Raw genomic sequence first — 69,490 nt, forward strand, 5'->3', positions numbered from 1 at the left:
ATATATATATATATATATATATATATATATATATATATATATATATATATATATATATATATATAGTTGAATTGGGCTACTATTAGTAGCAAAATCCCATTGTTGCTACCGGTTTTTTAGCCTTTGGATCAACTCTTTTTATTATTTCTAATCATTGGATTAAATATTATAACCCAGTGGGGACTACTCAATCCTAGGGGGACCACTCAGCTCTAACTGACTAATATCATCCTGACCCTACAACTTTTCATCCAAGGGTTAAAAACTTGATAGCAAAAAAAGTGTTTTACTATTAATAGTATTCCAGCCTAATTCTATATATATATTGTAGCAGGACTGTTGTGCTCTTAAGAGCACGGAGGCCTCCGTGGTCCTGAGCTGTTTTCGATGATAGAATTTTTGAATCGACGATCGACTCCGTTAGACTTGATTTAGCGTATTTGAAGTTTCTAGAAAATATTTTTTGCGATTTTTTGATGATATCATTTATCTAGTGATCGAAAGGATTCAAAATCAATAATTTTTAACGGTTAATATCTGCCGTTTTCAAGTTTAATGTTTAACGGTGTAGAAGTATTCAAATCAGATGAAATTTTGATACAACATTTTTTATACTATCTACAACAAAATCAATATTTCTGATCGAAAATTTTAATGCTATATCACCACTTTTTATGGAATTTTTATTTTCAGCCGTTAAAAATTATTGATTTTGAATCCTTTTGATTGCTAGGTAAATGATATAAAAAAATCACAAAAATTATTTTTTAAAAACTTCAAATACGCTAGATCAAGTCTAACGGAGCCGATCGTCGATTCGAAAATTCCATCATCGAAAACGGCTCTGGAGCACGGAGGCCTCCATGCTCCTGAGAGCACAGCTGCTCTCTCTCTCTCTCTCTCTCTCTCTCTCTCTCTATATATATATATATAATTTTAATTATTTGTGGTGATAATATTTTTAAATAAGATTAGAAAATATTACGTATTAGATATTACTATAAGATAGACATACTCAATGCATATCCAAATCTCTCGGCAATTTTTATCTCTTCATAATAAATCAATTTTTTCTAATATATAAACTACTAATCGTCTTAAACAAAATTGTCATATATGTTAATAATTTGATTTATCATTTGGTGAAAGTAGAAGTTTTTGCTTCTGCTTTCATGTACTATATATAAATAGATTTCTCACTTTTTTTTTTAATATTCTTAAGAAGTTTTGGACTTTTATCTTTCTATATATAATAAAATTTTTAATTTTATAAAATTTCTTTAATAAATATTTTGCTTAGATCCAAGAATCACTTAAATCTTAGAAGAATTACAATTTTTTGATTAAAAGTTGTAACCTGCAATTCTTTTTGGATTATTGACTCGGTATTTGTGGTAACTAGATGGACGTCGCATGTGCTCGTGAACGTTTTCAGTTCTGACACAAGAAATACCAGTGCGGATTGCACAACGTTGATCTTATTCGCGGGAGAGTGAAGGTTCACGATTATTGGAGTGGGCTCCTAGTTTGCACTCATATTAGCTTGATAAGATATAGTCCGGCCCATATTGTTTTTTCTTAGCAAGATGTAGCTCTAATTTAATAATGTGGTGGATGAAAATATTATGTCAGTACTTTTTTAATACTTTTTAAAAATTAAAAAATAATTATTAATTTTTTTTAATATTTTATATATTATTATAAAGTTGTAGTGACGACCATTGACTTGTTTTTCTGGTATTAACAAATTTTTTTAGATATTTTAAAATATAATGATGATAATAATAGTTTAGCCCCTGCAATAGCAAACCAAACAACGCTGTACGCGGCCCGCTAAGTTTGGTGCGTATTGGCAACGCAATGCAAGGCCTGGGAATCCGACTGTGACCGACGAATACCAAAGAGTCGTCAGGACTCAGGAGGCGGAAAGAAGCCAGTAAGGGAAGGGAAGGGAAGGGAAGGGAAGGGAAGTGGGCGTTCGTTCCCCTTGCGAGTTGCGATGCGATGAAGGGCGGGACGAATGGAGGAGGAGGAGCAGGAGCAGGAGAAGGGCGGTGGGGCACGTGGGTGATGGGCACGCCGGTTGCGCCCCACGCCCATCCGGTCAACCAGCAGGCTGCCACGTGGGTCGCCGTCGATTACAGCCCCTCCTCCTACCCCGCCAACCCAACTGTAAACCACCACTCCTACATGAACTATTCCATCCCTCCCGGTCCCTCGTCGTCGTCTTCTTCCTCAGCAGCAGCAGCAGGACTCCAGCAGCAGCAGCAGCAGCAGCAGCAGCCCCACGACCCATATGTTCAGGTTTCCCCTATCTCCGGATCCGCTGGCAAGAGTGAGTGGGCACAACGATACCGACTTACATTCCTTCATTTCTCATTCTGGTTCTGTTATGATTCTTATTACTCGAGCCGCCTGTATCATCGTTCGCACCCCAGTTACTGTCATTCGTTCCTCTAGTTACTGTCATTTCCTTCCCTAGTTCACTGTTTTTTTTTTAATTTCTTGCGCCCCCGCCCGCGCCCGCACGCCGTCCTCCTCCTTGCAGGCCCCATGGAGATGATCCTCAAAGTCTTGGGCCGATGCAGCAAGAAGCTGGAGGACACCACTCGAAAGGCTGGAGGCGTTGCTGGAAATGTCTGGCACCATCGTACGTGTCTCTAACCTATTCCATTTGAAGTATTTCTTTGCCCTTCTTGTGTTTCCTTACCCTTCTGGTGTCTCCTCTTTGTGATTTTTGTTTGGAAAGATGCTGATTTCATGATCTCGTTGCCCAAGCTAGTGTCCAATCGAATCCTCAGACCTCTCAATACCTGATACTGTTTAAAATTTAAATGGTTCTTTTGGGGGATTCACAAACTCTCTCAGGGGTTCGTGCAAGTGGAGAATCACATTAAGAGAATGTGAAGCTTTCTTTCCAAGTACCAACAACTTTCTTCAATCCACTGTCGCAATTAAATTTGCTTAATATAGTCGGGAATCAATAATATTCTAGTCAGGAATCAAAGTCTTTAGGAGGAACATACGTTTTCCTTCTTTTTTCCACTAATATTACCAGGGTAATTGTGGAAATTACTGGTAGTCAGAGCATTTCATTTGAAATGATCTTTTGTTTTGCATGAAATAGTCCCTTGAACTTGATTGTTCTTCCTTCCCGTAGTAACTGAACTGTTGTCATCTGATGAGCTATTCTACATAGATCACAAGTAACGGTTGTGGCAACGAAGGGTTACCTGATACTGTATCATGATTTTACTATTATAAGTGGAGGGGGGAAAAGGGAACTTGCCTTTTAGCTGTTTGCTGACTTGAGAATGCACGTTTTGGACAGTTAAAACGGGGCCTAGCCTTACTGATGCAGCCATGTCTAAGCTCGCACAAGGAACTAAAGTGCTTGCTGAAGGGGGAAACGACAAAGTTTTCCAGCAGATATTTGGTACTTTTCCAGGAGAACAACTTCGAAAGGCATATGCCTGTTATCTTTCTACTTCATCAGGTCCTGTGATAGGAACTCTCTATCTGTCAACCACGCGGATTTGTTTTTGCAGTGACAATCCTCTCTGTCATAATACCTCCCAAGGTCCGCATGAGTGGATTTATTACAAGGTAGGTTGTTTTCCTCCTATACTTCATTACAAGCCATAGCTATTTATCATCACAGTCAAGTAAGCTAGTGGTATCTTTTCCAACACCCGGGAGGAAAAAAAAAAAAGAATTCTTTATTTTTTTTGATTGTTGATGTTCGTTTAAATTTTTTTGAATATTTCTCTGAGATTTAAATTGCACACTTAGTTGTTTAACCACAGAATATCCTATTTGTGCGTACATTGGTATGTCTGAGCAATCCCTTTTAGTTTTTCTATGATGCAGTCCGGCATATGTCTCAATTGCACAGCAAGCATGGGCAGGAAAATTTTAGTTTTTTAGATTGTTATGCTGTCATTAGGGAGGCTTCTTGGTCGTGTCTAGTTCAAGAATAAGGAATTAGATTGGGGCTTCTTTCCTATCTTCTTACCTATCTACCAAACATCTTAACATTACGACGTAAGGTCCTTCCTAATTGATAAGGGAACACTTTCAATTTGGCCAAATTGATTGGATTGGATATTCATTTGATTTGTTCTTCAACTTGTTCTGTTTGAAGAGAAAAAAACTGTTCCAGATATAGCGACTGTCCCTTACCTCAACTCTGATGTTAAAGCAATGACAGTTCCAATTTCTATTCAATGCATAAGGACTAAATGTAATGCTACTTCCTTCAAACATATTGGCCCATATAACTCTTGATAGTACTGCCAAATGTCGCTTGATCAGTCAAAATCCCCTCTTATGTCTTATTGGGAACTTGTAAACAACCATTGATAATTTTGAGTTTCGTCTTTTTTCTTTGTTTTATTTTTGTTAGCTGAAGGCAATTAAGAGATTCATACGTCTGAGGCTAACATCAATTATCCATCTATGACTGATGTTTTATATCTAGTACAGAATACTTTATAACATGTCTGATTTCAGATCTGGTTGTAAAGGGACAAGGAAGTAAATGTTATAAAAATTTGCTGCATATCATTCAAGACGAAAGTCTTGTTGCATTTTATTGCAAGACTTCCTCTATACTGCAAAAGAGAAAAAAAAAAGAGTTTTTTGATAAAAATGAAGAAGATTTAAGGAAAAAAAGTGACGCAAATCAAGAGAAAAGAATGAGGATGAGGTAAATAATAGAGGTTAAATTTTGATTTCAAATTCTTAAAAATAGGAAGCTGAATTAGAAGCCAGACCATTACGTGTACAAAAACCTTGGGACCCAAAGCCTAACCTGCAAAGAAGAGGAAGAAGGGAAGGCCTTTCCATTGGAAAACCCACACAGTCATAGCATCAAAACTGCAGTCTTTACAAATAAATTATCTTTCTTCTCCCCCCTAATTTTCTCATAAAATGTAGGCCCTAGAAGATAATGTGGTAGAAAAGACAAATGTTCAAATCCCACTATCCCCAATTATTTGTTTCCCTAATTCTGTTGCCATACTGTTGCATAAGAAACCTACTGAAACAAAAAAACACGAGAGAAAAACTTCCCTGAGAAAAGATTGTGGAAGTGAAAGCAGAATTTGAGAAGCAATATGCTAGAGATGAGCAGTGGAAATGGAGGTGGCCTAGTGCACTAGGCCTTATAAACTTATCTGGTTTAGCGGTTAAACTGCCAGGTTGGTGAGCCTTTACCATAGCTAGTCTAAACAAAGGACTTGACCAGCTTGATAGATGTTGTGCATAAAACGCGAAGTATTATTACATCTTGAAGGTCAGTCTTTGCTGATGCTTCTGTGGATTTTCATTTCGTCCCAGATCCTGATAATACTTCATTTATTAATAAATGAGATTATCTACTGGGCTAGATGGCTCCTGAGATTATACCTTGATGTTAATAGTCTTCAGATTTTGCTTTTCATGTAGACTTAGGTGGCTATGAAAATAAATACTTTCTTTAGCTTATGCTGGAAAAAGTTGAGACAAGAATGCCTACCCCTAAGTTATTGCTTCAAATGCATATCAGTACCACCATTAAGCCCTAATTCTGGATATCAATCGCTTGATATTTACTATCTATTGTCATAGAATTGAATAGTTGTTCATAATTTCATATTAGGTAAATTGCATGAAATGATGCAAGTTATACATTTGCGATACTGTAAAGCCAGTATTTCTGCTCTTTATTTTTATTGGCAGTGCACAAAAAAATCTCATTTCCATTACGTTTATATTTGTACTTTTTTGAGTTTCTTTCTATCCGACTGTGCAGGTGGTTGTGCCACTAGATCAACTGAGGGTGGTGAATCCTTCAGCTAGCATGTGGAATCCTGCAGAGAAGTACATTCAGATTGTGACAACAGACAACCATGAGTTCTGGTTCATGGGCTTTGTATCATATGATAAAGCACTCAAGAATCTATTGGAGGCTCTACACCAGGCTCATTCTGGTGCCAATCGCACTCAGACAAACAGCTAGGTAAGTTGTTATTGGTTCGGGTATGCAGTGACGGCTATAGGCAGTGCATCTTATGCCACATTTGACTACACCTATAGTGCAGCTGGTGCTTTACCTGGATGCACGTTGTTGTAGGAACATTTCTGCGCATACTTTGTGCGTAATCTCATAATTTAAATAAATTATGTATGGCTTTTGTTGATAAATAATAGATGGAATGCAGTTTCCACAACTTCATCTGACAATTTGGTTGACTTGGAGATTGGCATGCTGCAAATGGCCTGTAACAAGTTTTGCTTTCACGGTATAAGGTAGAAATGTAAGATTTAAGAATACAATTTTGGTTTTTCTCAAAAAAAAAAAAAGAATTCAATTTTGGTATATGAGTCTGGAACGATACATGTTTATATGACTTTGATTTGTTTTTGTTAATCATGCAAAAGAGGTTCAGCTAAGATTTTTGTAAGCCCTATCATATCATAAGATGGTCTTATTTTGGAAGTTCAAATATTGACATAAATTTAGCATATTTAATGGTTTTTTAAACACAGTTATGTATTTCTACTCTATTATTGGCTATAAGCATCTAGAAAGCATGTCGTGGTGTTTCTCCGAGGCTTAAGCACATAGGATCTCTGGATACTTGTTGGCAAAGTTCTGTTGCATTGGTTTTAGCAGTGGGAAACCAAAAGCATGCTTGTATGTGCACAAGCACATACCGTGCGCCGTCATTTGAAAGCAAGAAAGTGCGCATACACGTGCGAACACACTCGGTCGCTATCATTGTTCAATTCTATGTTTATTTTGTCGATTTGATTGTTGACATTTTATCTGTACTCATCCAAACAGTCCTGAAAATTACCCTATTGGCCCCAATTAATGAACTGAACGTCCACTTGCGCTCTAAACAGAATGGAGCAGTGCAATGCTGCAGATGCGCCAGCTCTTCCCTACGCGAACTTCTTATTCAAGAACCGTTAGATTCTGCAATCTCTATCCGGATTACAACTAATAATTAGCCGCGCCAAAGCAAAGCATTGGATATGATTTTCTTGGCTTCTCTACCAATCCCTAACATGGTCGATAATGATTGCACATGCCTGCTTATTGCTGCTCGCGATTATTATACAACCAACGTCGTTTCAGATTTCTTTTTATTTTCCCCCTTTTTTGGAGAGAGAGGTTGGAGGAGAATGGTAGAAAGTATAGTCTGATCGGAGTCATGTGTTCAAGGGAATCAAAACGTGGGCGACGTTCGTCTCTTTCCTCATTTGTTTGCAGCATATGGTCCGAGTCTTGCATGTGCTTCCCAATAGACAATGGTCCACTGATTATTTCTCTTTCCAACTCTCTCTCTCTCTCTCTCTCTCTCTATATATATATATATCGGCACTCTAACTAACTACACCAAGTGGCAGTTCTATCGCAAATTGCCTCCCGTTTAATTCCACTTTTGCACTTCAAAGACTCTTGAGAGCCTCCATCCCCTTGAGAGTAGTCGGCAAGTCGCATGGGTTTCCGATGCATGATTCGAGGGTGCCCAGGAGGGCGACAATACCAGAGACTGCACAAAGAGGAAGGGAAGGTTCCAGCAAAGTCCCGGAAGAGGTGGTTGCGGAGGTTTATTATTAATGGCAATGAAAGGTCGGTACTCCTCCGGCTATCACCTTTGAAGAAGCTAAAATTAAGATGGACGAGATTGCTGATGGTATCAAGGATGATCCTAGAGTTGTATGATGAGATCGTGAGGACGATGAAAGCGGACGCAGTGTATCCTACAATCATCTTCTCTAATCAGTGGGGACTCCCCACGCTCGCTCACCCCTCCAGCAGCTATAGGAAGAGGCTTCTGTCTCCGCTAAGAGAGAGTGCTTTCCCCTGAGTTTTTTTGTTTTTTAAATTTGTAATGAATTCAAATTCCACCAATGTTTTTCACTAAAAAGTATTTCATATTCGGATAGGCACAAACTCTACTGGGTCCATAGAGCAAACATCTGCGATGAGGCAGCATACATCAGTGTCGGACAGGGCTCTTACATGTGATATTTGAGCTGCATAGGGAAGCTCTCATTAAATCTGTCCAAAATTTTCCCATTAAAGGGAAAATCTTCGATCGAACCTTCTAGTTTTGAACCCAATAGCTCATTTTAGTTTTTCACCCGTGAAGCAGCAGTATAAATTTGTTTGGCAAATTGACAAAATGACTACACTCTCAAGCGGAGACACATTACGTAGAAATAGGAGTAATCATATACGGTCTGTCCGTTTGAAATACACAGCAAAAACAGTTAGAAACCAGACAGTGCTTAACATGCATAAATATTCCCATCGCCGCTTTTTCAGCTCAGATGCCACCAAAACCACACTAATACCGTGGGGAAAGCCACAATGGCTACATTCAAGCGTTCTTTAGGGATAGAAAAGAAGTTGATTTAATTATCTCCTGTATAGGTTCATGTAAGAAAACATAACTATAAAAAAATAACAGCAACAAATACTTGTCAGCCAAAGTTTTAGGTGGTCGTCATCGCTCAAACCTTTCTAGCCTCCTGCGACGCAGCTCTTCCAGTGAAAGGTCCCCGCTTCTGTCAGATGGATGTGTTCGACTGAAGTCATGATGATGATCTTGACGTACCGTGCTGCACATCTCACATACATCCACCCATGCTGAATTGTCGTAAGTACATACAGGGCACCTCCAAACAGCAGCAGCTACAACCCTCCCAGGCAGATTACGGCCAACTCTCCCCCTTCCCGATATACGGGGCCGCTGAAAACTGAAAAGACTTCGCACAAACCTCAAAGGCCAACTCACAGCTCCCACAAAATTTCGTATGAGAAGAGCGAGCGGATCAGAGCCCAAAAATGATCCTCTCAACTGAAGGTAGGCCAGCCCGGCAAGTATTCCACCAAGGTGCCCCAGAAATGACACCCCTGGCACAAAAAGCTGAATAAGAATCAATTCAGCCCATGCAGCATGCCTTGTCGGGATTATCATTCCATGAACATAAGAGTATTCGTCATCTGACCGCGCATTCAGCACCACCTTCATGGCGAATAACACCCCGGAGAATCCAACAGCAAACTGGTGGTAGTATGCTGTTTCATAATCGAATAAGAGAAGCAAGCCCTTTGACAGGAGTAGGGTGATACCTTGTGACAATCCCAGAAGAGCTGCAACCATTGACGCAAACTCAACACTGCCCATAGAAGTTTCGAGTTGGATGCCTTTCCATAGCAAAGACATCATATTGTAGACCAGGTGGGATTCGCCCATGTGATAGAAAGCTGATAAGAAGAAGCGCCTCATGTCGCCGTACTGCTTAAGAGAAGAAGAAAATGTTACAACACATCAGCAATAGTCCACATAACATCAAATCTAACAAGATGAACCTACTAAAAAGGGAGAAAATAGTGTAGAAATACTCCATTATGGCAGAATAAACAGAAAGAAGAGCAAATGCTTTACCAACCGAAATATCAGGAATAATTAGTTAAGAATTAGTTCAGCAGCACCAAAAAGAGAGGCACAGAGAAAATTTCGTGCAAGTCGGTCAATCTTACATCCCAAATCACCTCAAAAGGAGCGTACAAATCTCAGGGATGAAATTTGCTTTCATGGGACAATCGTATTTAGGATACCAGCATGGTAGAATTCTCCTCCAATATCTTGACTCGTAAAAGACATACAAGACATCTCCGGTTACCTAAAATTCTCCATTCCACGACAGATGCTGTTTATGGTCCTGTACCAAGCACTTGAGCAATATCCACAGCACCGATCATTAGATAGCAAAGCAACCTTACTTTATTCCAAAGGGTCCTGAACATCAAAACTAACTAGCATACTTGTCATGCTCGACTAAGTGGGGCTCCGTAATTTATTTCTTCAAGAACCAGGTAAGGTGAGGATAACATTTCACAAGCAATTAATCTAACAGAGTTTTAGTATGACTTACCATCAACATATGGGATGGAAACATCGAATCAAGCTCAAGTAGCTTGACTTTAAATTGGAAGGAAGGTGAAAAATACAAAGTAACACTGACGCACACAGACACACTCCTCAACCTGAACGACATATAAAAATTCCAGGGGTTTTCTCTTCTAAACAATGGTTGGCACGTGAAAGTGCCAACATTCGACCAAGACTCTCTTCAACAGCGTTTCCTACTCGCAGGAAACATTCCATAACCTACAGTCCAGACTCTAGAGAGCGGAGAAGCGGGATAGGTTTTTGTATCACGGAGTTGTCATCATCGTTTCAGAAACCCATCAGAGAAATAACAAAATTTAGATCCAAATCCTTATCAGGAAGCTAGTTAGTTATCGGAGGAGGAGGAGGAGGAGGAGGAGGAGGAGGGGGAGGAGGCGGGAGGCTGAAGCAGGCGGTGAACGGACTGAATGAAATTAAGTTTGCAGTCGGAAAAAATTGATGAAGTTGACGAACGAAAAAGTGAGTTGCTTGGTTACCTTGAGGATGAGGTGGGGGTTGAAGCAGACCTGGTCGACCGTGGGGAGGATCCTGTGAAGAGGGCCGGGGCGCAGGTAGATGAGGGTGTTGGCCAGGATAAGCCCCGCCGTCACGGGCGGCTTCCGCCCCAGCCGGTAGTACTCGTTCGCCACGTGCAGCCCCAGCAGCGGAAGCATCCCTCGCCACACCCCGCCGCTCCTCCCACGCTCCATCTATCTCTTCCTCTTCTAATCTGCCTTCGGAAAGGAAAAGGAAAAGGAAAAGGAAAAGAAACCCCTTCTAATCTGCCTTCGGACGGACGGACGGACGGACGGACGGCAGCGCTGCTGTTTGTTCATATAATATTATAATAATATAATACGATAGATGCTATCCGTCTATCTTCTTCCTTTCTTCGTTCCCAAGAAAACCAAAAACCTCTGCGTCTCGCCGGACGGGTCCGGCGGGTTCGCAGTCTGGAAGCGTCTACCAGGCGCCCGACGCGGTTGAGAATTGAGAAGCCATCGCCCAATACCATCGATCAGCTCAGTTCGGTCCGGTCCGGTCGCTCCGACCAATCGACCGAGTTTGGATTTCGGGCCCGCATAACTGGTTCGGGTTAGACTAATCCTTGCACTATGTACGTCCGCTTCAGATCCTCACTCGAAAGCTCTTCCACAAGATAAATTTTCAGATTGTCAAAAGAAAATGCAAGGATTTGAAATTTGTCGCATTAGCAAAAGAAAACTATATGACGGAATCATATTTTTAAACATGAAAAACATTTTGGATCCACAAGAGTTTTCTACAAAGTTTAGCTTAAGTATGCACTAACAAATTATTTCATACAAATTCCATTCTATTGATTATTATTTTGATTAATTATGTTAAACATAATAAAATCAATAATAAGATGTACTGATAGGATGAGAACTTCTTGAAATAATTTATTGATTCATTCTTCATATAAACCAATCTTATTTTTATATGTATTATTAATATATTGACAAATCGCATTACATTGCCAACATAAGAATAAACCAAATTAAATATTGCAAATAGAAAGATACAAGATTATTGGGTACCTTTATAATAGATTTTAATTATTAGTCACAAACTACTATAGCGCAGCTTAGATCTGTTGAAGAATATAAATGGAGATCGAGTAAATTATAATTTTAAGACGTGTAAGTTTACTTTTTTTCAGGTAATATTTATTTCCACTCGAACGTACAAGCATTAACACCACTTTATTCTGTTGCACTAGTGTAGTGTTAAATTAGTGTGCTCTGGTCTTCCTCCCTTGTCGCTAATGATCCAAGTCAAAATTGAGCTTCGTATACTCTTTCAATATGATTGTATATTTGCATTTGATGAAAGTTGTAGTCAAAAAGGTCAGCCAGCTGTATGCAACGTTAATGTTGGATCTGTGTTTGTAAAGGACTAGCGGATCTAGTCCTAAGCCCCTCTCATCCTAAGATCATGTTCGCCTCATCCCTACCATGCATAGTAACGGGGATCATCAGGGGATCGCTAGCTCTATTAAGGAATTGTGGTCATGATGCCTCCCACTTTCTCTGCATTTAGTCTTAGCGATTGATCGTGTAACAAGTTAAGTCATCTAACCTGGACTTGAACATGGATTTTCAATGATCGGCCCAAAGGTATCGGCAGCATAAGGAACCCAATCAAAATTACTGGCACCTAGAAACCAAATGCTTTTATAGAGCGGGCCCTTCTACCAACATAGCCTTATCTAAGCATCGGGCCAAGTCTAGGTTGCGCACCGCATACGGCCCTATCCTGCTGCGATAGTGGAATGATTTTAGGGCATGCATGCATGCATGCCATTGTGCGAATCCCACCAGAAAAGCACCATGCAAAGTGGCACCCCACGGTGGCACAAGCACGATCTCATGCTCTCCCTTGCTTAGCAAGTCTCTTGCTTTATAGACTATAAAGCTGAGTGTTAAGATAATGCCTGGAGTTCGAAAGGGAGTGCATCACATGGCCCTGTGGTTAACAGGAGGACAAGGGTCACTATCTAATCTTTTCTCCTAGTAGGTAAAATGAGCAGATCCATATTTTTATGATGAGAGATTTGCTTTTCTTTCGTCGGTAGGAGCGTGGCTGGGTTGATTGGCAGTAAGAATCAAATCCATCTTTTTACCTTACATGTAAAGACTTGATGAAAAGTAGAGAATGATCAGGTAACTGTCATCAGATGAGTAAACAAGAGGTGGACGTACGGCTGCATATCTTGTTCGCACAGGTATATACTATTATATATAACCAGAAAGCTACTTGGGAGTGTCCACGTCGATCGATCGGTTGACAGTTGAAAAGTTCAAAACTCTGTGTAGCTAAAGATTTACCGTACGTAATATGTGCGCTATGTACGTACATAGGCGCGCAACTAGGGCTGGCAAACGAGCGAGCCGGCTCGCGTTCGACTCGTGTTCGGCTCGATATTCGGCTCGCTCGAGCTCGACTCGAAATTAAATGAGCCGAGCTTGAACAAAATAAAAGGCTCGAAAATCATTTCAAGCCGAGCTTGAGTATTATTCGGCTCGTTCGAATTAGGCTCGAAAAGCTCGAAAAGCTCAAATATATATATATATATATATATATATATATATATGCTGGGGTTACTATACTCTTATAAGTATAGACCCCCTTGTAGTCATAAATTTTTAACAGTTGATTGATGGGATGTGTGGTTAAGATGATGGTGGTTCCCACTTAGAATGATAGTGGTCCCTTAGGGTTTAGTAGATAGTTGGTTAAATAGTATAATCTAACGGATGGATATGATCAATGGAATAAATCTAAGAACCGAAAACTTATAAGTATAAGGGAGTCAATACTCATAAAAGTATAGTAGCTGGAGCAGGGCTGCTGTGCTCTCAGGAGCACGGAGGCCTCCGTGCTCCTGAGCCATTTTCGATGATAGAGTTTCCGAATCGACGATCGACTCTGTTAAACTTGATCTAGCGTATTTAAAGTTTCTAGAAAATAATTTTTGCGATTTTTCGATATCATTTACCTAGCANCTTACAATAGTACAAAATCCCATTACACGTTGTCACTTTCAGACTTTCCCTCTCACACAATACATTTAAATCTCAACCCGAGTTAACATACTAACATGAACAACCCAAATAAAATATCCGGTTGTTATTATCGGGAAATTTTCAAATCCCTACTTTTTTTCCTCTCTCTCTCTCTCTCTCTCTCTCAGACCCTCATCTAGTCAGGAAGTCATCCTAGCTCACATTTCTTATAATTATTTTGTATTTTGAACTATTGGACATGTTGTATCAAATTGTAGGTAATGTTCTATAAAAATTAAATTATTGATTATATAATGTCGAGAATTTCAATCGGCTCGTTTAGAGCTCGAGCTCGGCTCAACTCGAAATTAAGCTCGCTCGAGCTCGGCTCGAATTAATTTCAAGCTGAGCTTAAGCCTAGATTTAGGCTCGAAATTAATTTCAAGCCGAATTTGAGCTGACATAAGCTCGCTCGAGCTCGGCTCGTTTCCACCCCTACGCGCAACTACCTTCGGTAGTTTGGTGAGCCATTCTAGCTGATGCGAGTGGCAACGAAAGAAGGTAATGCAAAAAAGCCCAAAGCAGGGAATATGATTGTTTACGCTAGAGGACAACAATTCCTAACTTTGCAACACAACAAATATAAAGGACAAATAAAAAAAAAAAATACACCAGGCCCAATTTTATTCTGCGTTTAGTGCCTGCCCCCCCGGACGTAAAGATGGGCTGCTCGAAAACATTCTGCACAGGTAGTGTTCAGCGATGAGTAGCAACTGGGTCTTCCGTATCGGCATGATTATGTACATAAAGAGAAAACTTCCTTTCTATGGGGCACAGACCCGTTTGAAAACTTCCTTTCTAAAGCCTTTGCCAATTAGAATATGATGATTTTAAGCCGAAATTTGCATGCTTTTTACACCAAGTACTGTTGATAAGCTCATATCTCTTGTATACCAATCTAAAGTTGTTCAAAAGCCAGGGAAACTTTTTGCAAATCCTTGCCATACATGTCCGCAGCTGACAAATGCTGCTGCTGTGGCGGCTGCTGATTCTGGTGCCAACCAGTCAACCCATCGAACGCGAATTGGGTTTCCTCTGCTTTTATGTCGTCAAATAGAGAATGGGTCTGGTTGATGGGGAACGAACCGTGTAGGTACTCGGACCATTTGAGGTCCTCCGGCTCATCTGCTATTTGGACATCATGGCTAGCATCTCTCTCCGCAGCTAAATCCAACCATGGCAAGAAGCCGCCACCTTCATAGAAGGAGCCGCTGCTCTGCATCTCAAATCGGCCATAGCTGCTACTATTGCTGTTATTGTTATTATTATTATTAGCATTATTACCGCTGCTACTCCCACTGGTGCTGCTGCTGGGATTACCGGCTTCCCAGTACGGAACGCCACCAATCCCGGTGCAGCCAGGTGATGGGAGATTTAGACCCATCGAAGTAGAGACGATTGAGGTTGGAACAGAGGGGATGATGGTGGAGATTGCGCTGTAATTGAACTCGGGATTCGTGTCAAAATGCCTACCGCTCTGGCTGAACCACGGGAGTGGAGTAGGCGAAGAAGCATAGTCAGGGCCGTAGCTCAGCTGGGGGAGAGAGAAATAGCCCAGTGTATTACTGGAGGGGCGGCCGTCACCCGAGGGGCTGCCGACGAGCCGGTCGAGGAAGAATTCTTTGGTGGGGGCGGCCATCGAGTTCTTTTCCAGCTCGACCGGCGAGCATTTGGCGGAGACGGAGAGGCAATTGCGGTCGGCAGAGCCGCCGGTCTTGTCGCTATTGGTGGGGGCTCCGTCCTCGCCGTTGCTGCCTTCGGTCTCGGCAAGGGGCTTGTGGGTGTTGGGGTCGATGCCTCTCTGCCTCAGCTTCTTCTTAATGCACGAATTCCACAGGTTCTTTATCTCGTTATCCGTCCTTCCTGGCAGCTGCGCTGCGATCTGCGACCACCTGATCATCACAGTTTGGCCGAGGCCAAGGATGAGAGGCTTTTTGAATAAAAAAGAAGAGCAATTCGGAACGGGAATCGTGCTATTCGAACTAGAGAATGCATACCTGTTTCCAAGAACTGCATGGAGCTCGACTATGAGCTTCTCCTCTTGCTCTGAAAATGTGCCTCTCTTGAGGTCGGGCCTCAGGTAGTTTATCCACCTCAACCTGCAGCTCTTTCCACACCGCTGGAGTCCTGTTAAGTGAAAGTGCGAAAAGTTCTCAGGCGGCAAAAGCGCGAGAATTAATTATTATTAACGCATTTGCACTTTCGAGCGGCCGCAGTACCTGCGAGTTTAGGGACAGAGCTCCAACAGCCGTGCCCGTACTTGGTAATATGATTGATGAGCTTCTCATCCTCCTCGGGAGACCACAGGCCTTTCCTTAGCTTTTGCTTGTAGCAGCAGGAATGCCTCCCCATTTCGGCCGAAGACCGTGAGCAATGCGGTAGCTAAAGCTCTGCTGTGAGAGGGGACCGATAATTCGGTACAGTCTCGGATGCGAGAAATGCGGAGGGAACGTACGGTGCAGAGTCTGAGGAAATCGAAAGTAGCAACTTGGTTGAGAGAAGGGAACAACAGAATGGAAGGGGAGGCAGAGCTAATTAAAGAGAGAGAGAGAGAGAGAGAGAGAGAGAGAGAGAGGTCGCACTCAAATGTGTGGAATGAGTTTAATTAACGTTTCCTCACCATCCCTCGCACTTTTTTCTTTTCTTTTCTTTTCTTTTCTTTTCTTTTCTTTTTTTTCCTTCCCACCCTTTCTTTTTAAAGGTGCATGGTGATCAGGGGTGGGTTCTATTTACCTGCTGCGCCTCTATATACGCCTAAGAAGTCATCTTCTCCTACTAATTGATGTCTGGTACAGCAATGGTGGTGGGGCAGTTGCTCTGCTATTCTAATAGAGAAGCCTTAATTAGAAGGGTTGTAGTTCACCTCGTTCATTTGGAACCAAGCAAGTAAAAAAGTAACGAGGTGACCAACAAGCATATTAGGAGCTAATTAAGGGATCGATCGATGGTTTGGTGATACAGCCGGCCGGTGGACCTTTATACCGTCGATGGGGACTGCCAGAAAATAGAAACCAGTATTAGAATTCTCAGAGGATCTTTGTGTCAGAAGGAACAGGCCAGGTCTCCCCTTTTTCCGCTTTCTGCGTAAAATTCCCGAGTCCTCCGTGGGAAGGGTTCATCATTGTTAGAAAGAACAATATTTCACCATTTGTACGATTCATTATTTTAAGACAGGGTCACAGGGGCGCATCTTCCTTTCTTCTGAAAAATAACTAACTCATAATTAGTCTCTCAGAAACTTCCATGCTAAAATTGTTTATGTTGATATTTATAACGAAGTACAAATACGCCCCCATTCATCCAGAGAGTAGTCATCTTCCAGTATTTTATTAATTTGTAATTGCTAAACATGATTGCAAGAGGAAGTGCAGCTGCTTCAAGCACCTGGCAGTTTTTGCATTGTATGACCTGCGTCTAATTTAGTACCACTTCTCAACCACCGCCTTGTGTTTTCTTTACGAAAATATTTTTAAAAGAATTTTTAACCTGCTTGATGCATGCATGCTATTTTAGCATATAATTAAAATGTGTCATTAGTATTAATAGAAGAATTCTTTCTCACTATTATTCATTTTGTAGTGAATAAAATGTGTTATTTCTGTAAGAAAAATCTCTTTCTTACCAGCATTTTTTTATAGTGATTTTAGTTTTATCTGTGCGGTTAAAAATTTGTGTACAATGCATTAATCCTTGGTTTAAAAGTCATAAAAGTTTATTATTTCTTTGACCAGAACCTTCTAGTCCTTTGTTGGGTCTCCTGGCTGTGAACAAATGGGATGAATTTAATTATGAAGATAAGAACCATTCACATGCAGCTGAGATAGAAGTGTGCAACTTAATTTGTAGCACCAACGTACGTCAACAAGAGATACATTTACATTAAATAAAGGCGCAGCAGCTAGCTATAAGGAAAAGAAATAAAAAAATCTGTGAGGTACTCGCTGTGTTTGCACTTTTAATTTTTAGTTTCCACAAATGATTAGAAAGGTGCAGCGGCATCATCAGCATGTGCATGTGATCCCTAGAAGTACTTAATATAAGTCAAAGAAAAAAAAATAAACAACTAACATTAATTATGAAACGAATTTTCTTATATCAGTCGATGCTCTCCATCTTTTTCGTGATTCTTATTGCATTGGATCACTTGGATTTATTATTGATTTTTTTTTTTTTTTATGGCCTGGATGATGCGCATCTCAAATCCTTGCTGTCTCCAGCGATCCGAGGGACCCCAAGACATTCAACTGTCCTTAAACCAAGACAAGTTTCCTAATTATACTATTATCTAATCAAGCAAAATCAGGAAAAAAAATGTTGATGCCCACGAGAAATGGTATTCATAATACAACACAATAAATTCAAACAGTTGGGTATTTATGTGCTGTCTGATCAACTCGTTCTTTTAATTGTTTGCAAGTGCATAAGATTCCACAATCTGCAGCCTGATCAGATCAACTACAAAACGATAAGAAAGAAATGCATCGAGCTGCTAATTAAGCATAAGCAAAATATTATCAACTTTTTGGTTGTAGGCGCGCGCGTGTATATTATGTATGTTATAACAGTAATTAATAAATTAAGCACCACCCTTTTTACACAGAAATGGAAGAGCACATGCAGGTTACACCTATTTATTTATTCATGGGGCCATGAAATTATATATATATATATATATGCAAGACCCATTGCCCTACATATCCTCTGTACATTTTCTACAATATGCCAAGTCAGCTTATTCCTGTCAACCTCAAAAATGTGTAATTAAAGACTTCATAAGTAGGACGAAATTGAGTATATATATATATATATATATATATATATATATATATATTTGTTTAGAGATAGATAGTATACTATTTATTTTGTTTATTTTTATAAAAAAATAGATTGATTAAATATTGAAGTGAAGTGTCGCACGGGGTCCACTGACACGGGATACAGTCCGTCGGCGGAATATATATATTTGCTGTGGGCCCACGCTAAGTGCCAACCGAGTACCGACTAGATGCGCCCCTGTTTCTTTTCCTTTTGCCTTTTCTTTTTTCTTTTCTTTTTTTTAATTTTCTTTTCTTTCTACCTCTGTTTAACAGGGAACCATGCACCTGGCGCACCATGCCATTTCAATTTTGGCCGGGCTTTGTTTGGTTCTCCAATTACGGAGTTATACAGTTTAATTAAATATTGTCTAAATTTTTTTTGCCTAATTTATCTTGCCTTAGCCCTTGAGGGGTGTTTGGTTCTTTGGAAAATATTTTTCATAAAATAATTTTTTTAGCTGAAAAAATATTTTTCGTTCATTTAATTTTTGAAAAAAAGTATTTATTAAATTCTTTTTTCCAAATTTTATAGAAAAGTTTTAATTTTGTTCATTAGTTTTTTCTCGTAAAACAAAAACCGTGAAAAAGATGTTTTTATAAGTTTTCTAAGAATAAATTTTTTGTGAGTTTTTGAGGAACCAAACACCCCTTTCTTTGTACGGAGTGCAGGTTCTGAAAATATCTTTCCTGTAGTTTAAACTTCAAATCCCACTACATGAGTTGCAGCTTTCTTTTCATTTAAAAATCGAAAACGGAAATTATCTAGGGGAGTACGGTACATGGGCTGATATAGTGCACCCTGTGCAGGCAATTAATTCGACACCATCGATATATATATATATATATATATATATATATATATATATATATATATATATATATATGTTAACATGGGATATGTATATGTACGAAATATAACACGGCAAACACGACGGATCAATCGTATGCGGGTATGTAGGCCGTAGCTAGCTAGTAGAAAGATAAAGAAAGCAACTTGTAATTGACACCTTTGTCATGGAGAGAATAACGACAAGGTCGAATTCCTCGGCATGATAAAGAGTGAGGTGTGCAAAAATATGCGAGTGCAATATCAGTGCCCACAATACTGAAAAAGGCTTCTTTTACTGAAAAGGGCTTCTTTTCCTTCCAAAAGTGCACCATATATATATATCTTGGCCAAATCACGCGACCAATCAAAATGAATTGTTAATTAATTACTAATCTTGATAATCAAGAGCAATACTAGGTGCATGCGTACACCTAAAAGATAAATGAAAGTTTTATACTTTATTTGTTCAAGAGCTAATATATTTACTGTTGCATTTATCAATCTTCTTTTTTTTTTTTTTTTTCTTGGTAAATTTTTTGAACGTATAGAAGGATTGTCGGTCTAAACCCTTAGATAGAGGGATATAAAATGCATGTGCATCCGCACTGTTGTATGTACAAGTAGCATTTCTCAATAATTAAATATGATCTAGAGGTTAAGTGCGCATATATATTAATTACCAAACTAATTACTTTGTTGGTTGAGTGCGTGTTACCCAACTTTATGAAGAAGAAATCATAGATTGTCAAGTTCCTACCAGACCAGATTAATTAAATAATGATTAGTTAATTAGCACAGGGGCCACCACTGATCATGAGATTATTACAGCCCTCTATATATATCCGTTACACTGAGCATATATTAAAGAAACATGGCATGCACAATGGGTAGCTAGTTATGGTTGGGAGTGGTGGTCGTTCATTTATTAATTAGGGGGATGAAAGGAGCGTGCTTAATTAATTAATTAATTAATTTGTACGTAGATGCCCTAGGATGTGAAAGAGCAACCGTCGAGCCATGAACATGTGTATATACATATATATATATATATATACATATGTAAATTTATAAGAGAACTAGCTAGGCTACTAGCTAGTGTCAAAATTGAGCCGTACGTGCGTCCCCAGTTAATTAATTAAATTGCACTGACCGTATTAATTTATACCTCAAATCTCAACTTCACAGTACGTGGTCACAAATTGCGACGTGCTGCGTCGGCGGAGCCCGATCGATCGATGGAGTCCCTGTCAAGTGATAATCAAGCAAAGGGCCAAGGCCAAGAGCAATACTAGGCGCAACGTTCTTCTTTGTCTTGATAATTTTTCCTTAATTTACCGACTTTTAATTTATATATATATATCTCATCATATATACGGTGCTAGCTCATTTACAAATCATGTACGATATATGCACCTCAATCTCTCTCTCTCTCTCTCTCTCTCTCTCTCTCTCTCTCTCTATATATATATATATAGTGCCCCTGCATGATACTATTTAATTTGTTGAATGGTCTTTAATTAATTAATTAGATGTATGTTTCCATCACCATGCGAGCAGTAGTTAATGTCTCACTGGCACGGTACATTGTCCTGATTCCATATAACAATACTTCTATTACTGCAATGTTATTTACAAATTTTTTCCAATATATATAATTTTTTGAGAGAAAGGTAGCACGCTATCCGTTTCGTTTATTTTATTTAAGAATAAATTTAATTAGCTAAAAATATGAAGTAATTAGGTTTTGAATCAGGAACTTCGGATATTAATCACCAAGTCCTTCACCACTTGCGCTAGGGACAGTCGGTAATTCTCTTCAAATATTAATTCTTTCTCCATGTTGCTGTTATGTTAAATAGACTAAATTGTGCTGTTGTACAACGTAGGAACCGAATTGTCGTTACATACTATTGCATATATAGAAATAGTGACAAATTGGCACTCTCATATGTGCAACAATATTACCAGCTGTAACATTTGCGGGATGTTCGGAGAAGTTTGTGCATGACATGCGTATATTTTGAGTTGTACTGAATAATAACTATCTTTTGTTTTGAAAATAGTAAGTAAACTATATAGGCATGAAATTATAGCTAATTAAAGAACAAGGAATCAATGTGTACGTACGTATTAGAGACCCAATTTTTTAGGTCGAAATGGATTTTAATCCAAAGTGTGCGTCGGGTTCTAATTGGTGAGCGTGATGAAGTGAATTTTACTAGCTTGATTTCAATTATGCTATTCATTGATCCAAAACTAAGCAAATGAATTAACCTTTCCTCGTTCATGTCATATCTCCAATTAGTTTCCATCGATCTAATTATATATAATTGCTTTTCTCTGAAAATTTATGCATAGGCATGAGGTTTATTTCTATTTCCAGTACCCCGAGCCCTAGCGTGTTCTAATCTTTGAATTACACCAAGCCATAATTAATAAGCGCCAACAAATTGTGAGCCCTAGGTGTTAAATTTTGCCAATTTTTCATTATTGTCTTAGCATTTGCGTGGCAATCTTCCCGGATGGTCTACTTCAACAATTAGAATTAGGTAGGAAGCTTCCAATCTAGAAACACAATCATATACCTCCATTCCTGGCCACATTAAGTGTGACAATCACGTTATGATGATCAACTTATTTACTCACAAGTATTTGATTGACAATGTGAAGTGCCAACAGTACCCTCCACTAACCCTAGCAATAGTGTGTTATTGTAGACAAAGACGCGATATAAAATGTGATCATCCAAAAGATTAAGGTATATATAGACTATTGATCTTTCCATTCAGAAAATGTATAAATATATAGATGATCTCTGGAATATATATATATATATATATATATATATATATATATATATATATATATTTTTTTTTTNTAAGCATCCTAGCCGCACTATATATATATATATATATATATATATATATATATATATATATATATATATATATATATTTTTTTTTTTTTTAATGCGGGTGATGTGCCTGCAGGCTTTTCTCAGCAAAAAAAGAAGAAGAAGAAGAAGAAGAAAATTAATGTAGTTGTTGTGAAAGATCTAGTGGGTTGCTATTTTCTAAGATTACTGCCTTACAAAAATGTTATTTGCTGGTAGTTTGTGAGAGGACATATATATTGGAGATTGCAATGGAAGCTAGGTGGCCATGAGAAAGATTTAGAGCCCGAAAAATTAATCTGGTTTGATTAGTAATTAAATTATGTAAGAGTTAAACGATTACTGGATTATGCTGCATTAATGGAAAGGAGGAACAAAAAAAACAAAGCTATCTTAATCTCTATAAATAAAATAAGAGGGCCTCTCGGGGCTTATTGCAATTCTTTTCTTGTACATCCCCACCGACCGAGGGCAAAGAGAAAAAGTCTCCCACTTTCTCTGGCTCTCCCTTCCGTGTTAAATTTTCTCCCCCTCTACTCGATAAATATATGGCATATGAATTCACCATATGAGCAAAAACATAGGTACGTGCGTACAAATTAACAATTCACTGAATTTAGCTTGAAAACTCCTGCTTCGGGCAAGTAAGAATAATACACAAGCATTAATTAACTACGTACGATGTGTAAGATACAATGCCCCTGTGAAACGGTGCAACCAAATCGCAAAACAGGCTTTCAACATTCTCCGAAGAACCGACCGTTCCTAGCGTAAGCGGCAAAGGGTTTAGTGGTTGGTATCCGAGGTTCCAAGTTCGAATTCTAGTTGATCCATATTTCCAATTAAGTTTATTTCTAAATAAAATAAACGAAACGGGTAGTATTCTGCCTATCTCTCAAAAAATATTCTCCGAAGAAACTATAAATATATAGAAAAGAACTAATATGTCTTTTTCAGCTGGAGTGTCTATATCGGAATTCGGAAGATGGTGGTACCAACAGCTAGCACAAGTGGGATGATGGATACACTTTGCGGAATTTGGAGCTTTAATTCTCTTCCATTGACCATGCATGCCATTTTATACCAACAACCAAGAATTATTTATAATATATAAAAGTAGAATAATAAAATGTCAGTAATAAAAGAAGAATAATAAAATTGGTGGAAAAAAAAATATGTAAACCTTTAGATAACAGAGTTGTAGAATTATTTTCAATCAAAAACTACTTGTAGGGTTAGCACTGCTATTTTAAAAATGATCATTACATGTATACATTTATACACAAACACATATTTTTGGTCCTATAAATTAATGTGCATGCATGTGCAATACATCTTTAGCAGTAAAACATGCTTGCTTATCTGTGGGTGCCGGCTCAACTAGCTACAGTCGATCGTCCTTGCACTAATAGCTGATCGTAGACTAATACACAGTGAGCCCGAATTATTCTTGAGTTCTTTATGATGTTGTAGATAATTAAAATAGCATTACAAGCCTTTGGGATTGATCTTTGCTCGAATTTTTCAATGATCTATCATGGGCTCTTGACTGATGGATTTCCCAACCACCCGTTTATAAATTTTACCACAGATCCGATAAATCAGGCCAACCTTTTTGGCCCTTAGATCATGCATAAAAGTAGGGGGTCCACCATTTATCACTGCTGTTGACTTTCAATCTAATGGTCAAAAGGATTGCTCTAAGAGCGAAAACTTTATCACACCAAGGTCTTGGTACTTCTCCCTGCAGCTCATCAATACTATATACAAAGAGATAGAGTTCATCTAATATACTACTGATAGTAAATAAATAATATTTACTATCAACTTTTTATCCTATAGATTCATAATTATAATTCCATCACTAAATAGTAAACCCTATGCATGCTTCTAAAGGTAAATGGAGTCATATACTTACGTCGTTTTCAATGATCATAGAACATTGGAATCGATGATCTTTTTCATTACAATGATCTAAATGATTTTTAATGGTATCAATCATCGGTCGAAAAATTCTATTATTGGAAGGCGATGTAGAAGTAAATAACTTAAATTTACTTCTCATAGCATTCTAGTGTGTGTACAAGTGCGTGTTTGAGGAGTGGGGGTGGGAGTCTAGAAGTCTTCTAATTTATGGGTTTGTGTATAACTCCAGCTATGCATGGTCCACATATAATTAAGGACGTGATTACGATATACTATAGACTTTTTACTCCCGAGATCAAATACTATTTTAACAGCTGGTATATGACATTTTATACTTTAATGGTGTAAATTAAAGAATCAAAATCAATTGATTTTTTATAAAAAGATTTATTTATTATTTAGATTAAAATCAATAACTTTGATCTTGATTAAAAGTCATCTATTTTTAGGTAGTTGTTTAATTTGGACTTTTCATTTTGTACTTGCTTGATGAATTTTATTATAATTTCAGAATTTTCTAAAAATTCGATTTTACTTTAAATCATGTTTAATGATATAGATCTTAAATTTGAAAGCTCTATTATTATGGAAAACGATTATGAGTATAAGATAACTCTACTCTATATATATATATATATGGACACGAACGCTGTGCGTATATAGAAGCTTAATTAATAAAGATGCACACCCGTATTCTAGATGATACTAATTAAATTCAGACTCGACGAACACGCCTTTTTTTTTTTTTTGAATGTTATGTTCTGGGCCCTAATCATATGGAAGCACATGATCTTGCTTCTGAATAATTGACTGCATGTCTTTTAAGTAGAAATATATTTACCAATCTGTCCTATTATAATCTTTTTATGAACAAGAAATTAAGATAGCAAATTATTAATTTGGTTTATTTATATAAAAATAAATTTATCAAAGAAATATGAGAAAGCTAGATTTTAAATTTGGAACCATGCACAATCAAGTTCTTAATTATGAGGTCAGGTACGGCTAGCTCTAAAGTAAACAGTGACCACGTCCATCTGTAAATTTATTGACGGCTAGCTAGCTATTATTGTCTGCGTACGTATATTCGATCGATCGTAAATTAGCGATTACTAGTTAGTATAGTAAATATATATTATAATATTAATGGGTAATATATATATGCTCATCAGTCATCAAGCGGGGAATCTATAAACGTAAATGACAGCACAATATTTCTTGCCACGTGGCAAGTCACCCTTCATCCCTTCATCCTCATAAATAAATAAATAAATAAAACTACTTCCTCTATCTAAATATCAAATTAACAAAATAATTAACTCTCTCTATTTACCTGCTACTTGAGTTTATTGCTAATAAATTCATTCCGTTTAATATGGACGATGTAGATTCATTGAACCACTAAGCAATAGTGACATTAAATATCAAATTTTTTACTCTTGGACTTTTATTTTATGAAACCAACCCTTCGCCTTCCCTCCACATATAACGCCTAATTTAACCCTATCTAAACCGTAAATTTAGAAACCCATCCAAAGGCCCAATCCTTTGTCTTTTCTCCGCATATAACGTCTAATTAATGTATCCATCCATTTTAACCCATCACTTGGACATGTATAAAAAAAATATTGTACCGTTTTATCTCTCCTATGCATGTCATGAAAATGAAAGCCTATTTTGTTTCCTATAATAAATTACAACCTCCTTCATTTAGCAAGAGGTGTGGGATCTATTTACTTTTTTTTTTCTTTTTTTTTAAATTTCTAATTTTGATGTATTATCCTCTTCTCATTTAGCCTGAGGCGTGGGTGATGCTTCAGGTCATAGCGGTGGCGGAAGGGTGAATGTGATGGCAGTGGAGACTAAGACGGTTGCGGAAGAAAGCGTGGGCAATGACAGTTGAGATCGAGGCGGCAGTAAAAGCAATGGCAAGCCTCGCCCTCTTAGAGATCAATATTAAGTGAGAGTTTCTCTATCTTTTCTTTTTTTTTCCCTCTCTTCTTATTTTCTATTTTTTTAATCTATTTTTAATATATTTTACAGTATTTTTTGGAATGATTTGATAGTTTCTGTTTAAGATGAGTTGGATTGGATTAAAAATCTAATTCTCTGCCCGCTGCATCGCGCGGATAACTATACTAGTGATTAATTATGTATGGACGGGGCAAAGGGACGTACAGCATGCACGTTCATGGACCGCATGCATTATGTTGTCGTTTGTATGCATGCATATGATTGTGCATAGATATTATATATATATATATATATATATATATATATATATATATATATATATATATATATATATATATATATATATATANTATATATATATAGGGGGGGCCGCCCGCCACGTACGGTGTTGTAGTTAAACGTACGTAAACCACCACGCGGGCGGGCGGTTAATTATGAGTGTGCATGGCTCTCGAGGATCGGACATTCAAACATCAAAGGGACAGAGGAGAGGGCCTCTTATATCTCCCTCGATGATCGGAATTAATAAAATTCATTCATGAAGGGGATCGAGGACTAGCTAGTTAGTTAAAATTAGTAGCTAGCTAATATATATAGTCCGGCCGGGTCCTCGACTGTAATTAATTTTAAAGTCCAGTCATCACTGCAGTACGTTTCGATAATTAAAAAACTATATAATATTAATCATTAATTTTCTGCGCTACGCACTACAACATAATTAGTTTATAGGGACACATGTTTGGGACACTTTTATGTAAGTGTTCCATTTATACCAAAACTTTAAAAAAAAATCTACTAATGCCTAAATATAAAGTCTAATCCAACCAAAAATAAAAGGTTACTCCATTCAACACACTCCACCTAGTCCATTCAGCCCGATTACAAACAGAAAAGAAAAAAAAAAAATTTGATTACCATCTCTCCTTCTCCCCTCACTCAATCTACTGAAATTCTAGACGAAGAGCCCTTCCCGCTCGTCCTCCTCCGCCATCGTAGCCAACGAGATAGAGTTCCGGCGGTTGCTAAATGCTTAAATAAGTGTTGGTAAATTAGTAACACTTTTTTAGGTTATAGCGACACTCTTTAACTGTCACTATATATCTAGCCATCCCACATATAGCAACACTTTTTAAAAGTGTTGGTAATTTAGCCAGCAGCACTTTTTTTGACCTATACCGACATTTAAAAGTGTCGCTATAGACCGTTTTTGTTGTAGTGCCGTCGCACGCACCCTTAATTATATGTATATATATATATATACACACGTCTAGCTCGATCGTGCGCTGATCACCAAGCTTCCGTACACGTGTATATATAATTAAGTTCAATAATAATTAACTAGTGAAGTTACCCGCGCATTGCAGCGGACTGATGCTATAGAAGACAGAAGATTTACAAAGTAAAAATTTTAAATTTTTTGAATTGCCATACGACATTAATAAATAAAGATAACATATATTAACATATATACAAATAAAAGAGATGAAACAGATATACATACAAATGTAACAAAATTTATAATTTCAGTAAATAAATTATAAAAAATAGTAATGAAAGAAGTAGCAATAGAATTATTACTCCATACGCATCTTGATCGCACTACTGACATCGGGGAGACGAATCCCCATCTCTACATTACCTTTGCCGCCATTATCAACGCCAAGCTCTTTTTTCGTCACAGCCACGTTGATTCCCTACAGATCTCTCCGAACCTACCACTTCTTTCCTCTCATTGACTCCAAATCTATCTTCGCTTTCCCCCGCGATGCTGCGCTACAATCCACGAAATCCTAATTTCAGTACACATACAATTTAAAAACAAAAATATAAAAAAATTAAAAAAATTACAAAATATGAACCATTCTTATGCGCCAAAAAAATGAAAAAAAAAGAGTATGAAGAAATCTTATTTTATTTATTTATTTTTTATGCAATTTGTATATATGAAATTGGACCATAAAAAAAATACACTTCTTACTTTTGTAACAGGGGACTATTAGCGTGTAGGAGAGCCCACAAAGCGAGGGCAAAGCGAGAGCTTTGGTGACGTTCACGGGTACGCCTAGCCTCGCCCCTTCTCGTATGGCCTCGCAGAGGCACGTGACGCTCAGCACGTGACCGAGCCCGGAGTAGCAACCCCGATTAGGCCCCGTTCGCCCCGCCCTCCACAAACTCCAAGTATTCGCTGAACCCAAATAACGCGCCCGAACAATCTTGCCTCGACCCGAATGGCGTTGACGGGTTCGTACTCGCGTTCGAGAATAATAATAAGAATAATAGAAAGAAGAGTTGGTTTGTAACATAGGACATTGTTGGAGTGTGGTATTTAGTTTCGGAGAATGAGCAGATGATGATGCTAGGATTTTAGTGGTGCTAATTGTGTGGATCATCGTAATTATTAAAGTTGATGATGCGTTAGTAACTCCTTGGTGGGGAGACGAAGAGGGTAGGTTTAAGATCGTAATTATTAAAGTTAATAATGCATTAGTAACTCTTTGGTGGGGAGACGAAGAGTGTGGGTTGTGATTAGAGAAGAGAAGAGAAGGTAAGGATAAAGGAGGGACCGCCACGTGGCAAGACTTCATGGGAAATAATGTATATGTATAGATGTATAGATGTATAGATGTATAGATATAGATATTTCTTGACTACAACGCATGCAGTAGTATATATATATATATATATATATATATATATATATAGTCCGGTTACTATGCTATCGGTAGCACGGAGCGCTCCGTGCTACCAAGTTGTTTTCGATGATGCGGCTTCCAAATCGACGATCAGCTCCGTTAGACTTGATCTACACTATTGAAAGTATTTGGAAACTAAATTTCAGATTTTTTCGACATCATTTGACTAGTGATCAAAAGATCTCAAAATTGACAATTTTAATGGCCGATGTGATGTGTTTGTGAGTTTAACGGTATAAAACAATCCAAATGCGATGAAAATTTTATAGAAAATTCTTTTCACTATTTAGAGTAAGATCAGTATATCTGATCTTGAATTTAAATTTTTTATCATCATTTTTTATAAGATTTTTATTTTCAGCCGTTTAATTTTAGACTACTTGTTTGATAGGTAAATGTTATCGAAAAATTATGAAATTTAGTTTCTAAATACTTTCAATAGTGTGGATCAAGTCTAACGGAGCCGATCGTCGATTTGGAAGCCGCATTATCGAAAACAACTTGGTAGCACGGAGTGCTCCGTGCTACCGATAGTATAGTAGCCTCTCTCTCTCTCTCTCTCTCTCTCTCTCTCTCTCTCTCTCTCTCTCTCTCTCTCTCTATATATATATATATATATATATATATATATATATATATATATATCGCCGGACGGTTTCAGTTGGAAACACGTACATGATGCATGGGATTGATGGAAGGGTACTGACGCATGGACCATGCATGCATTTGCACGAGAATTAATTAAGCTCGTGAGATCGATCATTCTAGTGTTTGGATGCGCTAGCTGGGTGCAGGAATTTGTTTACTCGTCGAAGAGGGCTGCGCCTCCCGGTGGCTAATTAATGAATGTCCATTTTAATTAGCGGTGGATTCGATGATCACCATGGTTGAAACGTACGTGTGAGGATGGTGTGCTAGCTCGATCATGGGGCCTTATCTCTTTAGATAGGGCAATGGATTTTTTGGACACAACAATACGCGATCATGAAGTGTTCGTAGCCAGTTAGGGTACGTACGTAGTACCCCTAGCTAGAACTAGATGACCACCGACCCTCAATGCATGGTTATTCCAGGATGGCCCAAATGCCAAACAAGTCATATTTATATAGTTAGCTCCGGTTAAGAAAACCAACGAGATCAACTCAGTCAACTACTCCAGCTGGGTATGCTTGGATTTTTCCACAGTTTCCCACATGCATGCTATGGTGTGAATGTACGGATGCAATTAATTGTGCGTGGGGCTAGCTGCTCATGAGAAAGAAGCATGCAGCTTAATCCACGTAATATTCCATCACTAATTAATACATGTAAAAGGACGTTTGCGTTATTAATTTCATTGGCCTTCTCCCCATTTTACATGAGGTGAGTGTTGTGTTTTGCTTAAAGTATAAAGCCATGTGATATTATGTTCAACTAGGTGTTTTGTGTGGTAATATTACATGTCTAACTTTGTTTGGTTTATCTACCGATTAAACTTGCCGACGATCTTCTACGCTAGCTCTCTCCCATGAAAAGTGATCGCATGCAATTAATTAATTAAATTGGGAGCGCAATCTCTTTTGCTTGAACGAAAACCAAATTCGTCGGAAAATGACCCGGAACGCTCGTATCTTTAAAAAAACCAAGTAAAATGAGTAAGGAGCTTTTTCTTTTTGCCCGTCATTTTCCCTCCAGTTTAATACATTATATTTCGCGTCACCAATAACCCATTATTCTCCGAGAGGAAAATGGTGCCGAAACGAATAGTAAAATCCCCACCAACCCCCCTACTGCAACACGTTGTGCATGCATGATTTGAATGGTCTAACTACGTACATATATAATTATATAATCGCCCTTTTCCACCCGGCTAATTAAATTAACTGGTCGCGCTAAACATCTAAGTATAGAACTACGCACGCACGATCTAGTATTACTCCCACTGGGTACGATACTGACGCTGGAGTCGATCTATATCTATATACTAGAGTGGGTCGGCGCTCTTCTAGAGTTGACACATATTTCTGACTATATATTCGGTGCACCCGGTGCATAACGGACGGATGTATCATAATACTATAAAAATATATATATATATATATATATATATAATTGAGCTTCTATACTTTTAAAAGTACCAAATCATTGGTACTTGTAAGTTTTCGGCGCTTGGATTAAAGGATGTGCGGTTAGGATAATGTGAGCCCCTAGGGTTGAGTGGATAGTTGGTTGAATAGTATAATCTAACAGATAAAAATGATCAAAAACGTAAATTTAATGGTAAAAAATTTATAAGCACCTCGTGCTTGGTGCTTTTACAAGCACCATAACCGGACTCTATATATATATATAAATTTTATATTTTTTAATATATAGACATTTAAAATACTAAAAAATAAATTTAATTAATTAAATTTTATTTTTGACATTTAACACACATACACTAGGTGCAGGCAATAATTCTATATCTTTTATTTATCTATTAAAGTGAGTGGGTGCTCTCCTATAGTTGACACATGTTCCCAACTATACATTTTGGTGCACCCGATGCACCGCGGGTGCACCATATATATATATATATATATATATATATATATATATATATATTATTATAATAATAATAATAGAGTTACTAGGTGTGTATGAGATATATATACATATAAATACACTAGGTGCAGTCAATGAGTTCGTCTAAAAATTACTTTAAATTCGACCCTTACCTTTAACTATTTTGATTTGAGCTATTATTCTAAATAAATTAGTTGAAAGATTTGTTAGATTTAATAGTTTTTTTGCCTATCAACTGTTAAATCAATTAGAATACGCCCCAACTTTTTGTCAATTATCTATTGTAAATTCTAATTTTAGAAAAATTATATTTAATTTCTTCAACATTTTTATATTTTTGAGAATTATTTTGTACTTAATTTTACTAAAGTTAGAAATTTCTTACAAAAATCAAATAACCGTCCTTCTATTTCATCATAATATTTTTAATTCTTAACAATAGTGCATGCATTGATTAACAAAAATAACGTAAATAGAGTTAGAAGAATATGAATTAAAAAAATAATAAATCAAGAATATGTATTTTTTAGACAAATTGGCTTAAAAATAAACATATTACGAATTTAATTTTTTTACTTCAAAAAATTTTATATTTTAATATCGAATATTGATACAAATATATTGAATAAAAATATATATTATATTTTATAAATATAATTATTATATTTATAATAAAGAGCGGGTACATGGCTAATTTAATTTGAACTCCAAAAAGGATCGGTGAATTGAGAAACGACGCGGTGCGTAATGCGTTCGTGCGTACGTGGTGAATAAGTAGCAGCAAGACACGTGGTGAGGGCGACTCGGAGCAAGCAAGTGTGTGGGACCGCGTCTGCATGAGCTACGGGGTTAAGGTGGTGGGCTCCCACACGCGTAGCTAGGGCCCTAGGATTGGGGCGTACGAGGGAGGAGGCCCCAACGGCTTCCGATCAATCCATTTCGTGTGTGTGCGCACCGGAAAGCGGGCCTCGCGATTCTCGGGCGGCAATCCCCGAAAGCGACCGGCAACGCACGCTCCCGCGAGTTTCCAATCACCCACCGACCCATCCATCCATCCATCCATTCGTCCATCCGTTTATTATCCATTCTATTCTATTCTATTCTATTCTATTCTATAATAACAGATAGTAAGTATATACTTACTACCAGCCCGGCCAGGCACGTGCGACTCGCAGCCCGACACGTGTGCGGCCCTTTCCTCCCAGCTGGATCGTACAGCCGCTGTGGGCCCCTGCGACGGCCACGTCGGATGGCCATCTCATTCGCCACAAGCTGTCACGAATCCGGCTGAAGACGTCTTTCTCTCTGGGACACCCCGCCCGACTTCTGCCGCGCGAATCCCGGAGGCCTTCGCACGGCCCAGGTGAGCTGACACGAAGTCGGCGAACTCAAATCAATTATTACGCAGCTTCGGACCCGGTGGAGGAGGAAAAGTCCACAAAAATTATGATGGCTTTTACCATAGTATCAATAATATAATTATTATATTTTAATTTTTCTCGAAAAAAAATTTTAATTTATTTTTGAATATTTATAATTTTTGTATATATAATTATTTATGTTATCTTATGGGTGAAATATTATACATTCTATATGTGTGTATATCTAAACATCCTGTATATCTAGACGTTTGTGTAATTTATCGATCAAGAATAATTATTCGGAATGCAAATTTCTTTTTGTGGTTGGAAGCAAGAGGCTTGATTTGTCCTTCTTAAGAGGTCTTAATATCTATAAATTATTAGAATATCATATTATAACTATGCTTGATCACACTCCCAAATATCAAATATTAGAAATTTCTTAAGCTAATTAAAATGGTACTCCAAATAGAGCATTCATACAATATTCCAAGAGGACCTAAATCACTGCACGAATCATGAGGCTTTCCTTGGATCATTGTAGGATCCGAAATCACTGCAAGAGTTGTTTATATGCAAACAATGCGAATTAGAACCTTAATTACACTTCTATTGGTGTATGTATAAATTCCTTTAGCTAAATTTGATTCTAAAATAAGCAGAATTTTCAATATATAGTGTTGCTATTTGTTTCTTGTTGGCATGCCGCCATGCATGATGAACATTCTGTCAATCTCGCTACAAGAAACTTAAAGTATTTTATGATTAATTAATATATTTTATTTTGAAAAGTATTTGTACTGTACAGTAACTAAAAAGGTAATAACATTGCAGACCTCAGTAAATTCATCAAGATTATCGTTCCGTGTATCGTACTCATCATCTAGATATCAGGTAGGAGACCATAAATAATTGAATAAATAAATAAATAAATAAGGCACATAAATTACTTTAAGTTTCTTAGGATTAACAGAGTAACAAGTAATCCAATTATTGTCTTTTGGTTTCCTACGAAGATCAAATCTACCTTTTTACCCATGTGGTGAGGTACTTGTGGTCGCAATTCATTAAGCCACTGATTTGGAAGTTTGTTCAATAATTAAGACGCCTCCGCAAGCGTGCGGCGCGCGCGCGCGCGCGAGAGAGAGAGAGAGAGAGAGAGGGGGAGAGGGAGGGAGAAAACCGCTTTGAGTTTTCTACTTTCTTTTTTTTCAAGATATAATTTNGGGCGGGGCCGGGTTGGTGTGGGGGAGAGAAATTAATTTTGCAATAATAAATTAAGGTCCCGTCCGTGGAATCGTGGATGGGAGGTGCTGCTTGTTCATCGCATTATCTCTTAATCCAACTTTTCTTGAGGCTGCACATTATTAGCCATAAAGAAGACAGCTACCTGTGACAAGAAAGAGTAACCGTCGCTTAATAATCGTGCTCTTTAACTTTAACCCCGCTAATCCGACCCGTCCCTGTCCGAATCTACCATAAGATCTAGCCTAGCATAATTTGGCTTTATTGATACTTGCGCCAGTAAATTCATGCAGCAGCGCGCATAAGATCTCCTCACGCCCCGCGACGGACGAAAAACAGAACATCAAAAGAGGTTAATAGAAGTGTTGTTGGCACACTACTTTTATTCCGGGTGAAACTTTGCTTTGTCTGGCTCCAAACTTTACAAATCAGATCACTTCGTTTAGTGGAACATCGCAGTCATGCTTCATCACTCCCTACGTCAGTGGAAGGAAATATTAGGCGTGCAAATACGTCAACTTGCATCGTTCCTTAAGCTACGCGTGTATTCCTGTTCTTAAGAAAGCAGTGCTTGCTCACACGGCGTCAAAGCATTCGCTCTGATCTTGCCGTTTCAATTGCAGGCGAGGAAGCCTCATCTAAGTCAAGAAAATATGGAGAAAGTAATCAGATCGAAATCCCAGGCAACCGTAGACTATAGTTTCTGTTTGCACATAAGGATCTTTTCGTCCAAATGCACAATCTGTGGCTTTAACTGAAAGTGATGCGCCAAAAAAGAACCAAAAGAGACCACATTATACAGTTTAGAAATGGCCAGAATCCAGAGAATTTAACATATCACTCATATTTGCCTTGATATGTCATTATGCCATGCCGACAATGCCAACTTTGAAACAGCAAAGGAAAAATTATCATATGAAGATCTTGAAAGGACGCGAGAGACCGGGTCGAATAAAAATGCACAGAGATAGAAAACTATTAGAAGATAAGGGTTCGAAAGATTCCAGGACACTAAACAACAGAAGGGGCGGCTAAAGCATCATTAATATGTCCTTCAGCACAGGAAATGGTGTTAATCTGATTTAAATAGTCAATAGACCATAAGCTAATCTGTCTCATCATATTAGATGGCTTCCTTCACTGTTCAACATTTCACAAACTTTTCTAGAACCATAGTTTGTCTGCGCAAAAAAAGAAAGGACTTGCCAGGCACTTCCTCTTCTGGCGGTGAAATTGTCCTAGTAACAGATCAACAATGGAACGAAAAACAGCAAGATTACGCCCAAGTACAATCCTGACAACTGCTGGGCAATAATTTAGAGAAAGGATTCTTTAGAAGCTACCTACATTTCCAATAGTTGTGCAAAAGTAAAGTTTGGAAATAACAGGGGACTGATTTTCCAAGCAGACAACACATCTGAGATCAGAAGAGCATGAGCATTGGAACTTTCAAATCGACAGCTAAACCATGCACGCATAGGACTTCCGAGATTTGTGTTGTGAAATAACTGTGTCAAGTCCGTCCCTTTTCAAAGCACTCTGGCTAAGTTATTGCTCGCTAAACAGTTTAACTGCCAGAGAAAAGACTTTTCTATGCGTCCTAATAAACTGTTGGGGCAGCAGATATGACATAAAGAAACAAAAGCATTCAATTTTGACAATCATTCCACCTCCATAATATAGCCATGCAATCTCTCAACTTTTGACAATTAACAAGGAATCTAAATTGCCTTTCTGGATTCACATAATTGATCATTCACATCCGCTAAAGAAAATGACACAGGCCGATCAGAACTTGTGGCCTTCAACCTAACCGGTTCCCTTTAGAAGATAGATTCTCTTTCAAGCCCGACTCCTAGGAACATGGAGGGCAATATGGCAAAGGTTATAATGCATGTCTCCCAAAAGAATTAATTTGCAGTTGATTTTGAAGATGTATACGTCAGTACGTTGCATCCAAGCATAAATCAATGGGCTTTCATCGAAAAGACTATATAACTACCTCAGAAAAGTAATTCTTAAGACAAGCCAACTTAAAATATGAGTAGGCATATGTATTGAACCACAATATGTGAGGAGTATCATAAGTATTGAACCACAATATGTGAGGAGCATCATGAGATAGAAGCTCATAACTACTACACACAAATCATTCCTGAAAAGAAAGGAGTTTAGCCTAAAGATTCTCAGCTGCAGTAACCCACCCCATTTCTTTTATTTTCCCCTCACTTCATAGTCTAATTAATCATAACCAGGTAGTTTGAGTTTAAAATAGATCTAAAAGGTCTACTCTGGGGATTTTGTATATGAATTTTAACTACCATGATCGCACTAGACTTCTATCTTAAATCAAATTACATTTATAGACATTATTCCAACCCATATTCTACAAAAAAAAGTACCTTAAATTGCATATATTTAGTTTCTAAGATTAACTTCCATCTTTTGTAAAGTGCTTCTTTTCCTGTTTGGCCCTCTGAGGCCTAACTGCCTCACTAGTTGTTGCTTAGTTCATGGTTCCTATGAATGAAGTAGGTAGTGTGCTTATCTATTTCTCAAAAAAAAAAAAGAAAAAAAGAAGAAGAAGAAGATTAACTTGCTATCTCAATAGGGATTTCATTAAGCCAACCCCTAGGAAACCACTTCTACACTGCTAGGTTGTTGCTGAAATTGAGCCAAGAATATTGCACAAAAATCGCATAAGATTGTATTGAACAAAAAGACAAAATACTCTCTCTCCCTCTTCGTCAAATACACAAAGGACGAAATTAGTTCTTGTAATTCATGAGAGATTATAAGGTTTTGGCGGAAAGCTCTACGTGGTATATTTCCAACTTGCTACTTCCGTAGATCACTTTGTAGAACCATCAAGCTTTTATAAATTGTCAATCAAGTCATATGGAACTTACTTGGTATTGAGCAGAAAAGATAAATTATCTTAACTGTTCTTTCTCTTATAAAAAGTGATGAATCAAATGTTATACCCACTAATAACACTGAACTCCACTTTACAAGTATTCATTTCGTCTCAGATATGAAATTTGACAATGACCACATGGAACCAGGTGTAGTCAGCATCTTACACAGTAACGACATAAAAAGAAATATATTAAAAAGAAGCCTCAGAGGAGAGGCATACTATCCTAAATGCAAGGGAAATGAAAAGCATAGATCAAAGGTCACGGTATCTCAATATCCAAGTATGGAAAACTTGTGTGCCTCCTATACCTGGTTAGTCCACAATACAATTGTCTAGATGCGAGGGGTCCATGTTATGGAGTGTCTTGAATTCTAGGACCTGAACCTATTGTGTGAAGCACTATGGCATATTTTGAGACAAATGCAATCTGCAAGACTCTCTGGAGGTTTGTGATGGAAATGAAGAACTGGTGCGGGCCCATTCCGATTTGGATTAGCATTTATTAGCCCTATAGATATTGGAAGTTAGGGTTGTTCGAAATTATGTCCATTGTAGTCAGCTTCTGAGTTTGAGAGATCTCTGTGTATTGGGATTACGGTTGTTGAGAGAGCCAATTTTGGCAGACTTGAAATATTTCTCCGTAGTGAACTTCTTTTTTGTAATCCAATTCTATGTTTGGTGTGTCACGGATAATAGTTAGGATTGGACTGAATTTTTTTATTAGAAAAACTATTTAAATTAAATTGATTTCACTTTTCAAAATTTCTTTCTTAAAAGTTATTCAATGTATATTATTAAGCTTGTATTCAAAATATAATATTAAATTCACAATTTGAATTCAAACTTAAACTCAAAAGTAAAATTTTAAATTCAAATTGTTCTTTCAAAATTGAATTTCTTAAAAGCTCGAATTCAATCTTGAACAAATTTCACATGCCACCAAAGATATCACATTAGTTATATCACAATATACTTAGATTTGAATTCAAATTCAAACTTTGAATTAAAATTTTAATTCATTTTTTTTTGAACTTGTAATATAAAATTTAAATTTTATAAAAAAACTCTAATTTACTTTTAAAATTTGAATTTTAATTAGGAGGAAAAGATGTACATGATGTGAGAGGAGAATGGTAGAGGTAGGAGAAAAGAGAGGTGAAGTGTAGGTCGAAGGTCTTAACTAGTTGAGGTTGCTAGCTGGGATTGGGCAATGATACAAGGTTTTGCAGAGTGCCCAAGTCCAATCTGGGATAATCCCGACCCACACCACGGGAATAGCTAATCCCATGTGAGCAGGATTGTTGGGCAAGACCGGATTACAATAATCTGATCCTATCTCACACCAAACATCGGATTAAAGCTAGACTGGATTAATTTCAATCCAATCCCATGAAATCCGGTCCTCCAAATATGCCCAAAGAGTAAAAGCTATAGTCTGGCAAAACCTTAAGGAGAGTTGCAGGCAACTGTACCATATTCTTCAAACATTTTACAGTCAAGAGCATAGGTTGAAAGATAGAAGGAGGTTACAATCGCTACTAAAGGAATTATCTAACAGGATTTGTGGTACTAAAAAGTGTTTCGAGTCATTACAACAGAAGCATACTATTAACAAATTTTTGTACTATAACGACATCAAAGCCAACTGCATAGCTCACATGGATGACATAATCTCAGACACCTTTTCCTTCCGTCTAAGTACATGTTACCAAGGTACCAAGCTGATACACGATATTACTCCTAGATGATCTCCAAGGATACATTTCTTACTTCTTCAGTAAAAGAAAAACACTTACAACTTTGTAACAGGTTAATACCTAATGCCCAAGGAAACCTGTGCCAATGTTCATAATTTGGTAATCCCTCAGACAGTTAAGACGATATTTTCGTAGTGAAATGCTATTCCTCCATCAAAAAAATGCAGAGTAAAAAGATGACTATATGTAACGGGACATGCTCCATAAAAAAACTAAAGGCATATTCACAGTTAACATCACATCACAGAATAATATGGTCGATACTCAAAATAGTCATATAACAGGAATTACTTAACATCCACGGTTAGCACAACTCTGTGCCACCAAGACGCGGAGTAGATGCTTACCTCCCACTACCATGTTTAAGTCAATTCTATAAGAAATTATATACGGATATTACAACTAGATAGGGACATCAATGTGACATGGCACCATAAAGAGCATAAAAAGGAAGAAAAAGATATATTGGAAATTTCACATACCTTGCCACTCAGTAGGCTATGGTATAGATTAGGAGCATCGCCTTTGTTCTCAGATTAAAAATCAAATTTAGATAACCTCTTAGGTGATCATCTCTTCATTAATCTTATCATTAAACAAGAACGTTAAGAAAACAAAACAAAACAAAACAAAAACAACAACAACAACAACAGCAACAACAATAAAGAAACACTTGAACTTAAACATCAAACTTTGTCTTAATCCTTTTTGTAGCTGGCACAGGGAAATTGATACTAAACATAAGTACCTTACATGCATAACACTTCAAAATACAAGATATGTATTTAGAGCAATATCCGATGCAGCTAGAATAAAAGGAAAGATCAGAAAAAATCCCTGACTGCCACTCAAAGGTTTCAATAGTTCACATCACAGGTGTTATAAAAGAAAATACAAACAGTTTCTAAGGTTGCAAAAAAGTAGCAGACAGGTGATAGGTTGCTGTTAAAAATCGATCTCAAACATGGTGTAGTAATGCGACATAATACTGAAGTTGTCCATGTAATAAAGGAATGGCTCAATTGAAGATTACCTTTAAGTACTTGATAATAAGCATTACTAATGAGTTCTAAAACTTATATTCGATAATTTTTTCTTATAATGTCTAAAGTTGTAAAACTTACGCTTGATAATGTTTCCTCAAAACGTCTAGAAACATCTATGCAAAAACAAAGATACTACATCAGGACGGTTATTACTTCTGGCCACCCAAAAGAATTCCTAATTGTCATACATATATTCTCAAATTCTTTCGGAAGTTGGGAAAGCTCTAGTTGATTAGTCATGTTTATTAGGGGTGAACGACCCTAGTATTTTGAATATATTACTCAGAATTCGATAGCAACGAGCATTTCGACAACAACGACGACCAGATTCCAGCTTATATAAGATGTTTTGAACAGCCTTGTCATTCTGTAACTGGGACCTAAATTTCGAGAACACCCAGTGTTTGAACAAGAACTGATAATCAAGTTCCTAGTCATACCTTGATTCTTTTTGCTTTTCATTTGAGAGAATGCAACCCACGTAACAAATATATTGCCCGTCCGCCAAATCCGTTTTGCATATTTTCAGAATTAGAATCCAGTGAGCAAATGAAATGAACCAACAAAAGAACTAATAACCATCGTTTTTCGCGAAAGGCCATTATCCAGTTATCGTCCCACAAGCTGTCCTGTGTCATCATCAGAAATAAATAGCACAGAAAATGGTAGGAATTAGCCTCCGAAGTAGTAGTGAGACTATAACTCCAAAAAGTGAGGAATTGGGAGGCAAAGTGGAAAACACTTACCATGATCCGACGAGGTTCCTGGAAACTGCATTATGAGAACTGAAACTCTGGTACGGTACTCCCGGGCGGCCGGGGTTGGTGGCGGAGAGGGGAGAGAAAGAGGGAGAGAGAGAGCGAGGTTAAAAGAACTCCCGGTCAGGTGCCGACCATGCCTTGACCGCACGGGCCGAGAGCAGGCTGGGCCCCGTTGGGATGCAAGTTTGGGCCTAGTGTCGCCCAGCCCTTCCTTGCCCGAGTTATGCTGCCCGGCTGGGTTCAAAGAATAGGCCAACATATGGGCCATAATTTGTCCCAAAAGGCGGGGCGAGTCGTCATACGCATTGGGCTGGAAATCTTCCGTTAGCTTGAACCGCGGGGGGTGAGGGGGGTGTGCCGAAAAAATCTGGGCCCGTAGGCCTCGCATTCGGGAAAATGATACTGCATAGCCCTGGAAGGCCCGAACAAACAATGAAGCCCGTCGTGGCCGCGGACCATCACATCAGAAAGGTGGCGGGGAAAGGAGCGCGGGCCCCGCTTTGTTAGAATGGCCGCCCGTTCTATGGCTAAGCTGGGGGTCGCCATTGTGAATATACTCTGCACGTCCGGGCTTTATTAGTTAGTTACCAGCCCTTGATAGCCACGGGCCAACGTATCTGGGCCTGGCCCAGAGTCATTAGCTGGGCCGGCGTACCGGGCCAGGCTAAAATTAATTAATTACGCCTTACAATGCGGCCCAGTGTTCTTCCATTCAACAGAGACAACAGGATGTGGGCCCAAAAATGCTCGGCTGATGGGCCCAATCCAGACAAAACTTGGTTGTACGGGTGGATGTTCGGGTGATCTGACCCAGATAGGGCTTGGGTCGGAATCTCAAGTCCCCACCCCTCTTCCCAGTTCCCGGTTCCCACTTCCCACTTCCCGGTTCTCATCCCTGCAACGGAGTGCTTACAGCGTACGTACGGTGGTCTTCTGCAGCTGCTGCTGCACCTCCGCCTCTGGATCAATCGAGAGACTCAGACTCTCTCTCTCTCTCTCTCTCTCTCTCTCTCTCTCTCTGGGGGCATGGACATAGGGTTGGGTTCCCGTTGCTCCGGCGGGCCCGAGAGATCCTCCTCCTCCTCCTCCTCCTCCTCCGGGGCCCCCGTGGCGGCGGCGGCGGAGGTGGAGGAGGCGGTGAGGAGGGAGGTGGGGGCGGACTGGGACGACGAGGAGGCGTGGACGGCGCGCTTCAAGGCATTCAGCGGGCAGAGGTCGGATTGGGAACCCAAGTTCGTGTTCTGGAGAAATCTCATCCTCGACGTCGCTCGCCGCCTCGGCCTCTGCATCGTCCCTGCCTCCCAGGTAAGTTTCGAGACGAAAAACACCCGGAACCTAACCGACAGATGATTTTTTTTTTTTTTGTTGGTTCCTTCCTTCGCTTGTGATTTCTATTAAAGTGTATCTCATCTGTTCGCGAGGTCGTAGTCCGGTTATTGAATTGTTAAGTCTTAAAAACTCTGCAAACTTGGTTGGAGGGCTAGGGTTGGAAGGGTTTTGTTAGACTTGTAGCTGAAGCCGCGTTATGGTACCATATTCTGGGGAGAATTGATTGGAGAGCTGTTAAACCACCCGATGTAGGGTGGAAATGAGCTATCGACGGAAAGGAGAACAAAAGGGTTGTACTACTTTTAGCAAGAGAGCAAACGAAATTCCTAGCGTGTTCCCCCTTTCGGGGACCTTGATTTCTTCTCAATGGGGAAAAAGTTTGCTGCAATAGATGCTTGATTACCTATTCTATTACAAGGACTCGAGCCCTTGAAATTGGATTGATTTCTTTTCGACATAGGATAGCACTTCATAGGAAAAGCAGTTTACCATCTATTATGACCTTCATAGAGCATCACAAGTTGCTGTGGTTCTTTTTTGTTTCCCTTTGGTAAAAGATGAATTCCAATTTTTTATACTGTCGTGCACTGAAATGAGGAAATATTTAATGTCAATTCTCTCCTCATTCATATTTTAATTTTAATAGGTGAAGAATTCTTGGTTTTCCCGAGGAGGTTTGACGCCTTTGTGCATGGAGCGAGTTTTGGTGAGTTCCTTCCTGGTGCTTAGTTCTGGCAAAGCATCTTTTGCTTGTATGTTTTCTTTCTCGATTCAACTTAGTTATAGATGCATCTTGAATTAGTAATGTATGTTGCTAACAGCAGATAGCAAATTGATACAGCTTGTCACCAAATGCATTTTAATTTCGTTCACCTCCCGGTATTCTCTGTATGTTGGACTTTTGACAATCTAGTTTTGTTGGCCTCAAGAGATACCTTTCGGTTTTGCTGAAACTGGCGCTCAAGACCAACATCCAAATTCTTTACTATTTTAAATGTCCCTGTCAATTGCAAGAATACTTAAGACTCTACATGAGTTTGATTGTCTGTATCAAACTTTTCTCTCATTTCGTCTATGTATGTTTGATGCCTTCTTGAACAAAAGGTCATATGTTTTGAGGTGTTACTCTTTCTTTGCTGCCTTATTTTCCCCCGTTTTATTCATTTGCAGCATGAAATGCATGCCAGCGGTGACATTTTACTAAGAGGAGATCTGACTGATCCAACCAGTGGGCATCTATATCGGATATTTAGAAGAGTGAGGCAAATGGTTGGTACGTTTGGATCATCAGCGCTGCAAGATAACTCAGAAGATATTCTCATTCTAAAGCCACTACTTCAAGTACGTCAAGTCATATTCACACTTTATTCATATTCAGAACATTTGACTTAATTCGTTCTGTTGATTATATGTCTTAATTTTGGCAGGAAAGAGCAGCTGATGTTATCAAGATTATAAGTGAGGCCCATTGGATTTCAACCTGCGTCATTACACTTAGTAAGTTCCGGAGCTTCTGTAAGGGGCCTGACGAGGCTTCTGCAGTCCTATGTTATATATCTGGCTGCGGGAAAGCACATTATCTTGCAATAAGAAAGGACGACTTTATCGAGGTACAACTGTTTGAAATTTTTGGAATTTTCGGGAATTCAAAATGAATGAGATTTTTCACTAGTACATAATATGTTAATGCGTACAGTTTTTTCCAGGACTATACTTAGTTCAGTTGCTGTCTTCAGGGCGTGAAGCTGTCGCTTGTGGAAGCATCTGTTCCTGCTATCTCAAGGCTTGACTACGATGTTTTGCATCTGACATGGACAACAGAAAAGTTGCAGCAACAACTTGAAGTGCTGGATCGCCGCTGGGAGATGTATGTGCCAGTATACTGAATATTAACACATAAACTAGCCCATTCTAAGAATAAGCTTGTTCATCCATCGGCAGCATTTTAGCCCTTAATATTCTTTCATGACCAAAATTTCAGAAGAATGTTGTATTAAGTATCACTATGTGAGCAACGGACAACCTGAAAAAAGCAAAAAACAAAAAACAAAAAACGGAAAAGAAAGTATGAGTGTACTCATAGTTGCATGCAGAAATATATATACATATATATTAATGAGGTCATTCCTTGTCCTTAAGAGTTGTCTATCTTAGAGACTTTTTTTTGGAAAGGAATAAAAAATCTTGAGACTCTTAATAGTAGATAACTGTGACTTTTTTTACATCTGGTGTGAGACATAGATTTTTGTGTATGTTAGAAAGTGTGTGGCAATTAAAAAGCATTCCTCTCTGATAAACTGTTAAGTTCTCTTGCAGTTCAAGAAAAATGGCGTTAGCCTGTTTCAAGTCAGGGAATAAACAAGCGTCTTACAGACACATAAGGCAATGCAAGTTGTTGCAAGAAAACAGGGTGAAATGCATATCACTGGTGGAGAGGGTTGACGAAGTTCTTTGTCTCATTGCCAATGCCGAGTCCACAAAGAAGGTAGATATATCACTTGGAGAATGTGTGCCGCTGTAGCATATGAGCAAATGATGCTTTTTATTTCTGTTCATAAAATACTTGGTGGGAACTTATTATAAACTGTAATTTGCCTAATGTGTTCATGATTAGCTTCACAGTTGCACTGATTAGCTTTATTGTTAATCAGGTTTCTGAAGCTATACAAGTTGGTGCTAGAGCAATTAAGGAGCATAGGATCAGTATAGAGGAGGTTCACCACCACCTCCAAGAGCTTGACGCAGTTGTTGCAGCACAGAAGCAAGTTGATGCAGTGTTAGGTAACTTATTGCTGTATACTTTGCTTTGCGCTCATAACAGTTTGTTTATTGATTGTGAGAAATTGGACCTCCTATAGTTCTATATGCCTTCAACAAATTTGGGTAATCTCGTTCAAAATTATTTTCCTTCAAAAACCTTCCTAGAGACCTTTGCCACTGTAACTTATTGATGGATTATTTCTAGAGTCTGTTTTTCTCTTGACAAATGTGAAGAAAGTGCAAAAACTACATCAAACTTAATTTAGCACTGATCCCAACATATATTGCAGAAGTTGTGCCACTTCAATCAGTGGATATTGAAGAAGAAGACATTGAAGCAGAATTCCAGAAGCTGGAAAAGGAGCTTGAAGAAGCTGCCCCCGAGCCAGAAGCTCGGGAACCAATGGCAAAACAGGGGGAGGAAGCTGGACCACAACAATCGGTCGACTCATTGAGCGATAATCTGTCAAATCTCCACCTCGAAGCTGCGTAGTTGACAGGACATTTTTGTATGTGGAGGAAACTTTTCTGCCCAATATATTTTTGAGAAGGAGAATACTCGTTCCAGGCATGTATTTTTTGTCTTCAACATTTGTAAGTATTATTATGTGAACTCTGTGCAAATTTGACTAGCCAATCTTTGGACTTCTAGTTATGGGAAAAAAAAAATAGAGAAAAGAGAAGAGAAGGCAAGCTGACAGAACTGGTTACAACTTACAACAGCCTTTAATGCCACTGTTTTTTTTTTTTTTTTTTTTTTTTTTTTTTTTGTTTGAAAGGAACGTTATAATGAGAGGATGGAAGAGACAGCTAATGACAAGACTAGAATTATTGGCAGGGGCTATAGTTCTCGCTTCCTCTAAAAACCACCGACTCTATGCATAATTTAACTCCTGACCGTTAAGGCGGGAAATATAGTAACCTATCATATTGGCACATAAAAGAATAGTGCCTGAAAAATAGTAATAAAGTTATATATCCTTGCGCCGACAACAAAGGGAACGGGTCAAGGAAGGCACATCTAATTAATATATATATATATATATATATATATATATATATATAGTCCGGCTACTATACTATTATGAGTACGATCGCCCTCGTACTCATAAGTTGTTTTCAATGATAGAGCTTCCGAATCGACGATCCACACCGTTAAACGTTATTTACAGCATTTAAAACTTCTAGAAATCAAATTTTATAAATTTTCGACATCATTTACCGTACGATCAAGAGGTCACAAATTTTACAATTTTTAACGGCCGGTATGAGATACTTGCTAGTTTAACGGTGTAAAAGAATCGGAATTTGTTGAATTTTTGATAGAAAATTCTATTCATTACATAGATAAAGATCAATAACTCCGATCTTGAACTGAAGGATCTGATCATCCTTTTTTAGGACGTCGTTCGATTTTGACCGTTCATTTTATGCCCACTTGATGGACTTTATTATGATTTCGAAAATTTACGAAATTTATTTTCTAAAAGTTTCAAATACTCTAGATCATATTTAACGGACGTCGATTCGGAAGCTTCATCATTGAAACACTTATGAGTACGATGGCTCCCATACTCATAATTAGTAAATAGCCATGGCCTGTATATATATATATATATATATATATATATATATATATATATATATATATATATATAAATAACAGAGTTACCAAAATAAGAACAGAAATCAATAAAGTCCAATCTTTTAGAATAAAAATAACTCAGCTGCGAAAACAATGCGTCAGAACAGTAAATCTTTGTATGATCGAGTAGAACATGATCTGTTCAACAGATTTATCTGCTCTAAATGTGTTGTTCAGGAAAAGAAAACCCAAAGTGATTCACCGTAGGAGAAAGGGAGCGACTTGCTCCAACCTCGATTGCTAAATGGAGAATACCTCAAAACAAAGAAACAGCCACTACACGAACTGGCAACTGTGTCCATCAACAGTAATAATATTGATAGATTAGCCACCGAAATAAAAACATTATTACTATAAGAGCCTAGGAGCATAGGTTGAAGTCAAGCCTACTCCGACAAAGGAGGGGGAAAAAACAGTAGATGGGAAAAAGAAAACGGAAGGGAGAAAAAGAAGAAGAAGAAAGCCGATCGATAACTGAAGAAGGTGATGAGCAACAAACAATATGAAGAGAAAGTACGTCAAATAACAGTTTACTAAATTACAATAACAAAACTTGAAAAGGATTTATCCTTTATTACGAAACGGGGACTGCCAGCCAAGGTTGCACTCTCAAACCATTTGATCTCTGTCATTTACATAACATGCAGCCTGAAACTGTCTAAAAATTTATACAACCTCCAAGCATCCCAAAATCCTCTGCTTGCACAGCTTTGGCGCAAATGGCGCAGAAGTCAAAGCCCAGGCCATCGTGTTCGTGGAGATCATATGGCCATTCAAAGTTCAGAGAGCAGTCTAGTATACAAAATTCTCCCAAATAGTGTGCAACTTTGACAAGCTGCACAAAAACCATCAAAAGGAGGATGCCTCAACCATAACCTGCAACAGAGGAAATATATTGACGGGGCATGGCATGATTTAGTTAAGTATAACCCAATAGCACAATTTGAATGCCGCTTACTTTGTTACCCTGGTTAGTCAAGTTCCATTTTGGTTACCGGAATTAGCACCTCCACTTCCACTACTGTGCAGCGTCTGATTACTTTGAGCCAAGGCAGATGGTGCAAAAGGTGTTTTCTGTCCCCAGCAGTATGAAAACCATTATTTGATTATTAATATGGGAAAACAGAACACAAGATCATACAAGCATTTGTACAGAAACACTGAAGATGGTCCACAGATGATGAAAAACAAATTAATTTAAGAGATTGGTTTCAGTATAAGTAAATCAAGTTGAAGCAAAATGAGCAAGCAACGAGCTGGAGTCTGAACCTGCGAATCACTGGAACTCTTTTTACGCTCCAAGTTCATGCTATGCTCCCGATGTTCTTTACAGTTCAATGGAGTAGTTGTATCTGATGCAGGTACAGGTACTGGATTAGCCATTACAGCAAGGCCAGAAAAAGAACCTAATTGTGGCACAATACGGGGCACCGCGGATGGAATTGCCCCCAGTCCAGGTATTGCAAACATTGGGAGATTGCCAGGTCCAGCCATTGCAGGCCGAACTTGAGCTCCTGGAACTGTGGGGCAAGGGAACTGTGTCCCACAGTGTATCGGTGGGACTGGAATTAAAGGGCAATTTGGAGAACTACTCATGTCAAGCGGACCTATTCCGTATCCCAATCTAACGTTCAGTCCCATGCCAACACCCATTTGGGCATAATGAGGAGCCATGGATGGCAAGTGCATCTGTTGCATCCCAGGAGGTAGCATCATCGGAGGCATGCATAGACTACCGCCCATTGACATCATCTGTGTAAGAAGAATACAAAATTTTAGTTAGGGAAGATAGATTTATAAACAAGCTAGGCAAGACATTTCTTAATGGAAGGCAAAGATATTACCTGAACTTGAAGCTGAAGGGTTTTGAGATACTCAATCGCCTCATCGAGCATTGAAGCTTTATCCACCTTATAAAGTGTATTTGATGTTAGGCAAAATCTTTACCATATCCCAAGCTGCACAAGAAACTTTGACAAGTAAGAGGCTGCTGAAACATAAGGATACCTTGTTACAGTTTGGTATTAGTTCTTGCAATGCACGCATCTTCTCATTGATTCTGTCCCTACGCCGCTGCGTGTCAGCGAAGAAACCAGTTGTTAGAGCTTTCCACACCAGACTAAGAGAAAGAAGAATTAGTAGGAACGTAGTTAATTGCATTATGCACTCACCCTTTCTGACAAATTATGCACTTCAGCAGCACGAGTCCTCTTAGCCTTTGTGGCTCGAACATTAGCAGGTCTTTTTAGCCCCACAGATTCATCTTCAACATCCTATATAGACATCAAAGAATTTTGAAGCACATAGTCGATAAAGAAAAAGTTGATCAATTAAATACAGTATATTTTCTAATTTCTTGTCACTTACTTCGCTATGATTACCAGAATCCTCTCCCTCGCAATCCTTCCTCTTCAATCCATGTTTAGGATCATCAGATGCCGCCCCAGCACTATTGCCAGAACATACAGAGGAAGATGCAACAATTGTTTCAGGACCCTTTTGAGGTGCAAAACCTGAACCCTGCTGATTAATGCAATTACTATTCGCCACTGCAGTGTGATTATTATTTTTTCTGGGCATCTCTTGCTGACAAAGAGCCTGCGTATGCTCGAGTGAGACCATTTCTTTTGGAGTATTTGCTGATGATGGTCTCAACTCTTTAAAGCCACCTGTAGATTGGATTAATGTAGACTCTGGAGGATTGGAGCTAGTTGGTGCAGTGAATGCCTTCTCATTGCTTCTCAATCTCTCCATGCTCTCTAGATTGGCTTTGGCGAGAGAAACGGGCCTTGAGAAATGGGAGAAGTTCAGCAGAGGCGAAGTGCCGCTCGGTTGCGGCATTCTAGAGTGGGTCACAATGCTACTTGCGGTGCCAAAATCAGTTGCTTTGGACTTCACAGCATGACCTGAGTTCAGGTGTTGCTGAGACGACTCGAGTAGCTGGCCGCTCCTACTTGTAAAACCACCTGACCCTCCTATAACAGCTTTCGAAGGAGCATGATTGTTCTCCATGCTGCTCGAACCTCTAACAATCTGGTCGGTATTGTGAGAGATAGATACATTGTTCGGATTAAGCCCTGAGAATTCAGCTAGAAACTCCGAGCAGAAATCGTTAGACAGAGAGTCATCAACCATGGGGTAGTTGATCCACGGGACAGAATCATCATCGTCGTCATCTTTATCATTGAGAGGATCAGAAGTGAAGAAGTCATGACGGACCGTAGGATCGCCTGATTCGAAATGATTGAGCTGCTTCGGCAAGATCTCATTTTTGATATCCTTGTCTTGGAATCTGTTGTTGTAGGAGGGGTTGAAGGGAGTGGGAACAAAGCTTCTTTTGGGCCTGCTGGACTGCCCCTGCATCACGATCTGACCGTCCTCCCACAACAGCTCGACAAAGTCATTATCAGGCCTGTAACTCCGCAGAAAACAATAATATATATATATATATATATATTTATACGATCTAAGAATAGGATTACGGAAGAACAAGATAAATGGAAAGACGGCACAAATGCGCGAATTGTACTCACATGAAGGATGAACGATCGGACGAGCTATTGTTGGTCATCTTTTGTATTGACGAGTAGGATCGAGCTTTACTTTAGCTGCTGCTGCCCGATGGAATTCAGTCAGAAAGTGGCACAGCTTAACGGAGATAAAAATTTTTACCCGAAAAGAGCCGGAAATAGACAGGGACCTGAAAGGAAAATTTTGAATGTTTAATTCGCAAAAATCCTTAAAACTGGCCGCGTTCTATCCACACCAGTGTGCTTGACCTCAGCAAAAATTTCTGAAACAGAGTAGAAAGTGGGCATTCCTTTTCGCAAAGCTGCCCCTTTTCGTTCAATCTAAACCATTTTAACAGAAACAAAAAGTTAGATTCTTTAAAAACAAATGGGGAGTGGAGTACTAGTAGCACCTTATTCTTATCACTAAAAAAGTTGCAGCTTATATATAGTGACTCATAGGTACAGAGAAATCACTAATAAGATCAACAAAATGATATCCAGGTATGGCAAATGGGCTCCAAACATAAACACCGCTTACAGGAACGCTTCATCCGGAACCATAAAGCTTCTGAACCGGATGAATGAAGGGAACAGCGTTATAAAGCGACCTCCTTTAGGGACAATCTCCGAAACCCATCACCAAAAGAACCAAAAAATCGCAAGAGGAGTCGAAAAACAGAGAGAAACAGGCCACTTGGGGGCTTCTACTTCTCCCAAACGCGTCGGACAACAACTTCCGCAGCCGAACATCAGGAAAAGCAACATGAACCGTACAGAGTATGCACCCTATCAAACCTCACCGCCCAAATTATCATCATCATCATCATCATCATCATCATCATCATTATTATTAAAGCTCAGTAGCCATTTTCGAGGGAGCGTTTGATCCCAAAACCAAAACGGGGAGAGAGAGAGAGAGAGAGAGAGAGAGAGCGAGCAAGCACTCGAAGCGTAAGATACAGCAGATCAGTTGCGGTGTTAAGATGTTACATGCCTAAAAAGCAAGAAATACAAAGGCGCTTGTCTGACGCCCAATACACGGTAAAAGATTTCTCATGTCGATGAAAACGGGCCAGATCGGGAGGTCGGAAGAGTTATCATTTCCCATCCTAGTTTTTTTTTGTCGGATTAGAACGGATTGAAAGCCAATTAATTTTTTTTTTTATTCGTAATCCTCATTTACCACTGTATATTCAGGGCGAATTAGAGAGTTTTATAGAACTTTTGATAGATAGATACGGATCAAAGTAAAAAAAAGTATTCTTTATTTTTTTTTAATAGATCGGAGCGGATTTAGTACGAGTTATATTTTTCATGCTTTTGATTTTAACTTACTGTTTTATTCGGAGCGAGTCGAAGTGGGAGCCCTCCCAATTCAAATCCATTTGCATGCCTATGAATTCTATCCCCTGTAAATGTATATATATTTTTTCAATATATTATTCTTCTTTACTCGGCTACAGGAATTATTGGCCGAGGACCAAACAGAGGTTCCCATCTAATCGACACTGATGGGGGACATTCTTGCCAATGGTTGGTCCACCATGAACCAATCTCCTGCACGCAGATCTGAAAATAAATATTTTTTCAGAAATTTATTTCAGAAAAATAAAAAAAAACTCTGAAAGGATCCTGGTCTGCAGCTGTGGTGCACTTGATCTGGCTCATAACTTCTGAGCGCGTTGGTTGGTTGCGCCTGCAGAGAATCCTGGAGTGAGAAGGGATAAGGTACAGTGTCCTCGTTCCAAAGAGTGAATTGTGGCCCACAGCTATTAATAAATCTAAGAGGTCCTCCTATCTCCTTACCCTCTGCTGTCCAACCTTTGGCTCGCCAAAATGTTACCTAAAATATGTGGTGCTGCTCCATTCCTTTATGTACCCCTCATCATTGGGGGATTAAAGATTAAAGAATGAGATCGACTTCTATTAAGCTAATCAACAGTCTTAACTACCTTTTAAATCCCCACCAAGGATAGATTATTTCCCCCCGCAAAAGAAAAATAAAAAAAGGGTTGATTGTTTAGAGCGTCCATTAAATCAATTTGAAAGTATAATTAGTTTGTCCTGCTACGTACTCACATATATATATATATATAGAGGGAGAGAGAAAGAGTTGAACTAGAATACTCTCAAAAGCACCAAGAGGGTGATGTTTTCGAGTTTTTAATTATTGAATGGAGAGATGTAGGGTTTAAATGATGATGGTAGGAGATGGTAGGTAGAATATTGTTTGATTCAAGAAGTATTAGTAATTAAGGAGTAGATCTAAGGGCTAGAAACTTAAAAGCACTAAAGAGTTGGTACTTCTAAAAGTATTCTAGCTCAATTATATATATATATATATATATAGAGTCCGGCTACTATACTCTTATGAGTACGATCACCCTCATACTCATAAGTTGTTTTCGATGATAGAGCTTTCGAAACGACAATCCACACCGTTAAACGTTATCTAGAGCATTTAAAACTATTAGAAATTAAATTTCATAATTTTTCGACATCATTTACCTTACAATCAAAAGCTCACAAAATTGACAATTTTTAACGGCCGGTATGGAATACTTGCTAGTTTAACGGTAGAAAAGAATCGGAATAGGTTGAAATTTTGATAGAAAATTCTATTAACTACCTAGATAAAAATCAATAACTCCGATCTTAAATTAAAGGATCCGATCATCCATTTTTAGGACGTCGTTCGATTTTGACCATTCATTTTATGCCCACTTGATGGACTTTATTATGATTTCGAAAAATTACGAAATTTATTTTCTAGAAGTTTCAAATACTCTACATCATATTTAACGGAGTGGATCGTCGATTCGGAAACTCCATCATCGAAAACAATTTATGAGTACTAAGAGCCCACTACTCATAATAGTATAGTAGCCCTACTCTCTTTCTCTCTCTCTCTCTCTATATATATATATATATTTGGAGTGACAACGACATGTTCGAGACGGGCCACAAAATAAAATAATTAATTAGATAGTACGGATAAGTTTACAGACACCACTTATTCACTTGCTGTTTAATAACATATTATTATTATTATATGATTAAAAGCTGGCCATTATTAGACCTTGCTTCCTACTAATCAACCAAAATCTAAGCCTTGATGTTTTCATAGAGACCTCAAAGAAACTACATATATTAGTTGCCCTTGTTTAAGAATATTTTAATAGGACTAAAATATATAGGGAGAGAGTGTGATTCCAGTCCCGCACATTGTTTTTTTTGCCCCAGTACGTTACGTACTAGAAGTGAGGATTTCTTTCCTAATACGTTACAATAAAATAAAATTATAAAATACTTATGAGTAATATATGGTTTTGAAAAGAGAATTGATATTATCATAGCAACAATATTTGCTACTGCCAAAATTAAGCACATACATTGTATTTAATTATATTCGAATTTTTTTGCTCTAGCAATATCAATTTCATTTGAAAAAGATATTGTTTATGAGTAATAAATATTTCGACAAAGTGTGGTCGGCTTTGTAATTTTTTTTTTTTTTTGAGAGATAGGTAGCACGCTACCCGCTTTATTTATTTTAGTTAGAAATAAACTTAACTGGAAATGTGAATCAACTAGAATTCGAACTTAGGTTTCGAATACCAATTAACCACCAAATCTTTTTTCCACTTGCTCTAGGGACGGTCGGCTTTGTAACTTATTCTGTGCAATATCGGAATCACAGAGAGGCTTCTGCCCCCATGGTAAAATGCAGTCACTAATATTCATGGCATTAGGTGTCCACCCAAAAGCATGGAAATCTTTCCTCGAGTGACCCATATAGACGGCGCAAACCGCCGAGGCCCGAGGGAGGGGCATGCATGGCAAGCGCACCGCGCGTTTGCCGTTCCGTTCAAGTGCTCCAGCGACGAACAAATTAAGTGTACGTAGAGGCTACTATACTGCCAGCCATGCGATGGACTTTGCCTTTGTTCCATTTTTCTATTGTAGGAATTCCTCATATTCAAGGCAGCTTCCCACAAACACCCCACCCATACGACTATGTCGCCTTTTGAATCGACAGTTGATTGGGCTTTATAGCTACTTTCATTCAAAAGTAAACCGAATAGAATATTAGTCAATAGGCCCGCACCCTCAGAGAAAGAAACTCCTAAATCATCACAAGAAAAAGAAGTATGACGCTCTGTGTCTGACTCGATTGGTCAATTTTCCTTGCTGTTGCGGCCGGTGCTCGTTTGCGCGCGCGTCCCAATCGATTGATAAGGATTGACGTCATTACAGGTTTATGCGTCCAATAGTGCAATGTCCCTCGAGGGAGGAGTAGTAGAGTATTGTAAAGGGGGCAGCAGTACTGCTCTTCGTACTTTGAACTGTGCCTATCCAATTGAACGTGTGATAGATACGGAATAAGTACAAGTGGTACGTACCTAGTTATACTTCGCACGTACCTTGCCAAATTAACTAGAAGCACACCCCACCAATTAAATAAATCAATTTGATCCAACACACTAATCCCTTAATCCACTCTTGGGGGCCGGCCAACTAATGATTAGTTTGCATTTCAGTGGGTGGTCAGGTGAGAGCCCAAGTTTTTATAAGATCGATGAATATTAATTCATCTGGGAGTACATTTCTCGCGCGGTTTGGCCCAAACCTGCATTGTCGATTTTGTGCTCCCAAATTAAAGATGTGTATAGTTGGTCCTGCTGTATCCAAAGAGAATGCGTATCTAATTCTATTACGTTCGCATAACAATGTCCTCACAAACTTAAACATAAGTATAGTAGAACAAATGCTCTTTTATCATCGTGTATATGGGTGGTCCATACATCGAGTTGTGTATATATAGCTGGCTAATATTTGATTCTATATAGCACAGCCGCACAAGAATATCGCAATAGGGAAGGCATCAATAGCCTCTCATTAACTGCAGGATTAATTCCCCATTATCGAAAAATATCATAGGTTGGGAATCCACTGAGATCAATCGATGCTTTCGCATGCATGATTAATGTGCATAAACTTTTCCCTTTTTCCTTAAGAAGCTAGGAAGAATTTTTCCTTCTGTGCCTAAACATTAACGAATCCTAAAGACTGAAAAGATGATGTATTAAATTAAATATAAAGAGATATCATCTAATTAACTAATAAACGCCGTGCATCAGTGCATATAATTGAGTAACTTACACCAAATTAAGCAAACTCATATACGCATGTCACTCAGCTATCACAACACGGATCAATATATAAAGATCTCGGGTATAAAATAAAAAAGTATGTAGAAAGTGGAAAGTCTTTGTTTCATCAAAAAAGCGAAGGTTTTTGCATTACTTGCACATGGTCTTGATTATCATATATATATATATATAGTTGAGCTAAAATATTTTCAAAAGTATCAAGAGGTTGGTACTTTTGAATTTTTAATACTTGGATGGAAAAATATAAGGTTTGGATGATGATGGTAGGTGGCGGTAGATGCAATAGTATTTGATCCAAAGACTAGAAGCACCAAGAGAGTAATATACTTCTAAAAATATTCTAGCTCAATTATATATATATATATATATATATATAANAAACTTCTAGAAAATAAATTTCGTAAATTTTCGAAATCATAATAAAGTCTATCAAGTGGGCATAAAATGAACAGTCAAAATCGAACGACGTCCTAAAAAAGGATGATCGGATCCTTCAATTCAAGATCGGAGTTATTGATCTTTATCTATATAGTGAATAGAATTTTCTATCAAAAATTCAACAAATTTCGATTCTTTTACACCGTTAAACTAGCGAGTATTCCATACCGGCCGTTAAAAATTGTCAAATTTGTGACCTCTTGATCGTAAGGTAAATGATGTCGAAAAATTATAAAATTTGATTTCTAAAAGTTTTAAATGCTGTAAATAACATTTAACGGTGTGGATCGTCGATTTGGAAGCTCTATCATCGAAAACAATTTATGAGTACGACGGTAATCATATTCATAATAGTATAGTAGCCGGACCCTATATATATATATATATATATATATATATATATATATATATTGTTGTAGTTACATATTCGATCATGCAGGGAATAAGCAAAATATATAAATAGAGAGAGAGAGAGAGAAATAAAGGATGTGGGGACTGTTAGGCGCATATTTATTAGTGGGGCCGAAACTGACTGGAGTGGAAGGAGACAACGGCGTTCAAGAAGCACGGTGTCAATTGCTTCATTCGCCACATTATCCGCATATGAAAACAAATTACAAGTTAAAATACTGAATTTATTTTTTAAATAGAATCCAATCGCACATTTTAAAATTGATGTGCTGAGTGAAAAAAAAACAAAAAAAGAGGCGGCACTGATCCCTTTCTATATGCGCGCGCTTTACCCACAATATATATATTTTTTTAGAAAGAAAAAATAACATGTTATCCACCTAATTTATTTTTTAAAAAAATAAATTTAGCTGAACATATAAATTAATTTACCAAGTATTAAATTTTTTACGATTTATGTCAGGGACGATCAGTTACCCACAATATATGTTAAGATGTATACTCATACGGAATAGATGAGCCATGCCATTTAGAGGTAACTAGGGGGTTCACGTTTCGATCCGAGTCCTGATGGGCCTATTAGTCTACGTTATTTTTTGACCTTTGCTGGTGCAGTTTTTTTTTTCCCCTTGTATATATATATATATATATTGGGATGCACTGATGCAAGCTGTAAACACAATTTCTAAACTATTGTATCTCACAAAACGGTCGCTTTTAGTACTAGGAAAATACATCCCATTTGTGCTAGTAAGTTACTTCCAGCTTAAACTCTTTTACGGTTAAGCTAAAAAATAATGTGTTTTAATTAAATCAAGCTCGAGTTAGAAGTACAGTCGGGCTTCCAGGCCCAATTGTGGTCTATTTACTAAACATTAGCAAACGAGCTGTTGCATATGTGCCAAGCCCAATTTCTGTTGGGCCTCATTGAATTGGAGTCGGAGACTCCAATTTTAAGTTAAGTTCTCCTCTGCTGTCCTCTCCCTCGGCCCCGTCCAGCATTCGTTGATCACCGTGGAAGAGGNGGGGGGGATATGCTGAGGAGGCGCACGGAGCAGCTGTGCGAGCGAAGAGGGGGCCTAAAAATATCCATGATTCGGCCGTCAAATTCAATCGAACATCCGTTTTATTTGGCAATTGGCATTTCTTTTTCTTTGGCAATAGCCAATAGACGAGAAATAATAATTCGCATAATGATGTGGGCTAATTTTGGCGAAGCCTGTTAAGTCTAAGCTGCGTGCCTTACTTACTCTTTGTTTGCTCCCCAGGCAGACAGCCGAAGAAGCAAAACCGCTAGTCAATTTAATTTCATGTAATGCTTTTCGTTAAATTATATTATTATCTTATAGAATAGAACCGCAAGTCAACAAACTCCTATCACTTCCCAGGCCTGTTTGTCTGGAAAAATGGCCCAAGATGCCTGGGGTCTTAGAATTGGGGCCGTACTGGCTCTGCTGGGCCTAAACGGGTCGTTCTGTGGGCCTCCACTCGGCCCTGCACAACTCAGGCAGACCGGGCCATTCCGGGCCTTTGAGCTCAAAGATAGTGGCCCAGCACGGCCCGAAAGTTTGGACCGGGCCAGGGAATACGGGGAAAGGGAATAAACGATAAAAAAAAAACTAAAAAAAAAAAAAGAAAAAAAAAGAGGTCCGAACATTGTCAAGGGGATACGCGGCAAGGGTAGCCAAGTAGCGCCCAAGGAATTTGGATCCTTGCCCCCTGTTTGGGCCCACCACCACTCAAATGTTCGATTTTTATTCTTTTTCTTCAGAGCGGTGCGCGCTATGGTGGTGGATTGGTGGGAAGGCTGAATTAAATCGGACACCATGATTGCGTTCCCTCGGAATTAGCAGCTTCTAACAACTTGTAACAGCGGGATGATATAAATAAATAAATAAAACTATATATTTAGTTGCTTCTAATTAATTTGCCTCGATCCTTGCACGTTGAGCTTGTGAAAGGTTTTGCCGAGCTGTTGAAAATGGAGCAGCACTATGTATGGAAGAGGAGAGGCAAAGTGATGAGACGTGGGGATTTCACTTTGATCTGGTGGACCCGTCGCCCTCGGGGACTTGGGTCGACCCGTTCCTATAATAGATGGACAGACACCTACGAGGCCATTGCATAATTGCATTTCGCTCCCTAGCTCCCTCGTGGTGTCCCCGCATACATTGTACACAATTTTTTTAACGGGCACATTAATTGTACCCACATTTTATCGAGGCGATTGCGAAACCGCATTCGATGTTAGTTAATTAAGATCCGCAGAATAATGATTGGTTCGTTTAGCTAGGCATCATTCCCTTTTACCACATCCAATGTTCAGATATATATACCACTAATGACCATCCAAAAGGCTAGCTAATTGATCCAGAACTCTAAAAAATTAAAATTCGTGCCTTAATTATTCGTTGGTTACACTCGATCTTATTAATCTGACTTTTTGTCTTTGAGTTGGTGTCTTGGTGATTGAAGGATTCTGGGGCGATCCAAAACGTGGTGAAGCATGCATGCATGCATACATCCCAACAATTTTCAATGCTTGAATTGTACACAAAGCGAGAACGCATTAGTATTGGACATTGGACCAAGAGAACGAGGCCCCAAGGAAGCAACATTCCTTCTTGTTTTTATTTTTTATTTTTATAATTAATTTGTCCCCTCCAACTTCTTCTGTTTTCCATTTCTTTAGGAGAAAGATAGGGCCGGTTGCTCCCTCGAATAAATTAGGTACGAGAATTTAATTCTTAAACTACTACTTAATCTCAGTCCGGCCTTTTTTATGATCAATAAATTTCATAGTATTTGATGCTACCGCTGCCAGAGTTACTTGCTTTTGCTTTGTCCATCATGTTATATATATACTTCTTTTTTTTTTTCGGCTTCTTCTTATTTTTCTTCTTTTCTAGTTTATTTGGAAATCATGTATAGTTGATACTTGATGGTCGAATATATAACTTGCATCGTCTGGTGACCGGACAGTTGTCATGAGAACTTGGAAGCAAAGAAACGCTCATGACATTCGCAAAACGATCCGTTACACTTTTGACGTCTTAATTAACCACCAAGCGACACAAACAAAAGCTAATTAGATTTACCTAATTGCTTTGAAATTTCTGGACAGTGGACACTAGAGGGAGAGAGAGAGAGAAAGAGAGAAAGGAGGTGGTCTAATAAGTAAGCAGTTGTCGGTAACCTTTTTTTTTTTTTTTTTTCCCTGTCCCTCCCTTCTAGAACCTGTGGATATAGTTGATTGCATGTCCCCCTGAAGTAGTCCTCATGTCTTTCTTTTGAGAGGATTGTGCGTTACTTTAAACAATCCAGCCTTTTACTAAACCAAAGCTTCTAAAGCATACCCCCTCCCCAGACTTTCTTTATTCCAAAACTCCAAACCCCATGCACACAGCACACTCTGTCTCTTCCTCTTCTCTGGAGTATAACATTAATTGTACTCTTCCTCCTTTCTTTCTACAAAGTCATATGCCATTAAAAATAAAAAAAAGAAAAAAAAAAGAGCCTTTGTTTCTATAAAGCTTCTTGTGTTGGCTCCTTTTTTCCACTTCGTACAAACCATCTTTTCATTTGTTCTAGACTAGCTGATCCGTTTATGGCGGTCCATTTCAACGTCCACAGCCGACTAACTGAATATTATAACTATTTCTAATCCCGTTCTAATCTTTTCTTAATAAGTTTTAGAGGAGCCTGCGTATTAAACATGCAGCATCTCATTTGCACGTGAGAATCGAGCAGTTAGTGTGTCGATAGTTAAGTGCACATGTAGAATATAACAAAATAAAATTTAACTTTACGTACTGAAGTTTAATTTACATCTGTAGTTAGCGATATCTCACTCCTGTAACTTAATTCACTTTCTTAATAAATGAAGCGGATAGTATGCTACATTTCTCTCAAAAAAAAAAAAAAAAAATTTACGTACTGAAGTGTCGCCAGGCTATTGGGCCCTTAGAGACTAATTGACTGTCATAATTGCGGGTGAACTTATTTTGGATGGTTCCTCCGTTGAGGAAAAGTTTTTAACAATAGGGACTTTCTCTTTCCTTTTTTTGTTTATTTTATTTTCTTTTTTTTTTTTTTTTTTTTTTTCGTTCCTCGCATGTGAAGAGTAAAAAAAAAGGGAGAAACAAGATAGCAAAGAAAGGCAGCGGATTGTCTTGTCTGCTCTTTACATAGAATTTGCTTTTCCTACTTATATCTTAATAGGTAAGATTGTTCCTAGTGTTCGATCTTTTTGTGCTAGGCCCCAGAATGGATATTGTAATGTGGCCTTATATAATTAATTCCGCTGAACAAAATGCTAATCCAAACAAAAGCACGGACGGAGGGGGAAAGAGTAGTTGTTGGGTTGTCCACATCACAGGCCCTAAACACTTTTTGTCTTCTCTTTTCTTTATACGCCCTAACTAGCGCATTAATTCGATTCATCTTGATTGACAAGACTAGGCCGGTTGATCTGTGACGCGGTTCGAGCCACAAAAAGTCATTCGGAATTGACGGCGAGATTGGAATCAACGTGTTCCGCTTCAAGATTCAACCGAGTCGGTTTCAATCTCTCTTTCCATCGGAGGGGCTTGTCTTCCAAATTGAATGAGAAGCACCTCTCACGGACGACATTTACTGTGCGAGATGGTTGCCTGGGTCAACATTAGCAGCTAATGTCGCTTCCCCTGGGTCTGCTTAATCAGTAGACAACATGTTATAACTTGTCTCTTGGCCAGCTAAATATAGCTTTCACGCACCACGATATCTACTGTAGCCACTGTAATCTTTGTACCAAAAGTGGGAAATTGCGCACAGTTCCAATCCAAGGTTTCGCTTCAACATCCCCTGCCTATGATTAGACAACCTGATCTTAACCTGATATCTAGGAATGGTAGAAACTTTTGCAATTAAGTTAGAATTAATTGCATCTCCTCAGATAAATTTCCTGTCAGAGGCAGGTAATCTGCTAACAGTCAAGAATTTGATTCCAAACTTTTTTTTAGTGAAAACAAGAGCTTTTTGCAAGATAGAACATATTTCAAATACAATAAATCTAAAGCAGTGTGACCTACTCAATGTTGATTGAATCAATTAATTCTGCCAACTAGATTTACAATTCTTATTGCAGACTAAAAAAATTTCTGTAGCTATTAATCTAGTACATTTTTAAGCATAAATATGTCGGAACAATCGGCCTTTGTGGATGAAAAACTAACTCTTTGCATCAATTACAATATGTACAAAAAAAAAATATTTGGGGTGAGTACTACCCACAAAAGATTTGATGGTAGGCACTATACCGAAATAATCTATACTCAAGTATAACCCATAACCACCCAACATGTTCACTTGCAACGAAAACCTTCACTTATATAAATAAAAAAAGAAAGAAAATAAAAAAAGAGAGAGTTTGGATTCTTCTCCCCACCAATTAGATGGAAAAAGCAAAAGCAAGGGAAGAAAATATAAAAAACAGCATTACGCAACCAACTAAAACCGATTAGCCTAAGCCGGTCTTGAGCTGCCCTTTTGCCACGTGTCCATGAGGCCTACCAAGCAGAGAGTTAAGAACCTGGTTGTCTCTGCAAAGAAGCTGCTTATTCCTCATCCCTCCGCCTCTCTCTTTCATCTCTCAGCCTACCAGCTTAGTATTTCTGCTCTCTCCCACTCCCTATCTTCCATAAGAAACAAGACTGCTGGCAATCTCTCTCTCTCTCTTTCTGTCTCTCTCTGTCTCTGTGTGTGTGTGTGTGTGTGTGTGTGTGTGTGTGTGTGTGTGTGATTTCCAATGGGAGGAAAGGGTGAATCCCCTTCTTCTTCGATAGACAGCAGCAGCCACCCTGTTCTCTCCACAACATCCTCTCTTTCACAGCCAAGAAGAAGAGATTTGAGCACAGATCTTAGGCTAGGACTCAGCCTGTCGTCCTCCTCCCTGCTGGATAGTTCGTCCAATTCGAGGTTTGTGCAGTTAATATGAATTGTCCTTGTTCGATCATCTCCTCCCTCTTTCCCTATGTTGTACATACTCCATTTAGCAACTAATATTTAGATACAAGGATGTCCAAAGTTCATCCATTCTTCTCCATCCCCTCACAATTCTGGAGAGCTGCAAAGCTCTTTCTAACAATTCGATAATTCTTTATGTATATTGACTAATTAAACTCCAGGATGATAGAAATCCACCCTCTATCCTAAAACTTTATCAAACAGGAATTTCACCTTCCGTTTTTGTATTGATTTGATTTGAGTTCCCGATCAAATTCAAATCCAAGACCTATCCACCTGGTGTCTAATCCGTCATATGAGCCATCCTGTTTTGATTTTCAGTATCATGACTTCTGTATTATCTTCTGTTCTATTCCTTTTTTCTTTTTTTTTTCTTTTTAATTCGTGCCGTTGATGATCTCGTATATCTAATATTTTCACTTTCTTTGAATTAAAAAAGTTCTCTTCCATCCATATCGCTCTTTATTTGCTTTTAAAATTTTCCTCGATTTCATAGCTCGCCTTGATCAATTAGAATCCAAGTTCCTCCGCCTTCCCTTCTTCGAAACCCTGCCCCCGGTGCTCCGTACAAAATCGAGTTTTCCGAATTGTCTTTTATCCTTGTCTAAATATTTCCATTTTTCATCAAATTTATATTTTTCTGGGCGTTGGTCATCACACTTTAGGGATCAACGATCTGACTGGCCACCGATCAAACCACTTCTTAGGAGCACGCTCGCGGAGAAGGCAAATCGAGGGCATTCGTCAACATTTTTCGTAAAGGTTTACATGGAGGGCATTCCAATTGGAAGGAAGCTCGATCTATTTGCGCACGGCGGATACGATGACCTTATTGGGACGCTTAGCCGCATGTTTAAAACTACCATTACATGTAAGCACGTCCAAGAAAAAAAAAAAAGAAAAAAGGAACATGGCTGTGCTTTCTGATGTTCCTTTTGATTGAATCATGTTTATTTATACTTATCGGCCATAATTGGACTATTTCAATCCAGATCCTCCTGATATCGACCAAGTAGTCTCCAACAAGAATCACGTGTTGACCTACGAAGACAAGGAAGGAGACTGGATGATGGTTGGAGATGTGCCATGGGAGTATGTCTCCTATAAGCAAGCGCTCGCTCGCTCGCTCGCTCGCTGATCAATTCTTTTCTCTAATGCCTGTTTTTCTTCCGTTTAACTCCTGTCCTTTCTGAAAACAGGCTGTTTTTGACCACTGTGAAGAAACTGAAGATCACCAGAGCTGATCGATGCTAGCTAGTGTTCTTCGTCCGTCTGCCGAGCGCCAGTTTTGTTTGTTATGTCAGTCTGAGAGCTGCGTGAGAAACATACAAGTAGTAGTAGCTGGAGTATAGATAGAATGTACAGCCCATACAGCATGAGAGATCTCGAGATTTTGGTTGTTATTGTCTTTGTTTTGCTTGGTCTATAGCTTGGGGAGTACTGCAAGTTTGTTAGATACTGTCCCATCACTCCCGGTGGGCAATAGAAGGATAAGGTATAAAGCTATTGAAGGTTTCTTTTATGCGACCCAACTTGTTCTTTCTTTTCATTTTTCAATTTCATCTCTGAGGATTTCGTATGGTCCTTCTGAGAATTTAGAGTAACGCAGGGCAATCTTCTTCTTCTTCTTTTTTTTTTCTTTTTTCTTTTTTTTTGCTGTTCGCTATGTGATTATTATTGATGCAATAAACTTTAATTTGCGACCCTTCCAAAGATGGGAAGGACGATCATTACGCAACTCAGTAGGAACCACATAATCTAAGTGCTAGATGATTACTGAGACAGTTCTTTTCAGCAGAGGGAAAAAAATTGAAGCAGCTTTTGATTGCATTTGATCTGCGTATCTCGTAAAAAATTGTAATTATCAACTGATGGATCGATTGCTTCTATTGTAACCACTACTAAATTAATGTTCCAATCTAAAATCTCACTAAGAAACAAAAAAGAAAGGTTCAATCTAACGTGTTCTATATCACTAAAACTATCACGAAATTCTTATCAGGGAAAAAAAAAAAAAACACAATCTGGAAATAACAAACACGTGCAATGCTAAAATCTACTAGCGTGCAGTAAACGATCGAAAGAATAAAAAGAACATAAAGAGTAATGTTATTATTATTATTAACCTTACGAGGCATCAATTCGAGACTCTGCATCAATTCGAGGCATTAATTTATACTACGCAAAGCGTTTGGCTTTTATATATATATATATACATATATATTATTTTCAGAAAAGGGGACCAGAGTTCTGCAGGTTTTACTCGCACAAAATTGAACCAACTGAGATGGGCCCATAGCGGAGCCCATGTCGGACAAACGAGGGAAGAGAATAAATAGATCGGACTACTTGAGATGGCTCCATAAATGAGATCATGTACGACAAGTTTTTAATTATTAATCGAGAATGGGCCCAATCATAGGCCCGTCCTTTGCTACAGAGTGGGTCAGGAGAGAAGCCGAAAAAGGGACGGTTCGTCACTAACCCAACCAAACGAGGCCAAGGCCCAATCCTATCTGGAAAAGGGCCGGGCTTGGGGACTCATTGAGTCGGGCCAATTAATTGAATTCTCCGCAATTAAAGATTTAAAGGTCCCGTCCCATCCCGTGTTGGGGTTTGAAAGGAAGAAGATCGGAAGAGCGACTCGGCGAAGTAAGAAGGGTTTAACAACCAACAGAACGACCGGGGATTTGCAGGAAAGAGGAGGGAGGCATGAGATCGCTGACGCTGTGGTCTTCCAAAGCCCCCATCAAGTTTAGAATGTGAGCTCTCCCCATCTCTGTTCCCATATCTCTTCCATGATCTATATATAAGCTCTCACCTCACCACCTCTCTTTCCTCCTTCCTCTAGGGTTTGCTTTCCTTCTCTCTCTCTCTCTCTCTCTCTCTCTCTCTCTCTCCCTTCTTTTGGTTGGTTGGGCGGTCGGAAAACGAGGGTTTTACGCCATGTATTTGTTTCGATTTTGGCCTGTTGGCTACTAATTTCTCGTCATCTGTATTGCTAATTAACTGTTGAAAATCGATACCGTTGCATTATTATCCTAGAAATGAGAAGCAGTTGTTGATATCTTTGTGCTAGGCCTACCGCGGAAAATCTTATTCCTATACGTTTGGATATCGAAGTTGACGGTCAGCGGTACAAAGATGCTTTCGTGTGGAATCCTGATGGTATGAAGTATTGATTAGTCAGTATGAACTTTCCAGTGCATGTTTTCTTGTGCGAAATTTGTACCTCAGCGAAGGCAATTTCAATGATTTTACTTCCATTCGGCTATCGGAGATTTACTAGCTTACTGTTCTTCTCCGACAATCTGCTTTAGAGACTATATTTATTTTTTTGCCATGCTGATCAGGCCGGTCCCCGTATTTAATTTGCATGCCTTCTTCTGTTCTCTATCATCTGCTGCCTTGGGTGGCCATTTGATTTGCTGCATATTTAAATCTGTCATCATGCTGTTTCTTTCTAAGATCCTGATTCAGAAGTGATCAATTTCGCGAAAAGGACTGTGAAGGATCTAAAGCTGCCTCCGACCTTTGTGACGCAGATTGTACAGTCAGTCCAAGTATGTGCATTACATCTCTATTCAGTCCCTTTTCTTCTGTCCTTTAATTGGTTCACTTTCGCCCTATTTTTCTGTGGGTGGTTTCTTGTATGATCTTTGATATAGTTGGAATAACTAGATGCAATTATCTGGCGATGAGAAATGCAAGTTAATTTGCTTGCTACTTTATTCTCTGCTTTCGTACTTCGGTTCGTCGAGCGGTACTCGTTTCATTAGTTGTTTTATATCTAATACCTTCTTTGGGTTTCCTTTTGTGAAAGGCTCAACTGGCAGAGTTTCGTTCTTTTGAAGGACAAGATATGCATGTTAAGGAGAAGATAGTGCCGCTTAAGGTTTATTCTCTAGTCATTATTACTATTATTATCACTTTTCATTATCTCATTGATAATTTCTTGCTCACGGTTGCCTTGAAAGAATGGAACTACATTGCATCCAGTATAATGGTGACAACAACTGTTTCCGTGTTGCAGATTGACCTAAGAGTTAATAATACTGTAGTGAGAGATCAATTCCTATGGGTATGCATAACTTCCTCAAATTTCCATAATATGACCGGACTACTTGTGTTCTCTATCAGTCATAATGTTCTCTGGATCTCAGGACGTAAGCAACTTTGAAAGCGATCCTGAAGAATTTGCGAGGACCTTATGCAAGGATTTGAATATTGGAGATCCTGAAGTTGGGGTAAGCAAATTTATCTTTTACAGAAAACAACCTGACCTAAATTCCTTTTACATCTCCGCAGCACACTTTCCAGTAAACAAAAAATTAATAATCGTTTTTTTTTTTAAGAATATTTCCTTGGACGTCTTCTGTACGTCCGAGTAAAATAGATTTCCCTTGTTACGACTTTTGTAAATGCAGAAATAGAGGTGGGTCTCGCCAACAAGAAAGAAGATTAATTGTCCACTTTATATTCAGTGATAATTCTTTTTTGAAAAATGCATTATACTTCATGCTTTTGGATATTTACTAACTTAATGATCAACATGTACAGCCCGCAATTGCCGTGGCCATCCGGGAGCAACTTTATGAGGTTGGGAATTTTTCCCTTTACTGAGCCCATTAAATCTTTGAGTGTTCTCTCTCTACGATCATCTACTGATTTTGGCATTTTATATGCTTGCTAATAAGTATTTTGGCTCAAATACTATTGACTTGGCATATTTATTCTCAATAATAGCCTGTTATCACTTTTTAATGCCAGGTTTTGCTGTTATAAAGTTAATACGGCTGTATGGCTAGCGTGATGTCCAACTCTACTATCATGATTTTGCTATGATATAGTAATTCCTGTTGTTACAGAAGATTGCATGTGTGTATATTGTATACGTTCATGTTTAGATCATTGAAATCAGCATGTGCTGTTTTTGGCAGAATTGCGGCCTAATTTAAGAGATTAACAGTCTAGCCTTCGCTTTCGCTCTTCTTTTGCAGATAGCAACTCAAAGTGTTTCCTCTCTAAGAGAAGCCAGAGCGGGGAAAAAAGGTCGCCGAGGAGCAGATACTTTTAATAGGTCTGTTTCTGCACTAATGTTATTCCTGTCTGTCTTTCTGCTTTCCATGGAATGTGCAATCTGATCTACTTACGATGATTTTCTAGCGGCACAAGCTCCAACGATATTGCTTATTTTGTTGGTATTCTATGCAAAATTAAAATGATTGATTATATTTTCTGCTGCAGACCGGGCAACAGTGCCTTGGACTTGGTGAAGTATTTTGGCAGCAAAGGGAGTGTCATTCGGTAAGATAAATCCTCCAAAACTTCCTACTCGGTCATTTACAGCAATGTGTAATCCAGTATTCATAGTGTATTATCCGAACTCAGACTGAATGTAGTTGTAATTTTGGAGGTGGTATAAAGAAGCTGAATGATCATGTAGGCGCAGGCTAAGAAGTAAAACCCAAGTGATCCTTTACTGTGCCTTGTAACATACCTTTTTCAGTAATTTGTCTTCCATAACACCGACAGTATCCTGCATTCGCTATCGACCCTGTTGACCAGCAGATAATATATTTTTGAAGAAAACCATTATGCTCAGGCTCAGTTAGATAGAGAATGAAGAACATAACAAACTTCATCAGTAATCAAGGACATCAATATATCATGGCCATTGCAACTTGTTAGTAGAGGAAGATTGGCAAACTAGTAAGAAATAGCTTTTAGTATAAGCAGTATAAGTCGAGTCAGCAGAATCTTCCAAAATTTAAAAATTAAGCTTTGTGTTCGAAAATTGTCAGGGTGAGATACAGAGTGCACATATCTGTGTACTTCTCAATGCTGCCTGTGCCTGAATTTTCATGTACGGGGAGAAACAAGTAGATTGAATTGTATATTACAGTTCAGTAGAATAAAGTGCTTAACATTCTATAAGAATTCGTAAAGCTTCATCTAGAATGAATCGTATTTTATAGTATTCTGTTATTTCAACCAGAAAAAGGAAGGACTGGTATTTGTATGAGCCGATTGTTGATATCTTATCAAATGAAGAAGTTGGCGCTCTTGATGCAAGGGAGGAGCTGAATGCTCGGTGAGTCTACTGATACTTAACGTTATATTTGGATATATTTGGAGTGTGCATCGGGAGAAATTTATTATTTTGATTTGCAACTAGGACTAGAACATAACTGCAGGAAGTGGCAGTGGATTATCTTAGTAAGTAATTTTATATGGCCCATATAATAGAAGGGAACCATTGTCTTAAAGAACCGCAAGCTAACGATTGTTATAAATCCTCTTCTGGTCTCCTTCCCTTTTGGCCATTTCTGCACTCTCTCCTCTTCTGGTCTCCTTCCCTTTCGGCCATTTCTGCACTCTCTCACATGAAAAGTGCCCTCACTATATTGGGGGATATTTACATCGGAGGAAAGATTAAGATAAGATGTCGTTACTTGTACTGATATTTTGCTCTCTTTAGGTTGAAGCGAAAGTTGGACGAGAAAGAGTAGAGCTGTCGAACTTGATAGCTCCATGGGCCATGGCTGAAGTGCAGCCGAATATCACGGTGTGTCAACAATAGATTTTGTTTTATTTTTCAGCAGGCGTGACAGAATCTCTCGCCCTCTCTCTGGGGAACAATTGCCTTTGTGGCCTTAACTGAAGTTCTATTTGTCGAATATGTAATATAATTTCGTATTGTAAAAGGTAATTTTGTGCTGTAAGTGCAATTCTTTCCAGAAGGTGGAAACGTTGGGAATTATATGAGCACACTCCAGTTCAAGAAACCCTTAGTTACCGTCTACTTATTAACTCTGCTTTAGCACCAAAATGAAACGCATGAACTTTTCATAATGAGTGGGTTGATGCTAATTTTTTACTGCTTGGCCTAGGCCTGATCACGCATGTTCAGAGTCAAAAATGATTCCCTATTTCCACATATTTCGTGAACTTTCTCCAAATTTGCTGTTTTAAGTGATGCAGACTCATGAAGAATAATTTAGTTGTCTCTTTTCTCTCTAAAGGATAATGAGTTATGGAGTAGGGCTACTGTGCTATTAGAAGTACAGCAGTCCTTGTGCTCCTAAGTTTTTAACCGCCCATCAAATTTGATGGGCGGTTAGGGTGAAAAAGAGAAGAGAAATTGAAGAGAAATTCAAAGAGAAGAGAAATTGAGAAACCCAATTTCTCTTCAATTTCTCTTTTCTCTTTTATCCTAACCACCCATCAAATTTGATGGTCGGTTAAGAACTTAGGAGCATAAGGGCTGCTGTGCTCCTAATAGCACAGTAGTCCTACTCATGAGTTATGATGCAGCGCTACTACCATGGAATGAAAGAGAAAGAAACAACTAATTCAAGCATAGAAGGGATGATGGAGGGAGGCGATTCTTTTTCATTCGCTTGTATTATATAGAAATGTAAAGGCACACAACTGATTTATTTATTTAGTAATGCTTCTGGTAAGCACAATCTAGGTTGGGGCCTACGTCCACGCCGAGTATCTGGGCGTATCGCTTGTAGTACCCGATCCGGTCATTGACCCGGCTATCATTGGGGATCCCGCACTCGAGCCCGCCGTTGACGATGTTGGTGACCAGCCCGAACCCGGCGGTGCGGTTCGCCTGGATGTCCGCAGGGGTGGGCCTGAACCGCCCCACCATGACGTCGTGGCACGACGGCTTGGGCTTCCGCGGGGTCATCCAGAACCAGATCGCGGTCTTGAACGCGATGACCGAGTTGTTCGCCACCACCTCCGGGTTCTTCAGCCCATCAAAGCCTAAGGCCCGACCCGCCGGCCCGTAGTTGAAGTTCCTGCACGCAGCGCCAGCGCCAGTCATTCATTCCAGTATTCCGTTGTTGTTGATCATTAATTATATGCAACTTGTAAATGTAAATTG

General features: G+C 38.6%; 8 protein-coding genes and 1 long non-coding RNA gene across 25 annotated transcripts in view; 4 read left to right on the plus strand and 5 right to left on the minus strand.

The window, feature by feature from the left end:
• LOC109709507 (GEM-like protein 1) lies at positions 1,817 to 6,257 on the plus strand. Its single transcript, XM_020231771.1, has 4 exons — positions 1,817 to 2,335; positions 2,549 to 2,650; positions 3,332 to 3,606; positions 5,795 to 6,257. Exons 1-4 carry the CDS (start codon positions 2,005 to 2,007, stop codon positions 5,999 to 6,001), a joined length of 915 nt encoding a protein of 304 aa, XP_020087360.1. The 5' UTR covers positions 1,817 to 2,004; the 3' UTR covers positions 6,002 to 6,257.
• LOC109709520 (rhomboid-like protein 14, mitochondrial) lies at positions 8,208 to 11,029 on the minus strand. The gene is made up of 2 exons (XM_020231786.1): positions 10,454 to 11,029; positions 8,208 to 9,299 (listed from the first exon to the last, which is right to left on the minus strand). Exons 1-2 carry the CDS (start codon positions 10,664 to 10,666, stop codon positions 8,505 to 8,507), a joined length of 1,008 nt encoding a protein of 335 aa, XP_020087375.1. The 5' UTR covers positions 10,667 to 11,029; the 3' UTR covers positions 8,208 to 8,504.
• Positions 14,049 to 16,551, minus strand: LOC109708394 (transcription factor MYB86-like). Of its 3 annotated transcripts, none has more exons than XM_020230115.1 (4): positions 16,280 to 16,551; positions 15,766 to 16,011; positions 15,544 to 15,673; positions 14,049 to 15,438 (listed from the first exon to the last, which is right to left on the minus strand). In XM_020230115.1, exons 2-4 carry the CDS (start codon positions 15,896 to 15,898, stop codon positions 14,445 to 14,447), a joined length of 1,257 nt encoding a protein of 418 aa, XP_020085704.1. In that variant the 5' UTR covers positions 15,899 to 16,011; positions 16,280 to 16,551; the 3' UTR covers positions 14,049 to 14,444. The 3 variants fall into 3 exon arrangements, with proteins under 3 accessions (XP_020085704.1, XP_020085703.1, XP_020085702.1); XM_020230114.1 differs by lacking the exon at positions 16,280 to 16,551 and adding an exon at positions 16,129 to 16,270; XM_020230113.1 differs by lacking the exon at positions 16,280 to 16,551 and having other exon boundaries at positions 15,766 to 16,264.
• Positions 34,292 to 40,445, minus strand: LOC109709056. 7 transcript variants are annotated; one of them, XR_002215881.1, is made up of 4 exons: positions 40,301 to 40,445; positions 39,995 to 40,183; positions 38,991 to 39,093; positions 35,458 to 35,686 (listed from the first exon to the last, which is right to left on the minus strand). It is a non-coding gene; the product is annotated as an uncharacterized LOC109709056 (long non-coding RNA). The 7 variants fall into 7 exon arrangements; XR_002215885.1 differs by lacking the exons at positions 35,458 to 35,686; positions 38,991 to 39,093 and adding an exon at positions 34,292 to 34,307; XR_002215884.1 differs by lacking the exons at positions 35,458 to 35,686; positions 38,991 to 39,093 and adding an exon at positions 34,453 to 34,469.
• On the plus strand, positions 41,145 to 45,121 carry LOC109709055 (charged multivesicular body protein 7). The gene is made up of 8 exons (XM_020231126.1): positions 41,145 to 41,620; positions 42,291 to 42,350; positions 42,815 to 42,985; positions 43,072 to 43,254; positions 43,381 to 43,511; positions 43,961 to 44,129; positions 44,296 to 44,425; positions 44,695 to 45,121. Exons 1-8 carry the CDS (start codon positions 41,342 to 41,344, stop codon positions 44,895 to 44,897), a joined length of 1,326 nt encoding a protein of 441 aa, XP_020086715.1. The 5' UTR covers positions 41,145 to 41,341; the 3' UTR covers positions 44,898 to 45,121.
• On the minus strand, positions 46,490 to 51,253 carry LOC109709185 (transcription factor PIF3-like). 7 transcript variants are annotated; one of them, XM_020231282.1, is made up of 10 exons: positions 50,100 to 50,715; positions 49,583 to 49,900; positions 48,417 to 49,461; positions 48,221 to 48,322; positions 48,057 to 48,122; positions 47,894 to 47,959; positions 47,657 to 47,801; positions 47,319 to 47,401; positions 47,008 to 47,123; positions 46,490 to 46,925 (listed from the first exon to the last, which is right to left on the minus strand). In XM_020231282.1, the coding sequence occupies exons 2-9, from the start codon at positions 49,618 to 49,620 to the stop codon at positions 47,025 to 47,027; spliced, it is 1,644 nt and encodes a 547-aa protein (XP_020086871.1). In that variant the 5' UTR covers positions 49,621 to 49,900; positions 50,100 to 50,715; the 3' UTR covers positions 46,490 to 46,925; positions 47,008 to 47,024. The 7 variants fall into 7 exon arrangements, with proteins under 7 accessions (XP_020086871.1, XP_020086867.1, XP_020086868.1 ...); XM_020231278.1 differs by having other exon boundaries at positions 47,319 to 47,801; positions 49,583 to 49,749; positions 49,829 to 49,900; positions 50,100 to 50,713; XM_020231279.1 differs by having other exon boundaries at positions 47,319 to 47,801; positions 49,583 to 49,660; positions 49,750 to 49,900; positions 50,100 to 50,713.
• LOC109708445 (auxin-responsive protein IAA4) lies at positions 61,170 to 63,194 on the plus strand. 2 transcript variants are annotated; one of them, XM_020230192.1, is made up of 4 exons: positions 61,170 to 61,542; positions 62,298 to 62,461; positions 62,583 to 62,682; positions 62,790 to 63,194. In XM_020230192.1, exons 1-4 carry the CDS (start codon positions 61,373 to 61,375, stop codon positions 62,842 to 62,844), a joined length of 489 nt encoding a protein of 162 aa, XP_020085781.1. In that variant the 5' UTR covers positions 61,170 to 61,372; the 3' UTR covers positions 62,845 to 63,194. The 2 variants fall into 2 exon arrangements, with proteins under 2 accessions (XP_020085781.1, XP_020085780.1); XM_020230191.1 differs by having other exon boundaries at positions 61,172 to 61,542; positions 62,256 to 62,461.
• On the plus strand, positions 64,192 to 68,384 carry LOC109708381 (chromatin structure-remodeling complex protein BSH). Of its 2 annotated transcripts, XM_020230091.1 has the most exons (11): positions 64,192 to 64,352; positions 64,670 to 64,758; positions 65,059 to 65,153; positions 65,414 to 65,485; positions 65,624 to 65,671; positions 65,754 to 65,837; positions 66,151 to 66,189; positions 66,591 to 66,670; positions 66,838 to 66,897; positions 67,589 to 67,684; positions 68,072 to 68,384. In XM_020230091.1, exons 1-11 carry the CDS (start codon positions 64,303 to 64,305, stop codon positions 68,100 to 68,102), a joined length of 744 nt encoding a protein of 247 aa, XP_020085680.1. In that variant the 5' UTR covers positions 64,192 to 64,302; the 3' UTR covers positions 68,103 to 68,384. The 2 variants fall into 2 exon arrangements, with proteins under 2 accessions (XP_020085680.1, XP_020085681.1); XM_020230092.1 differs by lacking the exon at positions 68,072 to 68,384 and having other exon boundaries at positions 67,589 to 67,688.
• Positions 68,966 to 69,490, minus strand: part of LOC109708595 (chitinase 10-like) — a 1,411-nt gene continuing 886 nt past the window's right edge. The window contains exon 3 of the mRNA XM_020230406.1: positions 68,966 to 69,404. Coding sequence (XP_020085995.1) covers positions 69,038 to 69,404 — 367 coding nt within the window. The 3' untranslated portion in view covers positions 68,966 to 69,037. The remainder of the gene's footprint in view (positions 69,405 to 69,490) is intronic.

The sequence above is a fragment of the Ananas comosus genome, linkage group 4 (genome assembly GCF_001540865.1).
Source record: "Ananas comosus cultivar F153 linkage group 4, ASM154086v1, whole genome shotgun sequence".
NCBI classification, from domain to species: domain Eukaryota; kingdom Viridiplantae; phylum Streptophyta; class Magnoliopsida; order Poales; family Bromeliaceae; genus Ananas; species Ananas comosus.

Coding starts and splice junctions, on each gene's coding strand:
- LOC109709507 (XM_020231771.1), top strand. CDS start 2,005: ATGAAGGGCGGGACGAATGGAGGAGGAGGAGCAGGAGCAGGAGAAGGG. Junction 2,651..3,331: donor TGGAAATGTCTGGCACCATC/GTACGTGTCTCT, acceptor CGTTTTGGACAG/TTAAAACGGGGCCTAGCCTT. Junction 3,607..5,794: donor ATGAGTGGATTTATTACAAG/GTAGGTTGTTTT, acceptor CCGACTGTGCAG/GTGGTTGTGCCACTAGATCA.
- LOC109709520 (XM_020231786.1), bottom strand. CDS start 10,666: ATGGAGCGTGGGAGGAGCGGCGGGGTGTGGCGAGGGATGCTTCCGCTG. Junction 9,300..10,453: donor ACCCCCACCTCATCCTCAAG/GTAACCAAGCAA, acceptor TCTCTTAAGCAG/TACGGCGACATGAGGCGCTT.
- LOC109708394 (XM_020230115.1), bottom strand. CDS start 15,898: ATGGGGAGGCATTCCTGCTGCTACAAGCAAAAGCTAAGGAAAGGCCTG. Junction 15,674..15,765: donor CTCTGTCCCTAAACTCGCAG/GTACTGCGGCCG, acceptor TTCACTTAACAG/GACTCCAGCGGTGTGGAAAG. Junction 15,439..15,543: donor CATGCAGTTCTTGGAAACAG/GTATGCATTCTC, acceptor TGTGATGATCAG/GTGGTCGCAGATCGCAGCGC.
- LOC109709055 (XM_020231126.1), top strand. CDS start 41,342: ATGGACATAGGGTTGGGTTCCCGTTGCTCCGGCGGGCCCGAGAGATCC. Junction 41,621..42,290: donor GCATCGTCCCTGCCTCCCAG/GTAAGTTTCGAG, acceptor TAATTTTAATAG/GTGAAGAATTCTTGGTTTTC. Junction 42,986..43,071: donor TTCTAAAGCCACTACTTCAA/GTACGTCAAGTC, acceptor TAATTTTGGCAG/GAAAGAGCAGCTGATGTTAT.
- LOC109709185 (XM_020231280.1), bottom strand. CDS start 49,620: ATGACCAACAATAGCTCGTCCGATCGTTCATCCTTCAT. Junction 48,323..48,416: donor ATTCTGGTAATCATAGCGAA/GTAAGTGACAAG, acceptor ATGTCTATATAG/GATGTTGAAGATGAATCTGT. Junction 48,123..48,220: donor TGCATAATTTGTCAGAAAGG/GTGAGTGCATAA, acceptor GCTGACACGCAG/CGGCGTAGGGACAGAATCAA.
- LOC109708445 (XM_020230191.1), top strand. CDS start 61,373: ATGGGAGGAAAGGGTGAATCCCCTTCTTCTTCGATAGACAGCAGCAGC. Junction 61,543..62,255: donor GATAGTTCGTCCAATTCGAG/GTTTGTGCAGTT, acceptor ATCACACTTTAG/GGATCAACGATCTGACTGGC. Junction 62,462..62,582: donor GTTTAAAACTACCATTACAT/GTAAGCACGTCC, acceptor ATTTCAATCCAG/ATCCTCCTGATATCGACCAA.
- LOC109708381 (XM_020230091.1), top strand. CDS start 64,303: ATGAGATCGCTGACGCTGTGGTCTTCCAAAGCCCCCATCAAGTTTAGA. Junction 65,672..65,753: donor TGAGAGATCAATTCCTATGG/GTATGCATAACT, acceptor TCTGGATCTCAG/GACGTAAGCAACTTTGAAAG. Junction 66,671..66,837: donor GGAGCAGATACTTTTAATAG/GTCTGTTTCTGC, acceptor TTTCTGCTGCAG/ACCGGGCAACAGTGCCTTGG.